A 72089-nucleotide genomic window follows, 5' to 3' on the forward strand; every position below is an offset into this window, starting at 1 on the left:
GTTGCATGTGTAGAAGGTTTCAACTTTCAATTCCAAGATTTTATCGGCAACCAAACAAACGCAATCCAATACCTCACTCTCACATAAACCAAACATACGAAATCCAATACCTCACTCTCATAGATTTTATCGGCAATCACATTCATGAAATGAAGAATCTAATACCTCACTCTAACATAAACTAGATTGGCCTTAACGAGATTTTATCAGCAATCACATTCATGAAATGAAGACCTGGCACAAAGAGACTAAAAAAAATTAACAAAAAAAAAAAAAGGTCAAGAAAGAACATCATAAATCGTAGCGGGCCCGTTCAGATTTCTGCTTCTTCTCATACTTTTGTCCGTCACCGTCATCAACAAGGCCATCTAAAGAGATCTACGTAGAGGGGGATGCAAAGGCTGCAAGAGGGGGGTGCGAAGGGGCCAAGGCATTACAATCTAATACAGTGCATCCACAAGATTGTTGTGGTAGAAAGTCTAGGTGTCATTACATTATTGGTGGGCTGTTATTTGACTAATATAAGCCCGATCTAAGGATTTCTCTTTAATATATATATATATATATATAACTAAAAATTACATTTAAGAAAATACATTATTTTTATGTTTTTCCTCAAACGAGATTGATATTGTGGAACATAACTCCAATTTAAAATAAAACTATCAATGACAAAAATGCATGGCATACAATTTTTAAATAATTACCTCTTTGTTATTTGATCTTATCTCCGACACAACTTCAAATGACATTTTATGTCATTTTTATCTCAAGAAAACTTTGCTTTTTTTTTTTTACAAATTAATATAACATATCTAAAAGTGTTTTAGATATATAGTTACTAAACAAGAAATAACTTTTTAATAGTAGAGTTTATTTTTTAAAGTCTACAACTAAAAGCTCTAAAGCTAAAAATTGTATTACCCACTGAAATTGTAAACATGCACTTAGGGATTGTAGTGAGAAATATATCTTATAACTTATAGTTTAAGTGATAACTTCTATTATTAAACAATTATTTATTATTTGATAATCTTATGTTTAAAACGCTTTTAAATATGTTATATTTTTTTAGAAACAAATTAAAAAAGTATTTTCTAAGATAGAAATGACGATCATTTGATTTTTTAAAAATTATAATCATATCTTTAAAAGTTTAAAAACTATAATTATCTTAAAGTTGTATAGATATGTTTGTCCATTGACGGTCTTTTTAAAATTTGAATTACATTTCAAATTATTTGGACAAACACATTTGAGAAAAATCATAAAAATTATCTTTTTCTTTAAATGTACTTTTTAGTTTATTTGATATTAAAAAGTACTTTAATATGTAACATTTAAACAATCTAATTTTTTCATTAAAGAGCTTTTAAGACTATTCAAATGCTTTTTAAGAATCCCAACGCAACTCCAAACAGACCTTTAGACTAACTAGGTATGATATTTAAATGAGAATATTACATATTGTAGGATTAATTTAAAGAAGAAAAACCCCCCACAGAAACAGAAAATCAGGGTTTTCTTCGGAAGCTGCTTGCTTCGTTGATTTATTATGTCGTTAGTATTCAAGGCAAAAGAAGAAAAGGAAGTCAAGAAAAGAAGCAGTACTGCTTAATACATCCCCTAATGCATATCACTAACAGCATATATTAATGCATATCCCCCAATGGCGTACATGGAAGGTGCGTCGTCCTCTCCACGAATTAGTAGCCAAGTTTTCGTGAAATAAGATTGTTTATAATAAAGCATTCAAAACCTTTGCCCCATTGTCTTGTACTTTTTTGTGAATTTCATCCGCACATGTTATTCTGAAGTCAGTGGAAGATGAAGCTTCCTCTGATTGCCATGCAGCCCTTTAATTATATACATATATTAATGCATGACATTTTGATCAGCTGTTAAAAAAAGGTACTTTAAGTATGCTTTAAATATTTAAATCTATAAACTGACGTGGATTGATATAATACGTCAGATTATAAAATTATTTTTATTATAAAATAGATCTAACGAATTATATCAATTTATAAATTTATTTTATATCTTTTCAGCTGTTTCTTTATTGCCCATTGTTTGGTAATATCCCATTTTATAAGGATACTTGAAAAAGGAGCCAACCGAAATATATGGGAATTAAGCATGAAAACTCCGATCTCGGTGCGTGGACTCTGACCCTTCCTTGCAGTTATAAAAATAAAGCAAAAAGTTTAGTACTTTTATTTTATATCGACAAGCAAGCTTATAAATGGATTCTTTATCGTTGATCAACAACCTATGTTTGAGCCAATAACACAATAGTATAAAAGTAACATTAAGCCCATATAAAACCTTTCTCTTTCCACCATGTTTATTTCAAGAAGTTTCGTTGACCATTAAAAGTTCAAACGAAAAGAAATAAATAATATTTTTGTTCATCTTAAATTTTATTATCTTCAATCAAACTTGATGATGTGATACATTTTAAGCGACTACCGATTAAGTAATTGATAAGTAAAATCATTTGAAATACGCTACATCATTACGTGTGACTAAAGATAGTAAGTTCTACAACGCAGAACAGCTTACTAAAATGGAAATATTAGAATTTTTTTTTTTTTTTTTTTTTTGTAATTTTGGTAGCGTCTACTTCTAGTTCTAGGATAATTTGAAATTGAATGGCTTTCAATGGGCGCAAGCAGTTGCCTCGTATTCAAGAAGCATACTCGGAAGAAGTTAATGGATTTATGCTAAGCCCAGTTACATGGGCTTGTAACCCCAGTGCTATGCTTTTAAAGTTGTTTGGGCTTACAACTTTTGCGTTCACCGTTATGATGGGCTGAAATAAAATTAAAAAATTTGATGAGTCGTTGCGACGAGGTCATGGATCAAGTTTCACTTAAAAACAAGTAATTTGAGATATAATTACAGGTTACGCAACCATAGTATATTTTTTATAAAAATAAAATAAAATTTATTATTAAAAAATTAATTTTTTTATACAAAATTCATATTTATTTTTTAATTTTTTAAAATAATTATAAATATCATTTTTCTTTAAAAAGACTTACAACTATGTTATTTTAATAGGTAATGATGTTAAACAATGATCAAAACACCAAGGTGAATAGTTTCTCGCATATATGGGTCTGGGTACGTGCATTCAACAAGAGAATCATGTATTTTCATGATCATGAATGCCTATGACAATTCAATTTTCTAGACGAAGAAAGGATAAGAACTCTTACTAAATCTATGATCATTGATGCATCTCGAGTTATAATATCTTTAGCTAATCATGCCATACATTCATCATGAATTATACAAGAGCCGATATTCCTAGACTATACAACTAACGGCATCAACTATTTACAAGTTACAAGATGCTATGTCCAGTACTTCAATTTAAAGAACTCAAACTAATGAATAATACCTCAAAACAAATCTCAGTGCAATCACAAAGTTTAAGATTGCACGTTTCCTATAGGAACATTAGAATTAGCTCCAGAGAAGCATCGTAGAAAACACCGCGATCAAGGGAATGCTTTACGGTACCTACACGTGGGCAGAGGTAGCTTCAGGATGGTAAAGCAGCATCTCATTCCACATCATCTTCCTAATCATCTTCTCCCCCAAATTTTTATCTATGTCGAGATTAATTGTGACTTGGACAGGAGATTTTTTTTTTTTTTTTATGAGTAAAAGATACATATTATTGCTCAGAATAAGAAAGGCATGGTCCGTGTACATAATAAGTATATATAAGGTACCTAAGTACATTCTATGAGCGAGGAATTAAAGGCAAGAAATCATGGACATTATCTCCATTTAGTACAATAGCGGAAAACCAAATGAGTAAAGTGTGAAGAAAAAAATTCTTTAGTTCTGCCAGAGTGCATTCCTTGTCTTCAAGGCAACGTGCATTTCTTTCCGACCAAACACACCACATGATACAAAGGGAAATCATCTTCCACACTGCTGCCACTTGTTGGCAGCCTTGTAACTTCCACCAATACCCCAACAGATCCACCACCCTCAAAGGCATAACCCAAGCAACGTCTACCCTTTGGAAAATCTCATCTCATAACTCCCTTGTAACCTCAATGTAGTAGAAGGTGATCCATAGATTCTCCATTCTTTTTGCACATATAACACCAATCCATCACTACACACCCCCTCTTTCTCAAGTTATCCGTAGTCAAGATCTTCTCAAGTGTAGCGTTCCATACAAAGAAGGCTACTTTGGAGAGTACACGAGACCTTTAAATATTTTTCCAAGGGAATGGAGGATGATTTTGTGTGGTCAAAATTTTGTAGTACGCCTTTACAGTAAATTTCTTATGATTATTATACCTCCACTTCACACGATCACACTATTCCATAGGAGTCCCCATGGAATATAGGAGGCTGAGAAAATCTAATACAAAAGAAAATTCTCAATCATGAAAGTCTCTGTTGAAGAGAACATCCCACTAAGGAGTGCCATAATAGAGAAACCACATATCCACCACTGAAGCCTCCCTATTAGCAGCAATACGATAAAAATTCGGAAAAAACTCTTTCCAATACATGATCTCCACACCACACGCCCTACCAGAAACTGATTTTATTGCCTTCTCCAACAACAAATCGAATATGTTTCTCAAAACAAGACCACCCCCTCCTTATAAATTTCCACAAACCCACACCATATCCCCCTCTCCCTTCGTTGGAACACCAACCGCCCCAGGCAGCTCCATATCGAGCGATAATAATTTCTTTCCACAATGATTCCCCTTCCGAGTGATATCTCCATAACCATTTCCCCAATAGAGTTTTACTAAAATTTCTCAAGTCACACACTCCCTGTACGACTGGAGCACAAACTATCTTTCATCCAACCAGATAGAATTTCTTCTCTTCCTCCATGCCCCTCCATAGGAATGCCCTAAAGATTTTCTCAATTTTGTTCCCCACCCCTACCGACAAAGGAAACAGTGATAAAAAATAAGTGGGAAGGTTCATAAGGGTGCTCTTAATAAGAGTAAGTCGACCTCCTTTCGATAAGTATACCCGTCACCAGCCAGCCAACTTATTCTCTATCTTCTCCAGTACCTCATCTCAAATATGTCTAGCCTTAAAAGATGCTCCCAGCGGAAGGCCCAGATATTTCAAAGGAAAAGAGGACACCTGACAGTCCAAATAACTTACTAAGCTGTGTGTATTTGAAACCACAACCACCAGAACAATCTCAAACTTGCCAAGATTCACCTTGAGCCCCGACACTGCTTCAAAGCAAAGTAACAGTGCTCGTAGAGTTTGAATCTGTTCCCTATTCGCTTCACAGAAGAGTAGGGTATCGTCTACAAATAATAGATAAGAAATCATTACCGTGCCATTACCCACCTTGAAGTCAAATAAGAACCCTCCATCAACAACGGCCTGTACCATCTGACTAAGAGCCTCCATAGCTAGAACAAATAAAAGAGGAGATAGAGGGTCTCATTGCCGCAAACCACGAGAACTATCAAAAAAACCAACAGGTGTACCATTAACTAGAACTGAAAACAGAGCTGTTGAAATGCAGTGCACATCCGAGCATCCACCTATCGCCAAAACCACACCTCCTAAGCATATATAAAAGGAAGTCCTAGTTCACGTGATTATAAGACTTCTCCATGAAAAGCTTGCACAATATACATGGTTCACCCTCCCTCAATCTATGATCTAAGCACTCATTTGCAATGAGCACCGAGTCAATAATTTGTCTTCCACGAATAAAAGCGTTCTGAGGCTTGGAAATAATATGTTCCAGCATCGGGCTTAGACAGTTAGCAAGAACCTTCGAAATAATCTTGTAAACTCCACTAATCAAGCTTATAGGGCGGAAATCCTCAATAATCGTAGCCCCGTGTCTCTTAGGGATGAGAGCGATGAACATAGCATTAAGAGATTTTTCAAACTTTTGAAAAGAATGGAATTCACTAAAGACTTGCATAACATCACATTTAACGATATCCCAACAAGTTCGAAAGAACCCCATTGAAAAACCATCCGGCTCCGGCGCTTTATCCTTGGCCATAACATAGATGACCTTGTAAATCTCATCTTCCTCAAACGGTCTCTCCAAGATATTCACATTATGAGGATCAATTGTTTTAAAGGACAGAGTGTCAGGCTTTGGCCTCCAACCAGTCGATTCTGAGAGAAGGCACTCGTAATAGTTCACAGCGTGGTTTTCTAGATCAAGAGGAGATAGCACCTGATTAACTGAGTGTAGTGACTCAATAGTGTTACTGCGCCATTGTGAGTTAGCCACTTTGTGAAAGTACTTCATGCACTTGTCGCGTTCTTTCAACCAAAGGGCCCTGAATTTTTGATGCCAAGAAATCTCCCCTGACAACAAGACCCTCTCCAAATTTGCCAAAATCATGCCCTTTCTCATAAGTATCTCCTCCAAAGTATCTCTCATTAGTTCCCTCCTCTCTAGTTCTTGCAATTCCTCCAAGAGTGTAGACTTCTGATCGTCGATGTGTCCAAAAAATTCCAAGTTCCACTTCTTCAGGTCTTGTTTCAGAGCCTTCAACTTACCTGCAAGAGTAAAACTTAGAGTGCCAGTAAACTGATACGAGGACCACCAAGTACGAACCATCTCTACAAACCCATCCGCTGCAAGCCACATGTTTTCAAACTTGAAGTATCGATGACCACTATGAATGCCCCCACAATCTAATAGGATAGGAAAATGATTTGAACTTACACGAGCTAGTCGTTTTTGACATACCTCCGAATAATGGGCTTCCCACGAAAGAGATACAAGAAATCTATCCAGTTTTGACCAAACCCAACCATTAGACCATAAACTCGCCCCCTATCAGGGAAAGATCCATTAGATCTAGCTCAAAGATGAACTCGGAGAACTCCTCCATGGCTATAGAATTCTGAAGATGCCTTGTCGCTCACTAGGGAAATGAGTAGTGTTGAAATCCCTCCCCTCATACACTACGATACATCCCATAAAGAGTGTATACCAGCCAACTCTTCCCATAGCCTCCTCCTTTCCCTGTCCACATTCGGCTTGTAAGAGCCTACAAATGCTCATTCCCAGTCGTTGACCACATTTTTGAAACGTGATGCTACCGAGTAATCACTGATACATTCCCCAATCACCTCAACCACTTTTTATCCCACATTAATAATACTCCGCCTGAAGCTCCCAAAGAGGCCAAATAGGCCCATCCCATGTACGAGTACCCCCATAAACTCCGCACGATTTTTCTATCAATGAAGCTTAGTTTAGTTTCTTGAAAACACACAGCATCCCCCTTCCACATCTGCAATAAAGATTTGATACGGAGGTATTTATTGCAATCATTAAGCCCCCACACATTCCAAGAAATGATCTTAGGCAGCATGTAAGTCGAGAATGCCCCTCCCTTTCACTCTATCCCTACCGCCACTTCCCTCATTCGCATCATAATTAATGGAACAAGTTAGCATTTTAAGTTCCCTATTCTACTTATTATCTGACTTCAATCGCCTATCTTCAATAGCCATAAGAAGAGCCAATTTATCTTCATCGCCTTCATACGAAATTCCAATAACAGCTTGTATCTCCTCCACCTTTTTGAAAACCCAGTTAGAAGGACATCTCTCATAATTGAATGTAGGTGGGATTGTGCCTAAAGGTGTTAGCACAGTCCCCTCCCCACCAGAACAATTTTTATCAACCAGTGCCAGTTGAAGGGACACTGATTCTGGGTCTACACCACAAATTTGGATAGGCTCATCCCTGGGTTCCTCAACAATTTCAGAAGGCCTCCTTACATCAAGAAAATTGCATTCCCCCATCTTAATACCATCACTCCCCTCCATTTCTCGAGAGAAATCACCTAACGGCGGCCCCGAGACCCAAGATCTACTCCCTGGTGTTTCATTTAGCGTCAAAGAGATGGCAAGGCCACCATCCACCTTAGTCGACCTAGTCTGTGGACTTTCTGGTGATAGAGTTGGCCTCTCATCACTTTGCATAGCAACAAATCTATCCTCTGTCCTTACCAGCGCACCATCCGGCACCCCTGGCCTCTCTGATAAAACTTCTGACACCCCTGTCCTCGCCAGCGAGCCCACCACCTTCAACGTTGACCCCTGACCCGTCACCGGTGGTTGGGGTTGAGGCCCATTAGACGTTGAAGGGGCATCGACTTTCAAAGATGACCCGCTAGGTTTGATTGACGAACTGGGCTGAACAAATTGTTGGGCTTGGACCAGAGTCTGTTCCAGCTGGATCTAAGTGGTGTGTTAAGCCTGGGCCTAGACCGGTGTCTAAATCGGCTAGATCTATATGAAGTGTTGAGCCTAGGCCTGGGCCATCTTCAACCTATCAGTGTTTGGGCTAATTGAAAGGCCTTCAACTTGATTGAAGTGCATGCCATGAGGACCTTCGATGGGCCCTTTAGGCACAACTGTCACCAAGCCCTTCCCCTCAGCCTGAAACCCAATTTCTTCTAAACCCTCATTATCCAGCTGAGACCCTTTTTCATGGCCCAACTCATCACAAGCACTTATCTCCACAATGCAATGTTTCAGCACTCCCATGTTCATCTGCAAGGTCCCCACTTGTTTATCCATCTTAGCCAACGCATGCAATACATTTTCCATATTAAGCCCCGACACCCTCCTGTCGTTCTTTCCACAATTATGATTTTTCACCGAAGGAGAAGACTCATCTGTCCTCTCTACATGTTTTGGGGCCCGAGACAAAGCCTCTCTATACGAACAAGGGAGATGACCCTACGACAGAGGGAAGGACTAAGACGATGAAGGCCACCATTGAGGGTTGCCTCTGTTTTTCCCTTCCAATATAGAGGAAGACACGGCGATTTCCTTCAATAATTCCCCAAAGTTCCTTCACCCTACCCCCCTTCTCCCTTCCGGTATCACTAACATACCATGCCGCTTCCCTTGACCAAACTTCGATAAGGATAAGAAACTCCCATAGGAGTTACGCTGCCGCTATAAGACCAGTACCTAAGAGCCATTGCGTCTCAATCTAATAAACTCTGAAGAACCCCTATAATCTAAAGCTTCCTGCACTGTGGCAGCCAACCAACCCATAGAATCTTGAGGTATGGAGATATGATTCATTGCACGACAACTACTCTCTGTGCATCTCCACCATTTATCATTTAACTTTTCAAACTCAAAGCACTTCTGCTCAACCAAATCATTTCTCGACATCCCCATCCCAACGTAACTACTCCTAATAGTGAAGCAAACTGGACTAAACACCACTAAACACAACCATCGTTGACATGAAGATGAAACCAGTGAAATTGTATTACACACTGCAATTGTAAACATGCACTTAGGGATTGTAGTGGGAAATATATCTTACAATTTTAAGGTTTATTACTTATAGTTTAAGTAATAACTTCTATTATTAAACAATTATTTATTGTTTGATAATCTTATATTTAAAACACTTTCAACATATTATATTTTTTAAAAAAACAAATTAAAAAAATATTTTCTGAGATAGAAATGACGATCATTTGATTTTTTAAAGATTATAACCATATTTTTAAAAGTTTGAAAGATATAATTATCTGAAAGTTGTATAGGTATTTGTGCCCATTGACAGTCTTTTTAAAATTTGAATTACATTTCGAATTATTTGGACAAACACATTTGAGGAAAAGCACAAAAATTATCTTTTTTCTTCAAATATACTTTTTAGCCTATTTGATATTAAAAAATACTTTAATATGTAACATCCAAACAATCTAATTTTTTTCATTAAAGAGTTTTTAAGACTATTCAAATACTTTTTAAAACTCTTAATGCAACTCCAAACAGGCCTTTAGACTCACTAGGTATGAGATTTAAATGAGAATATTACATATTGTAGGATTAATTTAAAGAAGGAAAACCCCCCACAGAAAGAGAAAATCAGGGTTTTGTTCGGGAAATGCTTGCTTCATTGATTTATTATGTTGTTAGTATTCAAGGCAAAAGAAGAAAAGGAAGTCAAGAAAAGAAGCAGTACTGCTTATACATCCCCTAATGCATATCACTAACAACAGATATTAATGCATATCCCCCAATAGTGTACATGGAAGGTGCGTCGTCCTCTCCACGAATTAGTAGCCAAGTTTTCGTGAAATAAGATTGTAATAAAGCATTCAAAACCTTTGCCCCATCGTCTTGTACTTTTTGTGAATTTCATTCGCACATTTTATTCTGAAGTCAGTGGAAGATGAAGCTTCCTCTGATGGCCATGCAGCCCTTTAATTATATACATATATTAATGCATGACATTTTGATCAGCTGTAAAAAAGGCACTTTAAATATGTTTTAAATATTTAAATTTACAAACTCATATCGTTTGATAAAATTATATTTATTATAAAATAGATCTAACGAAATTATATTAATTTATAGATTTATTTTATATCTACAAGAGTCTTCTCAGTTCTTTCTTTATTGCCTATTGTTTGGTAATATCTCCTTTTATAAGGATACTTTAAAAAAGAGCCAACCGAAATATATGGAAATTAAGCATGAAAAATTAAAAAATTTGGTGACTGGTTGGGACGAGGTCATGGATCAAGTTTGCTTTAAAAACAAGTAATTCTATATATAATTATGAATTGTACAAATATTACATATTTTTTATAAAAAAAATAATAAAATTCACATTAAAAGATTAATTTTTTTATATAGATCTCATTTTTTTTTTCTCAAAATAACTCCAAATATCATTTTTCTTTAAAAAGACCTACAACTATGTTATCTCAATAGGTAAAGATGTTATACAAGTATCAACCTCTGGAATTCCCCACCTTTTCTCTTTATGAAGAAAAAAAATTAAAACATATTATTCGGTCGATAGTAATAAATATAATGCCCTCATGGCACCTTTTAGAATTTGAACCCGCGACTTAATTTTGTTACCCATCTGAGGAAATATTAAAAAGAGTTTTAAAAAACTGCAAAACGAAAAGCTTTAAAAAAACCTTCCACACCATCTTCCTAATGTCCCTATTCAAAGGATCAAAACACCAAGGTGAAGAGTTTCTCGCATGTATGAGCCTGGGTACATGCATTCAACAAGAGAATCATGTATTTTCATGATCATGAATGCCTATGACAATTCAATTTTCTAGAGGAAAAGAGGATAAGAACTCTTACTAAATCTATAATTATTGATGCATCTCGAGTTATAATATCTTTAGCCAATCATGCCATACATTCATCATGATTTATACAAGAGCCGATATTCCTAGACTACAATTAACGGCATCAACTATTTACAAGTTACAAGATGCCATGTCCAGTACTTCAATTTGAAGAACTCAAACTAATGAACAATACCTGAAAACAAAATCTCAGTGCAATCACAAAGTTTAAGATTGCACGTTTCCTATAGGAACATTAGAATTAGCTCCAGAGAAGCATCATAGAAAACACCGCGATCAAGGGAATGCTTTACGGTACCTACAGGTGGGCAGAGATAGCTTCAGGATGGTAAAGCAGCATCTCATTCCACATCATCTCCCTAATCATCTTCTCCCCCAAATTTTCATCTATGTCGAGATTAATTGTGACTTGGGCAGGAGAATTACTTCTTGGATCATACAGTTCTGACATGTAAGGGTGTTGGAGTGCTTCAGGGACGGTAATTCTCTTAGTTGGATCAAACATAAGCATCCTTTGCAACAAGTCTATAGCTAAAGGGTCAGCTTCGGGGTACAAACGGGAAAACTGCATCCCCCTTGAATGGGGTAGTGATTTGATGTACTTCCTGGACTTTGGATTATCAATGAACTCAAGATCAGCTTTGTGTTGGCTGCCAAGAACATTGATTATCAGTTTCAGCTGGTTCAGGCAATCCTCTCCAGGGAAGATTGGTTTCCGACCAAGAATTCTCAGCAAAGATGCATCCTACAGACCACACATCAATGGAGGTTCCATAATTGTCACATCGCAAGAGGAGCTCTGGTGCACGGTACCAATGAGTGACAACATACTCTGTCGTGAACTGATCATCACCTCCATTAGTTCGTGCGAGCTCAAAATCACATATCTTCAAGTCACAATTGGCATTGATAAGGAGGTTCCCAGGCTTCAAGTCCTGGTGAAGGATATTTGCCGAATGAAGATAATTGAGTCCTCGAAGCAACTAGTATGTGTAATATGAATCAGTCACAAGAAGATTGACAGTCAAGAGTACTTGAAAAAAATGATGATAAGAGAGAGTTCAAAACGCAACGAAGTTTTTACAGTGCGAACTGCTTTAGATCTTAGCAATGCAAGACCACCATCTTTTAATGAATCCATTCAGCAAATACTACAAGCTGTCCCTATTATTATACTTACACCAACCCCAAGGGGTTGGCCCAAGTGGTGAAGGCCTTAGTCTTGGGGTCTCATTCCCTTCAAGGTCCAAGGTTCAACACCTCATGGGTGCAAACAATCCTTTGGGACCACACCCCCTGGTGAAAAGCCAGCGATTTAACCAATTCCGTGTAGGGAAACTTCCGAGGGTGCGGTGCACGGGACCGGAGTTTATTCTGCAAGGGTGGGTCCAAAGGGCCCTGCCTTGGAGAGGTTCCCCGACATCAAAAAAAAAAATTATTATACTTACACCAACTGAAGTTATTGAATGCAACCGTTTTGTTTGGTTTTCATTTTTTTTTTTTTTGTTTTTTTGTTATTTATGTTTCTATATTTGAGGAGCATGCTCATTAGAAAGGGCTCACCCTCTTCGTTTGTACTTATCCCAGAAAGAAGAAGAAGAAAAATAAATAAATAAATAAATAATAAAAATAAAAATAAAAAAAATAAATTGTCTGGGCTAAACTTGACTGTTACAACATTGAAATATCATAGTTTTACTCCTCTATAATCTCTCCTATAAATTATCACGGGAACTCCAATAATATAGGATCTAAGGGGTGAGGACTAGCATCGAAGTCATCAATTATTATGGAGAGAATAGATAACTTTAAAGGAGAAGTGGAGAACTCCAACAACAACATGTAAGCAAATCTAGAAATTCATAACTAGTCCAGTTAGAAAATCAGAACCGCCCACGGCATATCCAAGTTTTATACACTCATCCATGTCCGCACCATGGATTGTCTCCTAAAGGTTGAACATTGATGCTAATGCAGTGCTTGACACTTAAATCTGATATAAATATAGAACAATCGAACTTAATAGTTAGTATCCACATGTAAATTCCATTCTAATTGTTTCCAGCACTTCAATACCAAACATTATCTATGACTCAACATGATCTTCTCTGTTCAATAATTTTCGGTTCATTATAAATGGTCAAATAATTATTACTAACAGTGTCCTTAAGTAAAACGGTACTCATTTGCAATGTAAGAATGCATTCCCAAGCAATCCCTCGTCCTCGTCTATTTGTACGATTACCAAATTGGAATGAAAAACACCATACGCCTGAAAGACAAATTAATTTACCTGGAACAAGAAATATTTGCAATGATCACCAGAAAGTGGCTACGAGGACTTGATAACCTGACGAAGATCCGTATCCATAAGTTCGTAAACCAATTATATGTCCTTGAAAGTCCTTCGATGACTAGCCTTCATGACATCCTTCAAAGCAATAACATTCTCGTGCCGAAGATGTCTAAGAAGCTTCAGCTACCTCAGCGTTCTCAGCGCATCAATGGTGTTCTCAAACACATTTTTGATCTTCTTGATTGCAACTTTCTCATTGGTTTAACTGTTGAAGAGCACACCACCCCATATGCCCCTTTACCTACGGGTTTTATGGGCACGTATTTGGTGTCGATCTCGAACACCGTATTCCACATTGTGTAGTAATGCTTCCCTCGTTGCCTAACGCCATTCGGAGGCTCTACCGGAGTAGCCATTCCCAAATTACTCAGTAGCAATCTAACCACCAACAGCCTGTGATTAGTTCAACGAACAAAGAATGGAAATTGAGAATGCTGTTTATAGCTTTATAGATATGAGGAAGGGGTTTAGAATCGATTCTTACTTGCCGATTATATTTGGGTGGTGTTTCGAATTTCGATCTTTTTGGGTCGCCTTCTTTGCCGTATCGCTTTTCTCCGACTTTCTTAAAACATTAAAAATTTTCGCCTTTTGCGTTATCCGACCCAGAAACTCATACGAGCCTTCGCACCATTCACGAAACCAGTGTTCCGACAATGAAGCTGGGAAGAATTCCACGCCCACGCTATACACGAGTCTCGGGCTCCTACAACAAATTCACCCACCCACCAATATCAGGTATTTCTCGTTGTTTCCTTCAAAAGTCTCAAAATCTGATAAAAGAGAAGGACTGACCTTAAAGAAATAATCCCGTGCTCTGAAGGAAAGAGATCGGATGGGTCTTAGGGATCAGGACAGGAGTTGCGAATCAACCGGAAACTTAGGGAGAGATCAAAGATGGGTATGGATTAGAAGAGCACGATTCAACACCGCCCGACACGGCTATGTATCGAGGAAACGGCGGCTAAGGATCTTTCTTTGCTTGTTTTGGGAAATATCAGTCACCCCTCTCTCTATATACATAACTTCTTGTTCTTCGATCGTCAACGTGAATGTTTCTGCATTTTTCCCATATCTGACGAGTCCATACATATATACATATATATATATATATATGATATGTATGAATGCGATATCATTTGTTAAGTGTGCCAAGAAAATATGAGTCTGTATACTAATCCAACTCTCGCTACACGTCTAATCAGATAGTCATGGAGATAAATACACAACATTTTTCTCAACTTATCGTCTAATTTACCAACATAACTTTTTTTGAAATTATCAATTTTCGTACTCTTGGAGTGTGGGAATTAAGCTGCATGAAAACTCCGATCTCGGTGTGTGGAGTCAGCCCCCTCCTTGCTGTTATAAAAATAAAGCCAAAAGTTTGGTACTTCTGTTATTAACTGACGTGAGAGACTTTCACATTAGAGATATGTTTGGAATCTCGACAAACAAGCTAGATTCTTTATCGTTGATCGACAACCTATGTTTGAGCCAATAACACAATTGTATAAAAGGAACGTTAAACCCATATAAAACCTTTCCTTTTCCACCATATATTTATTTCAAGAAGTTTCATTGATCATATAAAAGTTTGAAGGAAAAGAAATGAATAATATTCTTGTTCATTTTAAATTTTGTTATCTTCACTCACACTTGATGATGTGATACATTTTAAGCGGCTACCATTTAAGTAATTGATAAATAAAATCATTTGAAATATGCTACATCATTACGTGTGACTAAAGATAGTCAATTCTACAATGTAGAGCAGCATTGCTAAAAGGGAAATATTAGAAAATTTTTTAATTTTGGTCTCTTCTGCTTCTAGTTCTAGGATAATTTGAAATTGAATGCCTTTTAGTTGGCGCAAGCACTCGTATTCAAGAAGCATATTCACTAGAAGTTCATGGATATATGCTAAGCCCAGTCACATGGGCTTGGGACCCCAGAGCTATGCTTTTAAAGTTGTTTGGGCTTACAACTTTGTCACCCATATGACGGGCTGAAGCAAAATTAAAAAATTTGGTGAGTCGTTTAGATGAGGTCATTAATCAAGTTTGTCTTAAGAAAACAAGTAATCCTAGATATAATGATAGATTGTGCAAACACGTATATTTTTATAAAAAGAAGGTAAAAATTATTATTAAAAAATTAATTTTTTCATCTAAATTTTATATTTATTCATTTTTTCTCAAAAAGACTGCAAATATCATTTTTTATTTAAAAAGAACTACAAGGATGTTATATCAATAGGTAAAGATGTTATACAAGGATGCTGAGTATCAACCTCTGGAATTCCCCACCTTTTCTTTTTATGAAGAAAAAAATTAAAACATATTATTCGGTCGATAGTAATAAATATAATGCTCTCATGGCACTTTTTAGAATTTGAACCCACAACTTAATTTTGTTACCCATCTGAGGAAACATTGGAAAGAGTTTTAAAAAACTGCAAAACGAAAAGCTTTAAAATACCTTCCACACCATCTTCCTAATGTTCCGATTCAAAGGATCAAAACACCAAGGTGAATAGTTTCTCGCATGTATCGGTCTGGGTACATGCATTCAACAAGAGAACCATGTATTTTCATGATCATGAATGCCTATGACAATTCAATTTTCTAGAGGAAGAGAGGATAAGAACTCTTACAAAATCTATGATTATTGATGCATCTCGGAGTTATAATATCTTTAGCCAATCATGCCATACATCAACATGAATTATACAAGAGCCGATATTCCTAGACTGCAACTAACGGCATCAACTATTTACAAGTTACAAGATGCCATGTCCCGTACTTCAATTTAAAGAACTCAAACTAATGAACAATACCTCAAAACAAAATCTCAGTGCAATCAAAAAGTTTAAGATTGCACGTTTCCTATAGGAACATTAGAATTAGCTCCAGAGAAGCATCATAGAAAACACCGCGATCAAGGGAATGCTTTATGGTACCTACACGTGGGCAGAGGTAGCTTCAGGATGGTAAAGCAGCATCTCATCCCACATCATCTCCCTAATCATCTTCTCCCCCAAATTTTCATCTATGTCGAGATTAATTGTGACTTGGGCAGGAGAATTACTTCTTGGATCATACAGCTCTGACATGTAAGGGTGTTGGAGTGCTTCAGAGACGGTAATTCTCTTAGTTGGATCAAACATAAGCATCCTTTGCAACAAGTCTATAGCTAAAGGGTCAGCTTCGGGGTACAAATGGGAAAACTGCATCCCCCCTGAATGGGGTAGTGATTTGATGTACTTCCTGGACTTTGGATTGTCAATGAACTCAAGATCAGCTTTGTGTTGGCTGCCAAGAACATTGATTATCAGTTTCAGCTGGTTGAGGTAATCCTCTCCAGGGAAGATTGGTTTCCGACCAAGAATCTCAGCAAAGATGCATCCAACAGACCACACATCAATGGAGGTCCCATAATTGTCACATCGCAAGAGGAGCTCCGGTGCACGGTACCAACGAGTGACAACATACTCTGTCATGAACTGATCATCGCCTCCATTAGTTCGTGCCAGTCCAAAATCACATATCTTCAAGTCACAATTGGCATTGATAAGGAGGTTCCCAGGCTTCAAGTCCCGGTGAAGGATATTTGCCGAATGAAGATAATTGAGTCCTCGAAGCAACTAGTATGTGTAATATGAATCAGTCACAAGAAGATTGATAAACAAGAGTAGTTGAAAAAATTGATGATAAGAGAGAGTTCAAAACTCAACGAAGTTTTTACGGTGCGAAATGCATTAGATCTTAGCAATGCAAGACCACCATCTTTTAATGAATCCATTCAGCAAATACTACAAGCTGTCCCTATTATTATACTTACACCAATTTAAGTTATTGAATGCAACCGGTTTGTTTAGTTTTTTTTTTTTTTTGTTATTTATGTTTCTATATATGAGGAGCATGCTAATTAGAAAGGGCTCACCCTCTTCGTTTGTACTTATCCCGGACTTAAAGGAAAAAAACCTGACTGTTACAGCATTGAAATATCATTGTTTTACACCTCTATAATCCCTCCTATAAATTATCACGATAACTCCAATAATATAGGATCTAAGGGGTGAGGACTAGCATCGAAGTCATCAACTATTATGGAGAGAATAGATGAGTTTAAAGGAGAAGTGGAGAACTCAGCAAGTATGTATAGTTTGACACTGATACCCAACAACAACATGTAAACAAATCTCGAAATTCATAACTAGTCCAGTTATAAAATCAGAACCGCCCATAGCATATCCAAGTTTTATACACTCATTCATGTCCACACCATGGATTGTACCCTAAAGGTTGAACATTGATGCTAATGCAGTACTTGACACTTAAATCTGATATAAATACAGAACAAACGAACTTAATAGTTAGTATCCACATGCAAATTCGATTCCAATTGTTTCCAGCACTTCAATACCCAACATAATCTATAACTCAACATTATCTTCTCTGTTCAATAATTTTCGGTTGATACTATCATTATAAATGGTCATGACTCATATATTTATTACTGACTTAAGTAAACCCGTACTCATTTGCAATGTAAGAATGCATTCCCGAGCAATCCCTCGTCCTCGTCTATTTGTACGATTACCGAATTGGAATGAAAAACACCATACGCCTGAAAGACAAATTAATTTACCTGGAACAAGAAATATTTGCAATGATCACCAGAAAGTGGCTGCGAGGACTTGATAACCTGGTGAAGATCCGTATCCATAAGTTCGTAAACCAAGTATATGTCCTTGAAAGTCCTTCGATGACTAGCCTTCATGACATCCTTCAAAGCAATAACATTCTCGTGCCGAAGATGTCTAAGAAGCTTCAGCTCCCTCAGCGTTCTCAGCGCATCAATGGTGTTCTCAAACACGTTTTTGATCTTCTTGATTGCAACTTTCTCATTGGTTTCCCTGTTGATGGAAGAGCACACCACCCCATATGCCCCTTTACCTACGGGTTTGATGGGCACGTATTTGGTGTCGATCTCGAACACCGTTTTCCACATTGTGTAGTAATGCTTCCCTCGTTGCCTAACGCCATTCGGAGGCTCTACCGGAGTAGCCATTCCCAAATTACTCAGTAGCAGTCTAACCAGCAACGGCCTGTGCTTGGTTCAAGGAACAAATAATAGAAATTGAGAATGCTGTTTATGGCTTTATAGATATGAGGAAGGGGTTTAGAATCGATCCTTACTTGCCGATTATACTTAGGTGGTGTTTCGAATTTCGATCTTTTTGGGTCGCCTTCTTTGCTGTATCGCTTTTTCTCCGACTTTCTTAAAACATTAAAAATTCTCGCCTTTTGCGTTATCCGACCCAGAAACTCATACGAGCCTTCACACCATTCACGAAACCAATGTTCCGACAATGAAGCTGGGAAGAATTCCACGCCCACGCTATACACGAGTCTTTGGCTCCTACAACAAATTCATCCCCCCACCAATATCAGGTATTTCTCTTTGTTTCCTTCAAAAGTCTCAAAATCTGACAAAAGAAAAGGACTGACCTTGAAGAAATAATCCCGAGCTCTGAAGGAAAGAGATCGGATGGGTCTTAGTGATCAGGACAGGTGTTGCGAATCAACCGGAAGCTCAGGGAGAGATCAAAGATGGAGATGGGTATGAATTAGAAGAGCAAGATTCAATACCCCCCGACACGGCTATGTATCGAGGTAACGGCGGCTAAGGATCTTTCGTTGCTTGTTTTAGGAAATATCAGTCACCCATCTCTCTATATATGTAGCTTCTTGTTCTTCGATCGTCAACGTTAAATGTTTCTGCATTTTTCTCATATCTGACGAGTCTATATATATATGAATGCGATATCATTTGTTAAGAGTGCCGAGAAAATATGAGACTGTATACTAATCCAACTCTTGCTACACGTCTAATCAGATAGTCATGGAGATAAATACAAAACTTTTTTCTCAACTTATCATCTAATTTACCAACATAACTTTTTTTGAAATTATCAATTTTTATACTGTTGATAAAAAAAAATTAAAATTAAAAATAATAATATCTTCAAATAAAATATAATCTTGAAAAACCTTAAAAAGTGAAGAAAATATTTTTATTTTCTTAAAAAACTTGATTTTTATAAAAACGGATAAAAAAACAATTTCTCATTTTAAAATAATTTCAGGTACATTGCAATTAGAAAAATAAATATAAAAATTTTATGTATAGTCATTTTTACGATCTTTTTTGTGCACTCCTCTGATGTGATTGGTTGTGTATTAAAAAATTAATATAATCAATTATATTAATAGAATGTATAAAAAATAAGTAAAAGTGACTGTATATAGTATTACTTACAAAAAAATATATGAGATATGGTTCATTGATTGTATTCTCAAGATTGATGATAAGCTTGTATCTTATCCAACGTGGGGAGATTAAGTTAGGCAGATTAATTAGAGCTCAGGCGTCAGAGGGTGTGGGCATAAGGAATGGAATGGAACCTAATATAAGGGAGCATTATGGAGATGCTTGATGGCAAAGATGAAAAAAGAGAAAACAAGGGGCGGCCTTTACTTGCCCTGTAATTCATTCAATCAATCTCGTGAATATATATATATATATAACTTCAAATTCGACATTCTCCACCCTTCTTATCCGCCACAAACAAGCTGCGCATCATGTGCATGGACAACTGTGATTGAGGCCGGTCTCTTTTCTCTTGTTCCAATTCATCTATGTCTCAACCCCAACCAAATCCATATTTTGTATCTTGTTATCAATAAGGCCCAGTTTCACAAATGATCTCAATATCTCTTTTCGTTTAGATGTCGAGATGAGTTGATACCATTTAAGATGAGTTTAGATATATTTATAAGAAATTATTATAAGTCTCACGTGTAAAGAAATGTCGAGTTAAAAAAGATTGTGGGTCTTATGTATAAAAAGATTTTATATAGAGATGAGTTTAGTAATTTGAGAGTTGAATATCTAAATGTTAAACTCAACTTAAAATTAAACTGAACTAAGTTGATCGTAGTTAAGTCTAACTTCCAAATAGGACCTAATATCCAAACACTATTTAAACACAAATATTTTTTAATTTCAAATTTTTTATCTAATCATATCTAATCATTAAAATTTTCTTAAAATTCTAAACAAAACATGAAAAACAATTCAACTTTTTCAAATTTCAAAATAAAAAATTATGCTAAAAAATATTTTTATAATATTATTTTAGCTTTATAATATTTTTATTTAACTTTTTCTTTCTCATTTTCTAAAAACTTATAAAATATCTTAACTCAAACTATTTCATTATTATTCACATATTTTTCATCTCATTTAATCTCATCTACTTAATCAAATCAGACATAATAATTCTTATTATATTATGAGAAATGTTAGTTACAATATTAAAATATGCAAATTTTATTAGGTGGATTATGCATGGTATAAAAGCCTTCAAATAAGTCTACTTTATTGTTATACAATATTTTAATTCATATCTAAGACCGATATTAAATGGAATTACATTCAAATGATTTGGGAGCTAAGCACTAAAATGAGACTTTTAAAAACATAAAAAATAAAATAAAATCCATATAAGAGCACAACCCCAAAATTCAAATGATCCTTCATTTACTTGCTTATCAAGACTCTACTTGTCACGTAATTTTTCTTTTTTTCTTTTTTTCTAAATTAAAGTTTCATTGCTTTGGACCTTCTTATTATGTCCATAAAAAGTGCCATGAAAAATTTGAAAAATACACACACAAACTCACATATATACATAAATAGAAATATAGGTTTGAAATGTATGTTTTCACAGAATATCTGTAAAGTATAGACGCGCATTAGAAGACCGTTGACCCAACGCGAAAAAACTGTAAGGCTTCATTTAATTACACATATATTTTTCAGCAAAGAAGATTGGAAAAAGACTTCATTTACTAAAACACGTTTTTAGTTTAAGTAATTAAAGTCGAATATTTAATGTAAACAGCAACTTCGGATCGGAATAGAAACCCCATGTTTCTCATGTTTGAATAAATTAGCTAATAAAAGTTATTATTAAAGCAAAATAAGCTCGCAGATCTTTTTAGATAGAGAGATAAATTGCTTTTTGCATAAGTTGTTCCCATAAAATAAATATTAAAAAAAAAAAAAGACCATACTCAGTATTATTGATAACATTTACTTGTGACGGGTTAAAGAATACATTATGTAAAAAGAAGTAAAAAATCCAAAAAATTCCAAAACGAGAATCCTATATAGAATGCATAAAACCTAACAAAAATTAGTAGTGGCGGAATCAGGAATTTGTTTTCGGAAGCCAAGTAAAGCTAAAAATATAAAAAGATATTTTTTATTCTATTTATATATAATTTTTTTTATGGTATAGAACAATCAGATAGTAAGATCTAAAATAAAAATAGAATATGTTGAATATAACCTATATACTAAAAAAGTATATCATGTGTCAAGAACAATATATCATTGAAATAATATAAAGACACTCATACAAATATATATATAAAAAAAAAAAACATAGTGTCTAAAATTGTAATTTGCATTCTTTTAAAGAAATAAAATTATCAATTATTAAATCTAAATCTAAATTCTTAGTTATTTTTGTTTTAATATAGAAAACTAAATTATTTGCTAGAAATTCATCTTCAGTTTTGTTGCGAAATCTTGTTTTAACAATCTTTATAACTGAAAATGTTCATTCACCGATCATTGTAGATACTGCAAGAGTCAAAATAAGACAAATCAATCTATCAATAAGATCATATGTTTTTGATTTCTTTGTTTGTACTAATTTTCAACACAAATATGCAATGAATAACAAATTTTAAAACTTCGGATTAGTAAGCATATCAACTTCAAAATACTTTAATTGAAACTTTTTATTAATTTTCTCATTTCAGAAAAATAAAAAAGATAAGATTTTTTCGTAAAACAACAGATATCATCAATATTAAAGTCCTTTGCATCCAAAGATGACTAAGGGTCAAAAGTTTTGTTGCTCTTCCACCAAACCTATTGTCAAGCTTTTACATTTGAAAGTCTATAGTAATATTAAATATTTTAAAATGATAATGATGTTCTATCGTAATGTGATCTCATTAATGATGACTATGACTTTGGACACAATGAGAGCTTAATTCTGAAATATCAATATCAAATTTCTTGAAGAAAGAGACAATATTCTAAAATAAATTTTTTCAATTACTTTGAAATTCAATTACTCATAAAACATGAATTTAAAGTTAATCTTTATGCATAAAATAAATAATCATTCATAATTATATCTAAGTCAAATCAAGTAGTAATCAATCTATTTAAAAAAAATTATAAATAAAAATATAGCTGAATCAATACATGAAAAAAAGAAAATGTAAATAAAAAAATCTAAATAATACTGTATCAATAGTTCAATACAATTATATATATATATATGAAAGAAGAAAATCGGCAAAAAAAGAATGAAAAAAAAAAAAAAAAAGTCAAACTTAAGCCGATATATGTAACTGTCGGCCTGTAATATGTAAAAGAGCTGCAAAGCAGAAGACGACAATTTTAAAGTACCTTTTGGCATATTGTAAAGAAAAAAAAAAACTTTTATTTTATTAGTAAAACTGCATGAAAAAGGTAAAGGAGAAGAAAAAAGGTGCCGTGCCTATTCATAAAAGCTATTGATTTCTTTTTTTATTTCTATTAATAGTGAAAACGTGTTATAATGTTATTAATTAATTTTATTTTATATAAAATATATTTTATTTATTTTGTTTTTCAGTTGGATTAAGAATTTTTAAATTAGACTTATAAGTAATTAATTTATAAGATTAAAATAATTTTATAAAAGTGGGTCAAAATAATTTTTTAGAGAGAGAGTCATAAATATCATCCTATTAAATCATAAAAAAAACTAATATATATATATATATATATTTTTTTTTTTCAAACTTTGGTAGCCTATTAGTTTACTGCCAAAAGGAAGCAGGGACACACCTCCCCGATCCCATGTATTGCTTATTTCTCACCTAGTCCATTTATATTTAAAATCTACATAAAAATTCCAAAAACTTTTGGCCCTACATTCACCTAAAATATTTAAAGTTATGCTGTTTGAAACACATAGCTTGTTGCGAAACTCATTACAATTATAAAAAATAAATAAAAAATAATAATAATAATAATAATAATAATAATAATACATTTTTATATTAACTAATATATAAAGTAATCGCTAAGAGTTGGTTCAAATGATTTTCTCCTTAAACTATCCGAAGTGTGCTCGGATACTGTTCAGACAACCGATACAAATAAATAATAATAATACAAAGTTTACACATGAACTAAATTTTGGGTGTTTCTATAAGAAGACTTGCAAATAAATTAAAATTAAATAAAAAATACATCAGGGCATATGGTGCGAGTGGAACCCCTGTAGAGATTAAGTATGCAAAGTGAGTTAGACAATTTAAGTATAAGACAAATAGAGGCATTCACAGAACTTGGATGTACGAAGAAAGTTATTCCCAATAACACAACTTGTAGGAGTGGGTCTTGACGACTCAAGATCACGCTGGGAACAGAAAAAGAAAAAGAAAAAGGAAGAGCGATTTGAACTTGGATGTGAAGACAAACGTGCCCATTGGCCATTATCTCAATCTCCCCTTAATTTTCCCATCACCTTTTTATCTTTATCTGATGTTGACTGTTGTGGGTTGATGATCTGTTTATAATATGTCTTTGCTTTGATGAAGTTGGCTTCATTCATTCGTAATTTCGTATCATCCTTATTATATAATACTGATTAATTAAACACATCAGTTGTAAGGCATTTCCTTGCATGCTAATCTATCGGATTCCTTGTAAGTTTTGGTTACATAGTTTAGATGAGATAAAATAAAATATTTTATAAAAAATTAAATAAAATATTATTAATTTTTTTTAAAATTTAAAAAAATTGAATTATTTATTATATTTTATATAAAAATTATAATAATGAGATGAAATTTGATTATTTGGATTAGGGTATCCAGCCCTAAATGATTTGTGTCCTTGAAAAAGTTTCACCACGTCTCTTTCCCAATTCTTTGATCGGGAATTTATTAAATATCTCTATTTTTCAGTGAGAATGAAGGTAGAGCATGCATTCAAATTAATTTATGCATATGCATTTGTGAAAATATCTCTTTTTTGGAGATTGATTTTGCATTCAAAAAATTTCTTTACATCAAAATAATAATAAATTATTATTATTTTTTTTCTTAAAATTAATTTTTTATATAATTTTATAATTAGCATCCACTACATATATTTGATATTAATAATATAAATATAATAGTAAAAATATTATTATTTTTATATATAATATTAAAATATAACAAAATGATAAAAAAATATTATATATTAAATAATAAAATAACGGTGAAGGTAAAGATTCATTATGGTGTTGATAGAGGGAGAAGAGGAAACGATTGTGAGAGAGAGAGTGGGAAGAAAGAGAAAGAATTAGTAAAATAAAATTTGTATAATAAATAGTAGATCTTTAAATTTACATAGGTACTGATTATAACTATGTAAAAATATAAAAATGTATGATTCAATATAGTGAAATTTAAGGTTATATTATCTAACTATGACTTTACATATAGAAATACATAAACCAATGCCATCATTCTGAATTGACAAATCGAACCGGCCAGTCGGTTTCGGCCCAAAATCAAACCGATCGGTTCTCTACCGGTTTCAACATCTGTCAGCTGATTTTTTCAGTTACTATACAGTGATGTTATGTGATGTCCAAGTAAGAGCACAGGCGCTGTTGGAAAGTCACTTTCAATTACTCACTACGCTTTTTCATCAGAAAGAAAATGTAGACACAACGCCATTACCAATTAATTTATTTAGGAAATCCACCGAGAGTTGATCCATTTCTATAGATTCTCTTTACTTAATAATTAAGAAAATATTTTTAAATAATATTATGAATATTTTTTCAAAAAAATATTTAAAGGTATAAAATATATATATAAATAAAGACCAAATTATTTTCCTAGAAGAATTTCTCATACTACACCCTCGCTAGGAATAGCACGACCGATTTATGTATGATGGTGTGTCTTACATCTGTTTTGTTTGTTTTTATAGATAAAATGAGATAAAATTAGTTGAGATAAATGTTGAAAGTTAAATAAAATATTGTTAGAATATATTTTTTTAATATTATTTTTATTTTAAAATTTAAAAAGTTGAATTATTTATTTTATTTTGTATATAAATTTAAAAAAATTATAATGAATAGATAAAATAAGATAAGATAAAAAATTTTATAAAAATAAACGAGGCCAATTAGCCATTACAAACCGAGATAGATAAGCACACAACTATACATTCACGACACGTCTAATTATAGGTTAGAACTCACATTTGTATGTACGCTTTTGCATTTTCTTCTTCAAAAAACTCGATGAGCAAAGTTAAGAATAAGAGCATGTTTAATACTAGAGTTAATTTCTCGTAAATTTATTTCTAAATATTATTCAAATAGAAAATATTTTTAAATTTTAAATTTTTAAATTTTTTATTTAATTATTATCTAATTATTATTCAAATAAAAAAATCATTATAAATTTTAAAAACTTCAAAACAAAACACAAAAATCAATATAATTTTTACAAACTTAAAAAAATATATATATTAAAAATTGCATCCAAACAATTATTTAATTTGATTTATTTACTTTCATAAACTCAATACAATACTTATTTTAATGGACTATGAGTTTCGCTTTGAACTATGAAATTATTCTCACGCGCGTCCATGCATGCAAAACTAGATTTTGATATTCATGTAAGTTAATAATCCCAACGGTATGTGACAGCAACATAATAAAACAGTCACGGCATTCAAATTACATATCAGACTAATTGTCAGCTCATTATATAAGTACATGTAGGAATGTCATAGTCTATGGAACAGAACCGAATTAGGCCAGAGCTTAGAAGTAGAGGAGGGCTCAGCATTGAGCCTTGTGCCAAACTCATATGCATCATTTAAATATATAAATATATATATATATATTTAAGTACTGGTTATTATTAAGGGCTTAATTTGGTGAAAGACGGCAATATCATAAACCCTGAGGAAGAAGCCGTGGGTGCCTCTTATAGAGAGAAGCTCCAACCTCTTCCTAAAAAATTTCCAGCACCAATCTGCCTCCTCCACTTCGTCTTCTCCTTATTTTGTTTTCTTTTATTTTTCTCTTGATTTTTTTACTTTTTAGGCCGAGAAAGACGAAAACATTGATTTGAAGTTTTTTGGCGCCCGGCAACCAACACGCACCCTATCACAAGACTCCCGATCGAGAAGAAGATCTATCAGATAGAGGAATAAGTTCGCCAAAATGGACGGTGTGTGAGCCACACGTGCGTGTTGAAGTCAGCACGTGAAGCCCATGCGCCTTCGTCCAAGGAGTGTTTTTGCAGCTATGCACGTCGATTGAGCAACCAGCTCTTTCAGATCTACTAGGCATTTTTCCCATACTAGGTTTCTGTCTTCTTCTTTTTTTGTGTATTTTTTCAATTTTCATGTATTTTTCTTGTAATTTTTAGTTATTTTCCTTTTAGTTTAGGTTGTATTTGGAAATAACCAAAAAAAAAAAAAAAAAAACTCAAGAAATAGAAAACATTGTCTCTAGGACTCTTGGTCCATAGAGTTTTGCGTTCCATTCCATGGGAGGAGAAGCTTTGTGTGCTAACTTAGACAGTGGGCTAACACAGAGATCTATCTCTCAGACGGTTAGTTTGAAGAGGTTTGGATAAGACTCTGTTAGCCACAGAGAAATTTGTATGTTTGGTAGTTAGAAAAGTAAGAATTTGGCTTGTAATTCTCAGATCAGAAATTGTAATTGTCCATTATATGAATGAAATGAAATAATGTTTTACTAAAAGAAAAAAGGAAGACAATTTGAAGGCCTTGTTACTTCAACGATAATGGGTGTTGAAATCATGGTAAGTTTATAAGTCTAACATGCCCGAAAGTTAGTCTCTCGAAATTAATACTAGTACATGGCTTTAAAAAAAAAAAAAATTGCTTTAATCACAAATAGAGTTTATAAAATTAAATTTATAAATTGATATGACTTGATGTAGTATGTTAAATTGTAAATTATTTTTATTATAAAATAAATTTAGTGTATCGTATGAAGTAATATTGATTTATGAGTTTACCTTTATTAAATGTTTTTATTATGGAGATAGTAATTTTTTCTAGACAAAATATAGGTTGCTACAATGAAATTGTCAGGAACACACTTCCATTACAAAACTAGTAGGAAAGCATGTGCCTTACACGTGTGTGACTCTTTCTATAAAAATTATTTGAAATTTGAAGAAAAATATAATGGAGCGATACTTTCAAAACACCACAGGACAGGGCTCGAACCCATGGGTGAGGATATAATGTTCACACGGAAAAATGATGGGAGAATTTATAAAGAGAAATGATATTTGCAGTCGTGATTATGTAGGTGGTGTGCAGTCGTTTTGAAAAAAATAAATTAATATAGGACCCACATGAAAAAAAAACTAACTTTTTAATCGTGGATCCCACTCTTTTTCAAAGCGATTGCGCGGCGTTTACAATTCTACGACTGTATATAGCATCGCTCATTTATAAATGTTAAAAAGTTTAAATTAGTGGTGTTCTAAGAGTATTGGCATTAAATTGACTATTTTAATTTTCAAAATTTAAACAATATGTAACTTTTTAAATTTTAGCTAACCATTCAAAAGTTAAAATCTATATTGGATTAGCCATCACATTCTCTATAATAATTAAATATTATCATTTTTTATTATTTATATTTCCTTAATAAATTTATATTTTATTACTTTTTTATTTTATTTTCCTAATCTTCAATAACCTCTAACAATCATATTCATTTTTATTTTCACAATCCAACAATATATAAATAATAATCTCATATATACATAGATGATAAAATCTCATATGTAAATAAAAATTCCATATATACAATCCATAAAAATGCCACATCTATAATGTAATAATCTCAAAATATAACAAAATAATATAAGAGAAAAAGATGAAATTAATAAATAATTGATATAGACTTGCAATAAGACTTTTCATATTTGAAAAAAAAAAGATAAAATTACTGTAGCTCATATTTGGGATGAAAATGGGTTGATTAATTCAATGTGGGCCAACTTTTGATAAAATAAATTAAATTTGAAGATGAAAAGTAATTTAAAGAAACCAATATAGATGCTCTTATACCAGTATTTGCTAAAAATTAAAATGAGCTGAGGTTGAATTTTGAGAAAACCTATAAAAATCAAGCTTGATTAATTTTTGCACTACCATTATATCTGAGAAATAAAATATTATGGCATTTAATCATGACTGATATAGTTATGAACAATATTTATATTTTCTTTCTCTATTGGCATTGCAGGACGTAGTAGTTAGTTTTTGTGAAGAATGTAGTTATTAGGAGGTCTATCTCCTATTAGAGTACTATATTTCCACTTATCTGGGCATGTTCTATGCATGGTTGTGATATCCCATTTTTACGTGTATTTTATTGAAAGATTATTTAAAATAATTATAATTAGTAGTTCTTTTATTTTAAAGTAAATTTATTTTTTGTTGTATTGTTTTATGATTTTTAAGTTGTGAGATTTAAATAATGTATTTTCTTGATATTAATAATTACTTCGCTTTTAAATTACTCTCTAGCTTGAATTATTTAACGCTTGGGCTTTAACTATTTTATGTTATTAATATTGAATTGTAGTGTTTTTTATTTATATTTTATTTATTTTATTGTGCTTTTTATTTTAAAATAGTTTATTGTTGAATTCTAATATTTATTTTATAAGTCACTGTTTTTAAATTATTTTATTTAATTTTTTATTTTAAAATTCACTTTAATTGGATTTATTTAGTTGTGAAATTTATTTTGTAGTGCTTTCTTATTATTAATTATTGTTTTGAGTTTAAATTGCTGTTTAATTTATTTTAGTTTATTTTTAGATTTAAAATTTTGTTAGTTTTTACTAGTTATTTATTATATTTTAGCTAAATTTTGTGTTTAAATTATGGGTAAATATATTTTGCCCTCTTTAACTATCACTCAATTCACAATGTGCTCCAAAAACATTTGATTGCATCAAAGTGCCTACTCTTACTTTCAAAAAGTCCTAATCCCCCATTCCGTCTACAATAAGCATTAAATCGAATGAAAATTGTACGGTAGTAAGGATGCGGCCTGGAGGTGGGACTGATATTTCCTTTTGATTTAACACTTATTGTAGACGGAAGGGGGGGATTGAGACGTTTTGAAAGTAAGAGAGGAAACTTTGATGCAATCAATAGTTTTGAGGGCATATTGTGTATTGAGTGATAGTTGGAGAGGGTAAAGTGTATTTAACCCTTAAATTATTTTATTCAATTTATAGCTTTTAAAGTTGCTTTCGTTGGATTAGTTTCTTGACTCCAGAAATGAGGACTAGACCTAATTTCTTTTCCCCATCTTTTTTTTTTCTCTTTTTCTTTTTCTCCTTTCTCTTTCTTTTCTCTTTTTTTTTTTTTTTCCCCCACTTCTTTCCTCCGATTTCTCTCTCCCTGTGCGCGCGTCTCTCTTTCTTCTCCATATTGCCATTTTCATCTAAATGTCTAGTACAGTCGCCCACCGCCGCCATGGTCAACACCACCCACCCCATTTTCTTCCCCTTAGGCCAGTGATCATCCCTACCAAATTTCACTTCTATCCGAGCCACCGTTAACCACCACGAGCTCCTCCAAACCGCGACGTCTTTTCACTCCAGCGCCGCCGTCATTCCACCTCCAGCCACCATCTTTTCACCACTTCATCATTGACCTCTGGCCGACCTAAACCACCCATTTCTAGCTCCAATCCATCACCGGAGCAGCCCCCATGACCTCACTTTCTATTTTGGACATTTTGGCCTTCCACCACCGTTTTCGCCGCCACCCACTGCCAACCCTCACTTCCACTAACTTCATAAATACCTCTAAGTCATTTCCTATCAATTTCAAGCCTTGGTTCATCCTCATTCAAGAGTGGGTATTTTACAACCCACGGCCACAGTGTTTTTACACTGTTACATTGCTTTTTCTTCGCCTTTTCCAGTTTGTATATTTCAGAAATTATTATATAGCGTTGTAAGTATTTTCCAAACTTCCTTTTAGATTTAAATATATTTTTGCTTTAACAATAAACTGTGATTGATTGGTTGGTTATTCCGGACTGAGTCCGAGGAGTTGAGGGTTGGATGGATTTGAGGACAGAATTGTTTATTTGTTGTTGATGTTGAAATTTGTTAGATAATTTGTGTCTTACCATTTGTATTGTATGGTGCATGCATGTTCATGTGTTGAGTATTGAAAACTGAATTTTCACAACTTAAATGAATTTTTTGGTACGTGTGTATCACGACCCCAAGCCGGGATGGGACATTATCTCTGTAGAGTTTCTCTGGTCACTCGGGAGTGGATGATACTGAGTGACATCCCCTGGGTTGTTGCTGGGTGATGACTGGATCGCACGATACGGTAATGCTGTTGTGTCGACCCCGTGGTTCCTCGACTGGCAGGGACTAGAGGATGCCTGATCATGGTACGCGCTGGGTGTAGAGCTGAGTATCACTCGTATAGATGTCACATGCGTAGTCGTTATCTGCGGTGTGGCATAGGAGCTATGGTGTGCGGATGATCCCTAAAAGAGATCATAGTGCATCCAATAATTGGAAATTGTTTTTGGATTTCAAATATGGGTCATTTTCTGGGAAAATAACGAGTTTGATTAAAGGATATTTGTGAGCCATTTTCTGAAAAAATTGCGAGGTTTTATATGTGTACTTTGTGAACCATTTTATGGAAAAATGATGGTTTTCTTAGTTTGAGCCATTATCTGGGATAATAGCGATGACTTGTTTTAAAATAATTTATTATGGGCCAAAAATGGAATTTTTGACATGCGTGGAAAAATATAGATTTTTGGGAGACTTGCATATGACATCTTTTCATGCATATTGTTGAGTGTAATATATTTTTATCTTGTGGTGTTTGGATTATTACTTACCCACGGCACTATTTTTGGTATCGTAGATTTTGATGCAGAGGTTGAGGAGGAAGATGTTGAGTTCGAGGAGGCGGCTCCGCTAGAGTATTGACTTGGAGTTGTTTTACGTTAGAAATTATCTTTAGTTGTTTTTATGTTATGTATTTTGGATTTGAAACAATGTTGAAACTTGTAATGTTTTATTACGTGTGTTTTAAGCTAGTTTGTATTTAAATAAAATTCTGGTACTTAGTTGTAAGACTTTTATTATCCACTGCTTGGTTTTATTGTATACATGTTGTATGTACACACATTTGGCACTTGGTGATAGGATGCGTGACCTGTGTTGTCATCATCCTGACATCTCAATTTCCATGTGTTCGTATGTGGGAGTTGGAGGTGACACAATGGTTGTATGCTCTTTTATTCATGCTTGCATATGCTTGGTGACAATATGTGATTGCGGTATTTTAATTTGAGAAATAATAGTTGTAATCATGAGTTTGCAATTGCCGTACATGTAATTACTGTGAAAAAAGTGAATAAATACGAGATTTACATAAAAAAATTAAATTTTTAATAGTGTGCCATACTCTTTTTCAAAACAACTGTACGATACTTATGCACTTCACGATTGTATGTGGCATTACTCTTTCAATTTTTTTTTTTTATTTCAAAAGTTTTTCTAAACAGAAAACGAGTAATGCTATGTACAATTATTTTTACGTATTTTATATGTACTACACTGATATAATTGGTTGTATTAATTTTTTTAATATACAATCAATCACATTAATGTAGTATGTAAAAGAATATGTAAAAATGATTGCATATAAAATTTTTTTATTTATTAACTTAAGTGAAACTTTCATGGTGTCAATTTTCTAACGTATTTTATTATTTTAATTATCTTTCAAATTTCTCTTTATCAGGAGTCTTATGCTCAAACTATTACGATAAAACTCTCCAATTTTACTCAATTCATTTATGATTTTATCGGTCAGAATTCATCTACTTCCAATTTTCATATTTTCTAATATTCATCTCTTCCTAGTCGTCATAGTTTAATATTTCTATATTTTCAACGCTAATATTTTAAAATTTTTGTTTCATCATTACTTTCATAACTAATAAAATAAAAAGAAAAAAAATAATAGAAAACCTATTTGAGAAGAATTTTCAATAGATGGAACAATTCGAAAAGAACAAAACAAATAACATGGAACTTACACTAAATGTCATTAACAAAAATTCATATTATTCATATTCACAATAAAAATATATTAGTATTGTGAGAACTTAAATGAAAAAAGAAAATTTTAAAGAGTGGTGTTAACGCGCAACATAGTTACAATTTTACGGTGTGAAAGGCTATTTTAACACACTCCAATAGAAAAAGCCCACGTAAGCATTATACATCTTAAAGAGATGAGGAACATCACATGGGCTTACTATTGAGAAATAAAATCATACAAGATCAAGGGCTCATATTTGGTTGTCTTCACTTCTCTCAACTAGTGCTCGATTGGCCACTATCAGACCTTAGCGACTAGACCGCCGCAACCTATTCTGTTCTTGACCGAGACGATGTCGTTTGGGAGGAATACAATGGGGACTTAAGTGAACGCAACATCTCGAGTGCAGAATGGAGGAATAAAAGGTAGCTTAAAACATGGTTGTTTTGGATGGGACTTCTAGAAGTAGCAAAGCAACAATTTGATATACCAGAATCCCTCAACGCTAGTCTGAGGACTAACAAAATTTTCATTTTATCTTTCCTTTTGGAGGGAATTGTTTTGTTCTCAAAATATAAGCATTGGAAAAATAGACAAAAAGGTTATGGAAAATATCTTGTAAAACTTTGTACGTTGGAGGTAGGATTGCCTCGAATCAATCCCAATTGTATGACATTATATTTTCTATTATTCTCTTTAGTGATTCTCTGAAATTATGGAACCATTATTCTCATTGTCACTGGAAAGTTGCATACAAATGGTATCTAGAGCCTTTCGATCCCCATGGTAGAGGCTGCTTATTCCAAACAACAACATGCGAACTTGCAGGGGTCAAGTCAAATCCTATGAAGAAAACATACAAGAAATTCAAGAAAGGTTGAACGAGCTTGGCGATATGATGCGTATGTTGGTGGGGAATCAAATAAAGCTTGCTAATAGATACCAAGAGTGGGTGGTGTAGGAGACCAGGTTAGCTGCCAATTGAGGAGTCCCCCTGGAGTTCCCTCACTTTGACAGCGAGAATTTGGCAAGATGGGTCTTTAAGGCCAGTTAGTGTTGTGAAAAACAATGATAATAAATTGAAAAAAAATATGGAATGAGAAAAAAAATCACACACGGCACAAGATTTACGTGGTTCAGCAAATTGCCTACGTTCACGGGAGCTGCAGAGGATTTTATTATTGAGGAATATCACACTACAATGATGGATCAATCACTGTACCTTCACAGTGTTTCTACAGTACAACCATATGATATAATAATCATATATATAGTCAAACGGCGGAAAAAACCCTAGAGTTGTGTAAAATACATGTTCACTCAAGCAGCATGTGGAGTGCGTGTCAAGCGAACTTCCTTCCCGCATCCGCTCGAGCTCACTATCGAGCTGACATCGAGTGTTCAACTCTGATTGGCCGCTCGAGCGATGTGGACCAGACTCCACAGTACTAAACAATTCTCCCACTTGGAGACTAGTACACTTGCTGTATCGCCGTCTTCCTTAAACATGATATCCTCCACCTCTACAACTTATTGCCCCTGTCTTCATGCTAGAAGACTAACTGAAGTTGCGCACAACTTCAGTTTCTCAAGTGGAACATCCTTTGTCAACATATCAGCAGGGTTCTTGCTTCCATAAATCTTCTCAAGTAACAACTGTCCATTATCTAACAATGATTGTATGAAGTGATACCTGATCTAAATGTGCTTGGTCCTGGAATGAAATGCTGGATTCTTAACAAGGAATATGACACTCTGACTATCACTGTAGAGAGTGCCTTTCTGATTCTTTTTACCCAATTCCTCCAAGAAGCCCTGTGGCCATATCATCTCCTTTGCAGCCTCTGACATTGCAATATACTCAGCTTTTGTAGTAGACAAAGAAACTGTTTTCTGTAAATTAGAACCCTATGACACTGTAGTACCACCAAGTGTATAAACAAAGCCCGTAGTATTCTTTCTACTATCAATATCTCCAGCTAGATCAGCATCAACATAGCCCTGCACCTCCAAAATCCCTCCAAAGAAACACAGGTTTATGAGGAGCCCTTTAGGTAACTCAAAATCCATTTCACTGCTTCCAAACGTTGCTTTCCTGGGTTACTCATGTATCTACTCACAACTCCCACTGCATGGGCAATATCTGGTCTTGTGCAAACCATAGCATACATAAGTGAACCAATAGCTGAGCATAAGGAACCTTACTCATGTAATCTTGTTCGTCCTCTAACTCAGGTGACTGATTCTTGTTGAGTCTGAAGTGACTGCCCAAGGGTGTGCCAACTGGTTTAGCCTTGTCCATATTGAACCTGCTGAGTACCTTTTTCACATACTCAGCCTGTGAGAGTTTCAACGTACCTCTGACTCTATCTCTGACAATTCTCATGTCAAGGATTTGCTTTGCAGCTCCCAAATCCTTCATTACAAAATGCTCTGACATCTGCTTCTTTATATTATTGATCTCATCAATACTAGCCCCTGCAATAAGCATGCCATCCACATACAATAGCAGAATAATATAAGAATTGTCAAAGTGCCTGACATAGCAACAGTGATCTGCCTGACATCTAATGTACCCTGTACTGTGTATGAAGTTATCAAATTTCTTGTACCACTGTCTAGGAGCTTGCTTCAGGCCATACAAGCTCTTCCTTAATTTGCAAACTGAACTTTTCTTTCCCTGTACCACAAACCCCTCAGGCTGGTGTATGTAGATGTCTTATTCAAGATCTCCATGAAGAAAAGTTGTCTTCACATCTAACTACTCAAGAAATAAATCTTCAGTAGCAACTATAGCCAGTACCATCCTAATACTTGTGATCTTCACTACAGGAGAAAAGATCTCAGAGTAATCAATACACTGCTTCTGCTGAAAGCCTTTTACAACAAGTCTGGCCTTGTACCTCTTACTGCCATCATGCTCAGTTTTCACTCGGTACACTCACTTGTTATGTAATGTCTTCTTCCCTGATAGAAGTTCTGTCAATTCTCATGTCTAATTCCCTAACAGGGAATCCATCTCATCTTTCATGGCCATCTTCCACTTGCTAGAATTTACATCTTGCAATATTTCTTCGTAACTCTGCGGTTCTTCACCATCTGTCAACATAATGTAATTCAAAGTAGGTGAGAAACGCTGTGGAGGACATATAGTCCTAACTGACCTGTGAACTACAACTATAGGAGTGGACGGTTCTGAAACTACCTGCGGAATAATAGGAATGGGTGCACTAGACCCACTCTCCTCGTCACTCACATCTCTACACTGCACTGTGACTTCTGGTAGGTCATTCAATCTTACAAACTCGGACTCTTGAGGAGTTATTACAGAAGCTGTACTAGACTTATCTTTGTACATAATTTTCTCATTGAAAATTACATTCCTGCTTCTTATGATTTTCTGATCCTAATCATCCCAGAAACAATAGCCAAATGCCTCGTCTCCATAGGCAATGAAATAACATTTTTTTGACTTAGCCTCAAGTTTACTACGAGCATCAGAATTAATAAGCACATAAGAAAGACAACCAAAAGTTTTAAGGTGAGAAAATTTGACCTCTTTCTCGCTCCAAACCTCCTCAGGCAGTCCACAATTTATTGGAACTGATGGCCCTTTGTTTATCAAGTAAACGACAGTGCTGACTGCATCTTTCTAGAAAGTGGGTTGTAGTCCAGCGTGCAACCTCATGCTTCTAGCACGCTCATTAATGGTTCTGTTCATAAACTCAGCAACTCCATTTTGCTGTGGTGTCTCAGGAATGTTCTTCTCCATTCTGATACCCAGAGCTGCACAATACTCCTTAAACCTACCATCAACATACTCACCACCATTGTCAGGCTTCAAACATTTCAGTTTCAAGTCTGTCTCTGTCTCAACCATGGCTTTTCAAATTTTGAATACATTAAATACATCAGACTTATGCTTCAAAAAATAAACCTATACCTTCCTACTATGGTCATCAATGAACGTGACATAGTAGCGAGAACCTCCAAGAGATGCCACTGGGGAAGGACCCCACACATCTGTGTGCACAAAATCCAGTCTTCCTGTCTTAGGCGTCCTGCCACTTTTCAAGAAACTGGCCTTCTTTTGTTTCCCCATAACACAACTCTCACATATATTGAGATCAATTGACTTCAGTTCTGGTAGCTTGCCTCTAGACAGAAGTTCTTTCATACCCTTTTGACTTATATGGCCAAGCCTGCAATGCCACAAATCTACTGTGCTCTCTGCAACGGTAGTAGCAATAGTGTCAATCAAACCAATGATCATATATAGTGTACCAGTTTTCTTACCCCGAGCCAGTACCAATGCCCCTTTTGTGACCTTCCAGGTGCTATATGAGAATACCACTGAATGACCACACTCATCGAGCTGCCCAACAGAAATGTGGTTCTTCTTCAACTCAGGAATGTGTTTGACCTTTTGCAAGGTCCATTTGTTCTTGCCAGGGAGTGTAATATCAATGTCTCCCACCCACTACGTTCAAAGCCTCTCCATCAGCCAAATACACATTCTCAAAATCACCTGCAACATAGTTCCGCATTAACTCCCGGTGGGAAGATGTATGAAAGGAAGCTCTTGAATCCAGTATTCAGTCATCAATTGGACTATGAACTGCAAGCAATAGTGCATCCTGTACTTCTTCAGTTACCACATTAGCACTATCATTTTCGGTCTTCTTAAGGTTTTTGCATCTTTATGTGACCAGCTTTGCCATAATTCCAGCAAGTTGCCTGCTGACTAAGCCTCGACTTGCTCTTGCCCCTGTACTTTGATTTTGATCTTCCTCTGTTTGAGTTTCTGTCTTGTGATCTCCCTCGAGAATCAACATTTAAAGCTGAACTCAAACCCGAGGTCTCGCTTGAATCTTTCCTGCGCACCTCCTCAGCCAAAATCAAATCACGAATATCATCATATTTCAATTTAGATTTACCAGCAGAATTACTGATAGCCATTCTCATGGCTTCCCAACTATTTGGCAGTGAAGCCAATAGTATCAGTGCACGTATCTCATCATCAAATTCAATTTCAACAGACGACAATTGATTTGTGATAGTATTAAAATCATTCAGATGTTTTGCAACAGACGTACCATCTGCCATCTTCAAATTGAATAACTTTTTCATTAAATTTATCTTGTTATTCGCTGATAGCTTTTCATACATACCTGACAAAGCCGCCATGAGATCCGCATTCGTCTTCTCCTTGATGACGTTGTGTGCAACGAATCTCGATAGGGTTAATCGAATAACCCCCAGAACCTGTTGATCCAACAGGTTCCAATTAGCATCATCCATCTTTTCCGGTTGTTTTCCCAATAGTGGAAGATGAAGTTTCTTCCTATAGAGGTAGTCCTTTATTTGCATCCTTCAGTATCCAAAATTCGTGTCATCAAACTTCTCGATCCCCGATGCCTTCAATTCATCTCCAGCCATCATTTTTTCTCAAACCTGAACCTTGGCTCTTGATACCAATTGTTGTGAAAAAACGATGATAATAAATTGAAAAAGAATATGGAATGAGAAAAAAATCACATACGACACAAGATTTACGTGGTTCGGCAAATTGCCTACGTCCACGGTAGCTGCAGAAGATTTTATTATTGAGAAATATCACATTACAATGATGGATCAATCACTATATGTTCACAATGTTTCTACAATACGGCCACATGACATAATAATCACATATATAGTCAAACGGCGGAAAAAACCCTAGAGCTGTGTAAAATGCATGTTTGCTCGAGCAGCGTGTCGAGCGCGCGAACTTCCTTCCAGTATCAGCTCGAGCTCACTGTCGATCTAACATTAAGCGTTCAACTCTGCCTAACTTCGCTCGAGCGGCCAATGCCTCCGCTCGAGCAGTGTGGACCAGACTTCACAGTACTCAATAGTTAGTACTTCGAGTACCACCAAATCCCTCCTCCATAACGTCTACTAATGGCGTCATACCATATGGATGGTGAGGCTTTTGTGGAGAGCGGGTTATTCAACAATTGGGATACCTTCATTAGGGCCATCCAAATTCTTTTTGACCCAACAACATATGGCGACCCCATGGAGGCACTCACACAATTGAAACAAAAATCAATAGAGGCTAGTTATAAGGCCCACTTTGAGTCCCTTTCTAACTAATCGATTGTGGGGTTTGTTCGAGCATCACAAGCTGAGCTATTTTCTCACAACTTGAAGGACGAGATTCGACTTTTGATTCACATGCTCAACCCAATCAACTTAAATGCAGCCTTCAATCTTGCTAAAATCCAAGAGGAATATTTTTTGAGCACTAAAAAGACCTTCAAGCCGATGGGGGAGAGAGGAATTGCAGTGGGGGGAGGCTAGCAAACTCCTATTGTGAATCATGGGGAAAGCTCCAACAAAGGCCAGAAGATATTTGTGGCACCAAGGAAAGTCACCTCCCTACATATGGATGAGAAAATGAAAAAAGGGTGGTGTTACCACTGTGATGAGAAGTGGAACCTAGCCCATATTTGCAAATCCCCAAAAGTCTACTTGTTGCAAGGAGAAGAGAAGTAAGACAAAAAAAAAAAAATGATGAAATATATTATGATTGTAGTGGACCATAAGAATCTTATCCTCCACAAGCCCATGAAGGCCCTGAGATTTCAATTAATGCAATGCTTGGCACCCTTAAACCTAATACCATGAGGTTGTTGGGGGTAGATGAGGGGTGAACCCGTGGTAATTCTGGTGGATTTAGGTAGCACGCATAATTTTATGGATCCTTCAATGGCTGCTAAATATCAGCTTCCAGAGGATCCTTCCAACAAGCTGGATGTGAAGATGGTAAATGGACAGATCATAAGAAGTGAGGCCTGCTGTAAAAAAGTCTCTCTGTGCATCTAAGTTTTTAGTTCTCAGAATATTTGTATTGGAGGTACTTGGCTCCTTGAATTTCCATACACTAACATTACCTTACAATTACATATTTACAACATTAAAGAGCCTTAGCACTATTCTTCTCTTTTGTGATTCTTTGAAATTATGGAACCATTATTCTCATTGTCACTGGAAGGTTGCTTACACAACCAAATGATATTGTCCCTATGTTTCACTGCCCACATGCCATCGAGCCCTTGTCCTCATTTCCCACAAGCCATCGCCCTCTACTGTGTATCTCTGTCGTCAAGTCCTTGTCTTCTAATGGTTTGTTTTTTCTTGTCTTCATTGTTGATTTGTGGAAAATCTGAAATGAGAAACATATGTTGATTTGTAGAAAATCTAAAATGAGAAAACACACTTGAACAGTGAGGCATACCAACAAGGAAGATTACCAGTAATGTGTGCCTTTATCAGCAAACTAGACAAAGGAAAAAAGCATCAACAAGAAACTTTTGACTTTCTTATATATGGGGATGGTTTTGCCCAACTGTTTTTCCATCCAATTTGGGTAAAGTTGAAGAAACTTTTGACGCTTCCATAGACTGATGCCATCCAAATTATGTAAAGTTGCGGCTTTTGATCTCTAATTTTTTCTTTTTTAATTTTAAAGATCACTCTTGGGAGAGAAGGTGAGGTTTTGGAGTGAGAGAGGGTAACAAAAGAGTGGGAGAGAGGGTTAGACAAGAGAAAACCTGTGTTGTTCGTCGTTGGCTGAGTGGGTCATGGCTTCGAGGGTTACAATATGTTCGTTGAGGGTATTGGGAGAGAAGGTGAGGTGCTGGGGTCGTGAGTCTTGTGGGAGAGAGGGTCAGAAGAGAAGTCTTGTGTTGTGCAGTTTAGTTTTAGATAAATAGGACGACTGTGGCATCTTGAAGCAAAGTTTTGAAATCCGTTTCGGTGACCATTCTAGTTGAGGCATTGTAACGAGATATTTCAGTACTGGTTTGTTTTAGTGTACCGTTTCGGAATAGACATTGAATGGATAAATTATATATATATATATATATAAACTATATTCTAAAATAATATCAATACAATTCTTAAAAACATAGATAATTGAGGTGGCAACAAACATTACAAAACATTATATACAATGCAAAAATTGATTGTTGGAATAATTCATTGGCAAATTGTTAATAAATGGTATGACTTGTTGCTTTGCTAAAACATACTTCATGACAGACACACCAGAAGAGGAAGACAAAGTGACAAACATGCAAAAAACAACCAAAAAGAACCAATTTTTCAAAACAACTTTCCCTTCCCTGCCCTTTTAACTTAAGAATGCATCGGATTTGAATATAATTGTGCCCAATTCAGCTCCTAATATCTTAGGAATGGCTAAAAGAAAACTTGTGATAGATTACAAAAATGATCTATGAAAGCCCAAATGAAGACATGGAGTAATGTTCCAGATAATGGACTCAGCAACGCACAAGATTTGGGATAGAGCTTCAATGCCTGCTACGAGTTGATGATGGTGTTAGGACTTAGGAAGCTCGAGCTGCGATGCCTTTGATTTTGGTAGGTTCCGATTGCCTAAGTGTGGTTGGCGAGTGGCAACTGGAGTGGAGACAGATGAGAGAAAAATAAGTAGTTTTGGTATTTTATTTTGCAAGGGAATGGGGGAGAAGAGAGAAGAAATCAACCAAGACACTAAATTATGATTCTGGCCCTCCATCTTTCATTATTTTCAAAAGTGCCATTAAGCTTACAGCAACGATAGTGCAGCTATATTAATAGCCAAGCACACTAGAATTTGGGCCACATTAGAGCAATCCCAACTAGGATTGCATATGTACCTTTTTCTTATAATTTGAGAAAAATTTTAGAGATTTTATCATAATTATCCTACATCTAAATCTCTATTTTAGGAAAAGTATTTAAGGAATGTATAGTGGTTTTCCATATTTGGAGAACCACTGTTCATCCATAAATTATTTTTTTATCAATATTTTATTATAATCATCTATATTTTCTATCATATTTATCTACTTTTAATCATCTACACTTTCTATCATACTCATATTTGTTATAATTTTAAATAATAATTTTAAAAATAATTTAAATAATTAAGAAAATTTAAAAAAATAATTTTAAAAATATTATCATATCTATAAAAAAATAATTTAAATTTTTATTTAAAATATTTACTAGAGTAATAGTTCAAAACATAAGAAAAAAAAGGAAAAAGCCACTGTGCCATCCAAAGTGTACCTCTATGGTGTACCGCTCCTTTTTTTTTTTTTTTTTTTTTTAACTTAGTGATTAAGGAAGTGATTTTAAATGTATTGGTATATTTTTTTACTTAGTGATTAAGAAAGTGATTAAAAAATGTAAAAAGAAAATTGAAAAAAAAAATAAAAATTTACACTGGGCGGTCACGGTTGAGCGGTAAGGATGGGGCGGCAGAGTAGCCCCATCCATATATATTGAGTAGTTAAGTTTGTAAATAGAAGTAAGAGAAAAAAGTAATAAAAAAAGAATAGAGAAATATTATTTTAATAGAATAAAAAAAGTATAAGGAATTGAATATAGAAGGTTTTTGAAAAAATGAATAAAATTTAAGAAACTTTTATAGGAAATGTTAATTTTAATTAAATTATAAAAACTTTTATGAAAACGTGCTCTTAGATTAGCCAGATGAAAGTCATACCACATATTAGCTACAATAAATTTATGCTGCAATTCATAGCTTCATATATGACTTGTATTGTAGCAAAGTCATATGCTTTTTTTATTATTTTTTGAAACCCTGTTTCGTTTCTTTCCCTTGGCTTCGCTCTGTTATCTTCCTCCTATATTTTATCTCCCCAGCTGCTCCCTGTTGCCATAAACATTTCCTGTCGAAGACAATAGTTCAGAGCCATAAACATCATTGCTACTTCGTCCTTGTCGGCAGCCCGTTCCCGTCGAGCTCTTCCATCAAAGACAAGTGCCCATCGCCATTTCACAGGTGAGTTTTCTACTCTATCTCTTTTAGTTTCGGTACTGCCACTTCAAATCACGAATCCCAACTAGATATGATTTTTTATCCATATTTTCTCTTTTTTCCAAGTTTTTCTCACATGGGTTTCCAATAAAAAAGCTGAAAGAAAATCCCAACACAACTACCAGGCCTATGCGTCTACTTCTTTATAGTAATGGCCAAACACTACGACGCTTTCCCTAGATTCTCATTCATTTGTCCTACAATTAATAAGCCCTGAAGGACAAGATACAAACTCTCCTCAACCACTCATAAACACCCAAAAAACCCACAAAAGCCCCCAAATTTCTCAAGTTGGATCCTGCATTGTCGTAAAAAAAGAAAATCATTGAAGCCTAACAACGTCTCTCAATGTCTTTGAAGAAAATCACAAAACCCCTAAATTCTCAAGCGAATGCTCTTCATAACGATCCCATTTATTTAGATTGAGATGTTTTGTTTGGAAAATTCTAGTGGCCATATCCACAAAATATTATTCAGGAAAATTCTAATGAAAATTGATGTGAGTATGTGAGCATGCCAGTTTTAGGAGTGATTTACCTTTGTCACGAAGAGTTGCATTCTTAATCTTATCGACGATATGAAAATCCAAGAAATGAGGATACAGATGGTAGTTGACAAGTTTGATTGAGGTCTTTTGAGTGTTGGGATCACCATGATTTGACTATGGTTGCATGAATTTATTGGCTACAACAGTACGCATGAAATTTAATTTTGGTTTTGAAGGCAATCTATGCATGTGCTGCAGTGCAATTCATTTGCTGATAATCAGCTTTGTGACTTTTATCTATGTTTTCTTTTTAAGATTGGAGTAACGTGCTACTTATTTCTTTTCGTGATATTTTCTTATTGAAGTGTCTTTTGAGTTCAAGCTTTTGCTCATTGGAGATTCTGGTGTTGGAGAATCTTGCCTTCTTCTGAGGTTTGCTGTAAGTTTCAATTGTCCTTTTATCCCATTCTTATAGCCAATCCATGTTTTAAAATTTTTATAACAGAAGCGATTGTTTGGTATATGTGTTGTGTTTGCCGTAAGTTTAATCTGTAAATTTATTTTTACAAATAATTCATATAGGCTAATAATTTACTTGTAAATTTAGTGAGTGATTAGTAAATTTACTTGTCTTGGATAACTTCTTCCCCATAGCATTGTGAATATCTAAAAACTAGTAGGCAGTTTTTTAGATGCATAAAAAAATGAATGTGCATCCAAAAACTGTCAATCCCACGAAAGTTAGAATCTCTATGCTGTTGTTTCTTTAGTTGACTATAAAAATAAAAATAAAAAGTATTTAACGAATAAAAAATAAAAAAATAGTTAAAGAAATATAAATAGTAAATAATAATAATATTTGATTATTATAGAGAGTGTGATGACTAATCTAATGTAGATTTCAAGTTTTGAGTGATTAGCTAAAAGTAAAAAAGTTACATATTAGCCAAATTTTAAAGATTAGGATAGCTAATCCAATGCGAATGCTTTTAATTTCAGTTCGAAATGACAATTCCGACTAGAATACCGATATTCGGCCAGAATGAACTGAAATCGGCCGGAATGGTTGGAATTTGAATCGATATAGAACAGTACCTTATCTTGTGCCAATTACTGTTCTGGCATTGAAAATTCCGACCATTCCAATTGGAATGGAATGCGTTTTAAAACTTTGATTGGAAGGTGTTATTTGGTGTTTAATACCACATTCTTTGATTGAAATATTCTCTCTCTCTCTCTCTCTCTCTCTCTCTTTTATGGATATCCGTGGATGTTTGGGTAAGCATGCGCGCACCTTCACTAATCCAACGAAATTTTAAAGTTAACGGTCAGGTAAACCTCCAGTGACCCTGAAGGAAACTCGAATTGGTGACCATTAAGGAGCAAACCCAATGCCTAACTAACTGAATTACCTCTTAGAGAAAGATTTTGCTCTAAATGCGTATTGAATTTCTATCTCAATTTAAGATTTTTCTCTAAATACGTATTGAATTTCTATCTCAATTTATCATATTTGTGTTTTGCTAATTTAAATTTTTCATAATTTTAATAGTTGACTTGACTTCAATTTGATTATATGTACAAGAGAAATGATTTGTACTAAGTTCAAATAGACAAGTTCAGCACAAATTTTCGTAAAAAAGTGGACCACATATTAAAAAAGTGTAAAACAAATTGTTCTTTATTAATAAAATTTACATTTTTACAAACAAATTTATACAAAATTTATTTATTTAGAGTTTTTACGTAAAATTATAATTACAGATAACATTTTGCTTATTTATACACAATCCCAAGCACTTACACAAAAGTGCTGCTAACCTCTTCGTTCCTTTTGTGAAGTGGCGCCCCGTCCTTGGAAAAGGGAGTAAAACCCTAGCTAAACTCGACTCAACTCAACAAAAACCCTCTTCTCGTTGTGCCGCCTTTCATCAACCTCGAGAGGTACAAAAATGGTTCGCAGCGTCAAAAGCGCGAAGAAACTCAAGAGAAAGAAGAAGGTTCAACAATCTTTCTTTCTAGATTTCTTAATCAACCGTTTAGTTATTTTAGTTGCCTTTTGGGTGACCTTTTCACGCAACCTTCTCTCTGTCCTCATGCAGGTCTCGAGCATAGGAGATGGATCTTCGTCTTCGATACCGTCAATGCCGGCGAAGGTGTGGCAACCAGGTGTGGATAAATTGGAGGAAGGCGAGGAGCTTGAGTGCGACCCCTCGACCTATAATTCCCTTCACGCCTTCCATATTGGCTGGCCCTGTCTTAGGTACCGCTAATTCTCTGTGCTGTTTCTTCCATTCAATGGTGACCCAATTCGTGTAAGCCATATGTCATGATTTCCTTATATCTCTTTCTAGTTCCTAATTTATAACTAGATGTTCACTTTTTTATGCTTCCTGTATACTTGGGCTATGCCAATTTACTTGATTCAATAAAATTTTATTCTTACTTACGAAAAATAAAAAATAAAAAGATTCTCGGTGCCTTTTCTGTTTGATTACTGAGAAAGTGAAGGGAACCAGGTATAAGTTTGAACTTCGAGTTGTGGGTTTTTTAGTAAGTTGATCAATCCATAATGAGTCAATAGGTTTTTGAATCGTGGGTTTGGGAATGAACAAGCAACAAATGCAACGAATCATTATTTAATTTTTATAATCGTATTTGAATTTGATATCTTAGATTTTGGATGTGATTTGCCGAGGTTGATGGGAGTCATCGCACCTCAATGCTTTGGTTGCTTACAGATTGCAGAAAGTAAAAAGCATTTGAACTATTCTCAAACACTGAATTTCGTTTGGATTATTGAAATTTCCTCTCCAATGAGGATATAAAGGTTTTTGTCTTAGGCTTGTTGGGTAGGGAGGTTTTAAGCACCACCCACCCCAAGTTTATCTATTATTTATTTAAGTCCCGCTTACTGTTAGATTTGAAATTTTTTTGACAGCTTCGATATTGTACGTGATACACTGGGGTTGGTCCGAACGGAGTTCCCACAAACAATGTATTTTGTTGCGGGTACTCAGGTGAGGTTTATTTCATTGTCTTTTATGGATGGTTATTGAAGCATATATTCATTTTAATCTTCTTCATGCGTAAAGTCGTCATTGATCTCTACAAAGTGCAGTTGCTTCGGGATTAAAAAATGTTTCCCTAATAGATGTAAGGATTATGTTACTATAGTGTGCAATACATATTTCCCAAAGATTACCATAGTATCAAAATGTGGTTTCTGTATATAACTTGGGCAACACCTTTTGTTTGCAGAGGAGGAAAAATCACAATACATATCTGTTTAATATTAGGAAGAGGAATACTTAGTTTTTTTTACCTCCTTTTTATAGTCCTTTGTCCTTTTCTCATCACATTTTGTACATTGTATATTGACATCATGGTTCTTCTGCAGGCAGAGAAAACTTCATGGAACTCTATTGGAATATTTAAAATGTCCAACATCACAGGGAAAAGACGTGACCTAGTGCCTTCTGAACCTGCAGCTGGTAACTCTGATATGGAGAGTGACAGTAGTGATAGTGACGAGGATGATGAGGATGAGGAGCTTGGTGGATCTGGGAGTCCAAGTTTGCAGGCAACATCTTATTTCTTTTGAAATTTTGCTTATTTCACAAAAACAGAGATCCACACTGCTTGTTTTTCCGGTTATCTATTTACACTTTTCATTTATCTTGTTTCTTTTCCAGTTGCGCAAGGTAGCTCACGAAGGATGTGTAAACCGTATACGTGCTATGGCGCAAAATCCCCATATATGTGCATCTTGGGCAGATAATGGTTATGTGCAGGTTAGAATTCACGTCGTTATGCTGTGGGGGTTTTCATGATTTTCATGCCTATTTTGGGGCTGTTTTCTGTCTTGTTGTCCATGTAGCATATTACTTTATGGAATGTGATAATATGACTTCATATTCTTGAATCTCAGGATTATGACATGAAGCCAACATATTTTTAGTTTACATTGCATGTTTACTTGGTTGTTAAGTTTGGAAATTATAAACACCCCCCCCCCCCCCCCCCCCCCCCCCCCCCCCCCCCCCCCCCCTTTCCCTCTTTTCTTTGCCGAGAGAAGGTGCTAATTAGAGATGTGTAATTTATGTTTAGAAACTTACGAAGTAGAAACTTGCTAATAAACTTCTGTTTGTAATATACAGTTATGCACTAGGATAGGCCCTTCCAATTCTATTTAGAAAACATTTATAAGTGAAAACATTCATTTCTAGTAATACACCTTTATAAGTGAATCAGGGGCCTTAAAAAGCATCAGACTACAACAAGATGGTGGTAGTAATTGAAAAAGATGCTCTATCCATTCAAATATAATGTTTTTACTTTCCAATTTTAAATGTCCCAGTACTCGAAATTTTTGCTTCACTTACTGCATTGTCCTCGCAGTCCTCACAGTTTTCTAATAAAGTAAAGGTTCTCATTATAAATCTCGCCATTTGTGGGGTATCACTTCCCTCAAGGTCCAAGGTTTAACATTTCATGGGTGAAAACAATCCTTTGTGGCCACACTCCCTGGTGAAAAGCCAATAATTTAACCAATTCCGTGTAGAGAAACTTCCAAAGGTGCGGTGCATGGGACCGGGGTTTACTCTGCAGGGGTGGGTCCAAAGGGCCCTACCTTGGAGAGGTTCCCCAACATAAAAAAAATAAAAAATCTCGCTATTCGTAACATAAAATGAAGAACATTTTATGAAGATTACTTTCCTTTTTTTACCTTTCTTCAATAATTGTTCCATTTCAAACCAAAACATCCAGTTTAAGACAGACTATTTAGGATAAGGCAAGATAGATAATTGAGATTTAATACGCGTCGTAGAAATTATGACATTTTATGTATAAAAAAAATTATGGTGTGATTAATCCGGGTATTGTATGAACTTGAAATTTGATTTGCAAGGTTTAGATTACAATAAAATTGATAATGGTATGTAGGTATGGGACTTCAGCTCTCATCTGAATGCTTTAGCAGAATCAGAAACACAAGGTGCTCAGGGGGCTTTGTCAGTTTTCAATCAGGCCCCATTAGTTAAGTTTAAGCACAAAGATGAAGGCTATGCTATAGACTGGAACCCTATTGATCCGGGAAGGCTTTTATCTGGTACTGTTAGATGATATTCTATTTTTATTCTTGATTTTGTACTTGTTTATTTATTTTTTGCTTCTTCCCTAAAGGAACCTTACTTATGAGCTTAATGCATTTAATGTGACACTTCGGCGATGTTCTTCATGTGTGAAGGGGACTGCACGAATTGTATATATCTGTGGGAGCCTACATCTAATGAGGCATGGAATGTTGATACCAAACCATTTATTGGTCATACTGCGAGTGTCGAAGATCTACAGGTATATAGTTAACCAGTGAATCTATAGTTGTTTAGGCTTCCCCTAAATGTAGTTGAATCCTGTGCTTTGAGCAGAACTGTTTTCCTTTATTTTTTAAAACTTGTAACCGTTCTTGTTCCATCTCCTCTCCTGTAGTGGAGCCCTACAGAACCTCATGTGTTTGCCTCTTGTTCTGTGGATGGGACTATTGCAATATGGGATGCGCGTTTAGGGAAGTCAGCAGCAGCATCTTTCAAGGCTCATAATGCAGATGTGAATGTTATATCGTGGAACAGGTTGCTAATAGTTCTGGTTTACTCTATTTGAAAATCCTTACGTCTCATTTATGTGATGATCACTCTTGGCACTTCCTTGATTCTGATTAGGTTGGCTAGCTGTATGTTGGCATCTGGAAGTGATGATGGGACATTTTCTATTCGTGATCTCAGATTACTCAAGGTACAGTCCAGTATGGGATATTCTATCATATTTTCTAGAAAAAAATATATGATCTATAATATATCAGTTTAAGGGCAATTGTTAGAATAGTGTCTTCAATTAACCCTGAGGTGTAGCTCAATTGGTTAGGCCTTTGGGTGTGCTCTCCAATAGTCAGCAGTTCGAGTCCCCTCAGGGCCACTAGAGGTTTACCTGGCCATTAACTTCAGGGCCCCGTGAGATTAGTCAAAATGCGTGCAAGCTAGCCTGTACATCCATGGATAAAAAAAAGAAAAAGAAAAATAATAGTATGTCTTCAATCCTATTGCTGTCATTCTTCTGCATTGACTGTATAACTTATATTGTTAATTCAGATTGGTCGCTATTTTCTACAATCCCTTTTTGAAAAAAGTGGGTTAACTAACAAAAGAAGGATGGAACAAGCTGCATCTTTAAAGAAAGTTGTTTGCCTCTTGGTATGCATTGTATGACACAACTAAAAAGGGGTTAAGGCACTTAGTGCGTTTTTTTTTTTTGGTGGGAGTGGGGGAAAGGCAAGGCCTTGTTTCATTGTGCATGTATGTGTTATGTACCTACATGCACAAGTATATATTTTTTGGAGTCATAGAAAGGGTTGACCTCTCTCTCTCTCTCTCTCTAACAAAGAAAGGATTGTAGGTTATGAAATGGGTTTTTTCATGTGTTGATAATGCTCTTATGTTAAATGTGATTTTTCTTTGGGCAGGAAGGAGATTCTGTAGTGGCACATTTTGAATACCATAAACACCCTATAACATCCATTGAGTGGAGTCCCCATGAAGCCTCTACTTTGGCTGTTTCATCATCAGACAATCAGCTAACGTAAGTACTATGCATGATAGAATGGATTGGTGCATAAACTAAGAATTGGTCATGCAAAGATATAATTTTTTTATTATTCTTCTTTGGATAGAAGTTCATAGTCTTATGTTACATTTTTCTGAGATTTGTTTATTTATTTTTGATCGTTTGGGTTCATCGCATAGAATATGGGACCTTTCCTTAGAAAAGGATGACGAAGAGGAGGCAGAGTTCAGAGCTAAAACAAAAGAGCAAGTAAATGCCCCTGAAGATCTACCTCCACAACTTCTGTTTGTTCATCAGGTAACCCACTCTCTCTCCCAAATCTCCCCCACCCACCCCCAACACCAACAACAACATCCGAACTTACCTCTTAGTGAGATGGTGAATTTAGACATTCTATCGGTTCAGTGTGTTAACTCAAAAATGCTTTGACTTTAAACAGGGTCAGAAAGACTTGAAAGAAATACATTGGCATTCACAGATTCCAGGAATGATCGTATCCACTGCAGCAGATGGTTTTAACATCCTAATGCCTTCAAACATACAAACTACCCTCCCCACGAATGGTGCTTGAAACTCGCATATGGTCTGTTGATAGCTTCATGTGCCAAATTGCAATAATGTTTGCATGTGGCGTTGACCTGATGCATACATCTTGAATCAAGTTGTAATCTGGTTCTTTTGAGTATCTTGGCCCTTGTCCCCCAACCTGTTTTGTTTTAAGTTTTGCAGTTGCTCCCAAAAGTTTTGCGAATATCCTTTCCCATTTTGTATTTAACGTACTTGTGAGATGGATAAGAGAATCTGACAACCTCGTGACTAGTGGAAAATGCTATTCTTCCTGTAGCTACATTTGGAATTTTTATTTATTTATTTATTATTATTATTTTACTTAATGATTAAGTATGTGTTTTTTAATCATATTGTATTTTTTTACTTTTAAAAAATGTTTAAGTGTTAATATATATATATATATAGAGAGAGAGAGAGAGAGAGAGAGAGACACGCTTCTAGTAGGTGTCACCTTAAGTTGGTTTTATTGGAGATCAATATAGAGCTGCCACATAATGGATTCCTCAAGAGTTGGCTTTGGATGTGTAACAAGGGATTAAACTCTCATTCCCTCTCAAATTGAATCTAGCCCTTTACGATCTATGCTCTCTCGAATTCTCTCTCACTTCCCTTCACGGTCTCCCCTTCGCTCTTTTTAAAACTGAAACCCCTTTAACCTCTTCATCTCTGTCTTTGTCTCCTTGCTATCTCACTCCCCCATCCAAGAAACTAGAAATCCTAAATCAACTCTTCCCTCACTCGACTCCTCCATAAAATCCTAACCCTCTCTTACCCAACTCCTCCATAAAACCCTAACCATCCCTATCCCTCACCCGAATCACTCCTCTATAAAACCCGAACTCTAACCCTTATTCGGCTCACTCCTCTTAAGGGAAAAGCTCAAAAAACAAAAAGAATGAGAGAGACGGAAGGTCCATGGTGGGATGATTCCCAAGGTGAATTGTTGCGTTTGATTGCTTGCCCGAGATGTGAAGATTGCGAGTATCATCGACGGGAGGGTGCCGCACTCGTTGCTCTTGGAGATTATGACAGATAAAGGGGCTGGAACTATGATCACTGGGAAATAAAAATGTGACTTGGTTTTAATGTTCTTTCTTTTGGTTTTGATGCATGCATAAGGAATTGGAAATGGAAATGGAAATCTCAATTACTTGGAGGATTTGTGTTATGTGGCTTCTAATGCTTTGAAAATCTCTATAATGTTGTTCTGTGACTCTGTTTGTGGCAAATTGAACAATTTGCTAATGAGAAATTGAGGCAACTAATAATCATATCCTGATTTTTTGAAATTGTGGGAAGTATGTGAGAGTAATATATATGTGGTTAATCTCAGGTCACAACCTCACATCTCGAAGCACATCACTTTTAGTGCGTCTAAGCTTAACTCTCATTCGACTCACTCCTCCGATGGTTTTTGAAGGAGAGGGCAGGAGGTTTGAAGGAGAGGGCAGGAGGGAGACGGAAGGGGAAGAGCTAAGTTCCTGGGTTGAGGATGATTTTCGTAACTGGAATGAGAGAAATGGAAGGAGAGATTTGGGGGGGGAGAGAGAGAAGCGTTGCATTTACATGTTAGGGACGCTTCGATCACCTGCAACGCAGCTTCTGGCTGAGAAATTGTAACACTTACGTATCACTTAATTGTTGGACTTCGATAAATAGACTTGATAGGAAACATCGGTTTAAAGTTATTCTCATATATATATATATAAACACAAAATTAACTAGCAGGATCCCTACGCGGGAGATCCTAACGGTGGCAATAGAGTCACCTTGTGATCAGCTATTCAATGTGGGATTGTTTGCCTTTGATATAACGTACCTTCTGGACTTGCTAGTTAAACGCAAAAGTTAGTGGACAATGTCATAATGCTAGGGTCCGAGAAAGGAGACCCTAGCATTGGACTACGATAGTGCGAGATGTACTTCTCTTTTTTATTTTCTTGTTTATTGTTAAATATTTTAATCCTTGTAAATATTTTAAAAAAATAAAAATAATTTACAAAATCTCGGACTCTTGCATTGGACTTACGATAGTGCGAGATGCACTTCTCTTTTTTGTTTTCTTGTTTTTTGTGAGATATTTTAAAAATCCTTTTATACATTTTAAAAAATAAAAATAATGTACAAAATTTTTAGGAAACACATTTTTTAGTCTTCATTAAGTAAAAAAATAATAAAAAAAATAAAAAGACAAAATATGTCACTTTGAGGTATCATCTTTTTCAGAGGTCCAAGCATTTTCCAAAGTTATAACTCTTAAAAAGAATGAAGCCTAGCACTTGGCTATTTGTGATTTGCGATTTGCGATTATATTAGGTAGATATAGACATAGGATTTGCAAATCTTTTGTAGTTCATTTGATAAAAAATGTGGTCTACCATAATCGGTTAGGAGACCTGAGATTTTCGACTAATGTGGTGTGGTGGCCCGTGGGCCCAATCCAAGCTGTGTGGGGTCAGTTCACTACAGACGCAATCTCTTAGATGAACAAGGAAGATCTCCCAGCCTCTGGAATTAATACAAATAGACCAAAAGATGCAGCATGGGAAGTTGGGATCTTGTTCTTAACTTGTTTATCTTTCAGAAACTAAATAGATTGTAAAACTTATTAATGACTTGCAAATAGTGTACCTAATCTTTTCTTATTTTCTATTTTTTTGGAAAAAATTTAGTTGGAAGTATAACTTCGCACTAATATATACACCAATCTAATTTGATTGGTTAAACAGTAAATTTTATTAAAAATAGTGTTAATTTAATTTAAATTTTGTTTAGCACCAATATTTGTATCCCTTTTAATGGGATGGACATTCTGGCTATCAAAATGGCATCTTAGTTCTACCAAGGCTAATAAAAATTGCAATTTTAAAACATCAAATGCATAGTTTTCTAATGATTTCTATCGGATTTATACTGAGTGTTCTCTGATCAAGATAAGGTGTGACCCTAGCTATAGCAAACTTGGTCTGGCCTAGTAGCAATAATTGCGATATGTCAAAAATTAAGCTGACGAAAAGAGATATATTCCATAATATATTTATATAGAAAAATTCTATTTATAAGTTGGTGCGAATAACACATAAAAAAAACATTTATATGACATAATTTGATTTGAAAGAGAAATTTAAAAATCTAAATCTTACAAATCAATTAAATCTAACCATTAAGTAATGTGGATTATCTTTCTTCCCACTAGAGCTTGCAAATTTTATATTTCGTAAGATTTGAACTCTGGATATTTTGATACCATGTGAAATTATTACTTGTTTAAAACTGATGAAAAGTTGTATATTTTATTAAATATTTTATATCCATAACAATTATGACCCAGCTTGTTATATTTAATTATTTGAATGGGCCACCTAACGATTATTGTTGGGTGTATCGTTAGTGCAATTTTTTTTTTCTTTTAAAATCTTTTATCATTAAGAAAAAAAATACACAATTTCACTAATAATTACTTTCTTAATTATTAAGAAAAAAATAATAAACTATTCAAGTGATAAGTTTGAGAGAGCGAAGTGGCATTTTCCTATTTATTTATTATGAAAACGGCTAATACCGTAACATTAATTCCAAGAATTTCTCAATTTTAAAGTATATGATAATTCCATCAACACTAAGATTGTGTTTGGTTCTTGAACTAAACTCAACTTATCTCAAACTAATTATTAATAAAACTCACTACTTTTTTAACTTTCCATAAAAAAGTTATATCTATGTCAAAGTTGCTACGAGATGTCAAGAACATCCAAAAAAACGAAAGCCGTACAGTTCGATCGGCTAAATGATGGCATTGTTTATACCAACTTGACTACTTGGATGCGTTATGATTGAGGGAACCTTTCTGGAGGAAAGCAAGTAGAGTCTGTAGTACAGAATTTGGAGGAAATATTCCTGTGCTTGACATAGTAGGACGTAGGGTGTTGAGGCCATCACCCAATGGTTGGCCATTGGACCACCTTAATTTGTGTTGGCATTCCTCTTTAAGATGTCTATTGTTAATGACAAAAGGCGATATTGAGGAGGAACACTCCCAGTTTAATTTCTAAGAAATTTCCCTCTATATTCGCGGGCAAGAGAGATCGTCATTGATAGAGGCTTCCAGCTACCTAGAAAGCCTCCCTCCACTATTGCTGACCAAGGGGTAGGGGGAAAGGGATTTATAAGTGAGGACTTGTTCAAGCTCCTTGTAGACTGGGGACAGACATGAGTTATTAAGAATGTTGAGAGAGAGAGAGAGAGAGAGAGAGAGAGAGAGAGAGAGAGAGAGAGAGAGAGAGAGAGAGAGAGAGAGAGAGAGAGAGAGAGAGAGAGAGAGAGCATTTATAGAGAATGGAAGTAGGGTACTTGAGAAGCTGGTTTCCACTTGTAATTGCAAGCCTATTGTTACGGGTGCTTGGGGACAGGCCTTGAGAGGAGGAAGGTTGGTGATGAGTGGTTTGTGGAGAAGTAGAGTATCAGATTGCAGAAGAGAATAACGGCCTTAACAACCTTGAAGATGTGGGAAGATGGAGGAATACGACGTGCAGTCTAGGCTAAGTAATTCTTTTAATAAAACGGCGTGTTTAGCTTTAGTGAGGAATGCTGTAAGTAGCTTTGTAAGTGTATGGGTTCGTTTTATGTTTTACTTCCTTCGTTTTAGTCTATTAGCTATACGGTGAGTTTTAATTCTTAGAATTCAGTTTCATGCTTCTGCAACTATAAAAGCAGTAGCCATCTCTGTGTAATATCATCTGGAGTTTGAGTTTTGAAGTTAGTGAATTGGAGGTTGAGAGCTCCTCGAAAGTTCTCTGTCAAGATTCAAGAATGGAATCTTGCATTTGATCATTGAATCTTGTTCCAGTTGTTTGCATTTCGGGAAGTGAGGTTCTGTTCTTGGTATCAAGAACCTTACAAGTGGTATCAGCAGTCGGCGATCCCTGGACAAGGCGTTCTGATGGCAGAGGGTACGCGTGCAGCGTTGAAAGGTCACCAAGAAACAACTCACAAGCAACAAGATCTGGTTCAGAAGCAATTGGAAGGTCATCAGCAGGCAATTGCTGGTATAACAGAGAGGTTAGATCACTTTGCGAATGTTTTGAGTTCCTTGGTTGAATCTATAAATGTTAATTCATTTAGAGATCGTGAGGTATCTACTGAGCCTAGAAATCATGAGGAGCGGACTGTGTTTCAAAGAAGTGTTAGGTTGGACTTTCCACAATTCAGTGGAAATGATCCTTCGGGTTGGGTTTTTAAAGCAAATCAATACTTTGATTACTTTCAAATACCTTTCCATCAAAAGTTGATGGTAGCCTCGCACCATATGCAAGGAGAGGCATTGGTGTGGTATCAAAATGCATTGGACTCAGGGCAGTTTAATTCATGGGAATCATTGGTGGTTGCCTTGCAAGGGAGATTTGGACCATCAATGTTTGATGACCCAATGGAGGCTTTGACTAGGCTGAAGCAAACTACTTCAATTAGTTTGTACACTTCACAATTTGAAGCCTTAGCAAATAGGCTCAAAGGTTTATCTGAAAGACATAAGATGAGTTGTTTTATTAGTGGGTTGAAGGATGAGATTCGTATACCTGTGAAGATGTTCAATCCATTAAATCTTGGAGCTGCCTTTGGTTTAGCTAAACTGCAGGAGGAGTATGTGTTGTCTTCAAGGAAGTCTTGGAGGCAAACTAGTCATTTTGCTGATAAGTGGCCAGTTTACAATGAAAGGCCTGTAGATTCGTCGAGTAGAGGCCAGAAGGGTTTGTTTCCATTATGAAAAGATGGGTTCAAGTAGGGGTTGTGACAGTTAAACGGGCCCGACAAGAACGTGACAAGTGTCGCTGACATAGATAACTATTAGATAACTATTGGACAAATCCCACAATTTGTGCTACACAAAAGGACGTAGGGATCGAACAATCCCAGGCCATCCCAAACGTGGAAAGATGTATCGATGGAGCCAGTTTTCGAAATTGAAGAGGATATTTAAGAGATAAGCTTCAAGTTGGAACCGGTGTAAAACTTATAATTACACCAGCCAATAAATAATAGACACGTAAGAGTCTCATGTAAAATATCATGATCTGCATATGAGAGTATTTGCTCTCAATTCTGTAGAAGTACTTCATTTCACACGTTATTGTCGTCTCTCTCCCTCTCTCGTACTCTATCTCTTTTGTCCCTCACAGACTATTTCTCTCGCACGTTTAGATTTCTCTCCCTCTCTTGCACTCTCTTTCTGTTCGGAAGCAGTAGCAGCGTAGCTGAAAGACTTCTCTCGCACTGTCTCTCATAGTTAGATTGCACTTCTGTCTGGTAAGACTTCTCTCTCACTCACTCACTCACTCTCTCTCTCTCTCTCTCTCTCTCTCTCTATCCAATGGAAGTAGTAGGGCGATTTGTCTAGGTTGGAATGTTATGTCAATTTCTTTGATTGGGTAGTTTGGGTTGGGATTTCATCGATTGGGTTCCGATTTTGTCGATTGGGTAGTTTGGATACAGACCAAAGAAGGAATTTCTACTGACCAAAGAATTGTTGGTTATATATATATATTTTTTTGATTTTGAATCTGTTTTCTATATTGGTCTAGAAGAAAATTCCATCTTTGGCTAGATCTAGATTGAACGACTCCATCTTCACGAGGCAAAGGTGAAATTGGCAGCAGGTTACCACCGTCCATTCACTGTTCATCTCTTGCTGCCAAAGAAAATCATTTCCAATGAACTAAAGCCTAATCTGACAAAGCAAAATTTGTTCCCCTGTCTTCCTCCTCCCCCTCCGTCGAACCCATCATAACTCTTGCCATCTTGAACTCTCTCATTCAAAAAAAAAAAAAATATAACTATAAAGCCTATAGGAACAAAATCAGTATCCAAACTTGATGAAGAAATTTAAGTGCAAGTACAGGGTAGCTTGAATGTTGCCTACCATGGAATATTTAAATATGAGATAGTACCCCAAAACATTTCCCTCATGTGCTTTTTCAATTTTTATGCCCCCTCAGACAAAACCCAACCAATTATACTGAAATTTTCTTGTTTCTAAAGTTCTCATTCAGCAATGTAAATTTTTTCTTGCACTAATTCACACTCTTCCCAGGCATCGTTGCTGCAATGCTGATTGGCTGATTGCACTAATGCTGATTGACTTCCTTTGGAAAGATTTTCTCTTATTCTTATGGTTAATGCTTTAACCTTTATTTCTCTAAGTTGGAGGATGGAAAGTGTTTTTTCCTTTAGGATTATTTATTATAATTTTTAAGTTAGGTTGGAAGTTCATTGTTTTAGCCAAATGACATACAATCTATTTGAATCTATTAGTTTGGCTTGGATTAGAATAAATTAGGTAGGATCAGTAAAACAACATAGTGACCAGCCATAGCACAAAGTTTCTAGCATGTTTTCACTTTGTTAATAGCTATTTTGCATTCTTTACTCTCCAAGACACCTGTTTTAAAACAATAGAGATACTTTAGTATTCTAGTTTTCAACACCAAACATTCAGAATTCATGATGTTAGAAAAGAAAGTTGATACTTATAGAAATCACCCTGAGGCTGTTAAATATAGTTAAACTAGAAAAAGACAATAAGTTAGAGTATACAGGTCATGATTATATATGTTATACTTTCAATTCTTGTGTTGGTTTTGTTTTGGATTAAATCTATCATGCTATCTTTGGTTGGGACATGTTTTTAACTGGTTAATGAAGTAAATTTTAGTGAGTTTGTGATTTTTTTTAAAAGAAAAAAACATAAAATATTTAAAAATGCGTGAAAGGAAAAAAAAAGAAGAAAGCTGTGTGAATTTAGGTAGAAATATTTATGTTGCAACCTCTTTACTTATTTCTGATTTACTGTTGTGATGTCTTTGGAGAATTTGATTTTGTTTGCAGCTAAATGGAAAATAGTGGCCTAGACACCATATTTAGTTCACGGTCTATGCAGGTAGAAGATGAAGTGATGTCGGGATGAAGACCACTATGTTATTGTGGCATTTCCTCCAAACTTAGGACGTCTGGCAACCCAAAAAGTTTTGGTTGTCGGTTTTTCAACTGTCTATATTATAAGATTAAAAAACAGTGTGCATTTTTCGAATGGGTGGATCTTGAAATGGAACAACCGGATTGTTGTAAGCGAACCTTGGAATTAGCACAACGAAGAAATGAAAGGATAAATTTTGAACGGGCAAGGATTGAACATGCAAAATTCCAATCATTAATAAAATGAAGTACAAAAGTATCTTGATTGCATCTTGGATTGTATTTGTTGCGATATTAGTTAGTTTTAAATTTTATGAAGTCAATGATAATGTAACTAGTTTAATGCTACAGGAAGATATATTTGGCTTATATTTGCTTAGAATAAATTTGAAATCAAGATCTTTGGTTATTGAGTGGGCTTATATCCTTTATTAATTGTTGTTATTTAAATTATTTGATAAATGCCATTTATAACAAGTGTAAATAGGCCTGCAAATACTTTGGTAACAATTAAAGTAGTAGAACCTGTTAATAAAATAAATAACCAAGTGTAAATATAGACACAAGCCTGTGAATACTTTCACAATGATAAAATAACAATTACTTTCACTTTAAAAAGGCCTGCAATACTTTGGTAACAATTAAAGTAGTAGAACCTGTTAATAAAATAAATAACCAAGTGTAAATATAGACACGAGCCTGTGAATACTTTCACAATGATAAAGTGACAATTACTTTCACTTTAAAAAGGCCTGTGAATACTTTGGTTGAACTTAAAGTAGTAGAACCTGTTAATAAAATAAATAATCAAGCAGATCTGTTGTCTACCAAGAAATAAAGTTACTGTAGCATTAACATTAATAAATGCAATGGCTTCTCAAAAGTTGTCATTAACCCAATCCAAAATATATCAAACATTTCAAAATATATCAAAATGGCTTGTCAAAATGTGTCATAATCTACGAAGCAACTCCAATAAAAGCATTTCATCCAACACTTGGACATGAATTAATTAATGATTTTGTGATGCATGAAAATTCCACGAAGCACCAAAGTCTTGATCCTGTGACATGGTTGGATCTTGAGACATGTCAAAAGCAGTTGTATAACTTTCCAGCATATTTCTACAAACAAACAAAAAAGTTCATATTAAAAGATGAATAAATAAAAAATGAGAAATACAAAATACCAAGTGGGATAGTATTCAAACATGTCAAATGCAGTTGAGATAGAGCTCGGTTGTGAATCTATGTCAAATATAGTTGAGCTTGGTTCCCCCATATGCATACAAAAAAAAAAAAGATTCCTTAATAAAGTAAAAATATGGATTTAAGAAATGAAATTAATTAGAAACATAATTGTCACATTCTAAGTACGTATTTGATCTACAATTGGTTCTAACATGGCCCTCTTGTTTATAGATACTACATCGTTGCTTCTTGGTTGGACCATTTTCCTTTGGGTTCTTTTGACCTAATGATTTGGGTCTTCCTTTAGGCACAATATGTGGAGGATTTTGTAAGATGAAATTTGAGAGTACTTGCCTATTGATTGGTTATGCTTCCTCAACGTTCCCGTCATCAACATTCATTAATTGAAATTCTTGTTGGATATTCTCTATGCCCCTCGAGACATGCTCATATCTCTGGATAGACTGCGTTCCCATTTCAGCAACTTCATAAAATTGTCTTATCAAATGATGTTTCATGACAAATGTAGTTGGGATTGTGTCCACTGGCCCCCCATCGCCACATATGCCAAATATCATGCGACTCTTTGCATTGGTTGTCCACCTCTCTAAGACATATGATTGCAGTATGATGTTCATCATAGATTTTTTTCCCAAAATATGTAGGTTATGGCGGCATAAAAATCCAATAAATTCAAATTGACAACATGTACACGAAACATTGAGTTTCTCCCTCCCAATTGTTACTTCATATGCAGGACTTTCTTTCCCATCAATTGTCACAAAATATATTTTTCTCCCATCTTCCTCACATGTTTTAGAGGCCTTGTATCGTTGGCTTTGAAATATCTCTTCTTGAAAGTGAATAAATGACTTTCTTGTGTAGATCTTTGCTGTTTCCTCTCCCACTTTGAAACAAGTTCTCATAATTGGTTTCGTAGTTTTGTCTTCACATCTTTCTCTTTCTCATTGAGATAACGAGCGTTCAATGTTTTATCATATTGATGGACAAAATCATGAACCATTGTACTTGAATGAACAAAGTCTTTAAAAAACTTGTTCATACTTTCACTGCGCTGAGTTGTGGACATTCCAACACAAAATATGCCTCTCAAATAAGCTGACACCCACTTTGACCTCCTGGCATAAATGCCCTGCAACCAACTATTGTCTTCCAATTTGTACTTTAATAATATTTTTGTCCACTCAAACTCAAATTCTTCAATTATGAGTGTTTCATGAATACAATAGTGAAAATTTTGCTGAAATTGTGAGTACTTATTATTGACACGAGTTAGATGTTCAGGAAATTTTTGTAATATATGCCATAAACACAATTTATGAGTTGTATTGGATAATATCTCCGCGATAGCCTTAGCCATTGCCTTGTTATCATCAATGATTATTGTTGTTGGAGCACGACCAAGCATCACCTCTACCCATGTTTTCAGTAGCCATGTATAAGGTTGGGTTTGAGTGTTGAGAAGTGTTGAGATATGTTGTGAATAATAGTGAAAAAGTAGATAAAAGGTAATAATAAAATATTGAATAGTAGTAAACAATAGGTGAAAAGTAATAATAAAGTAATGAATAGTAGTGAAGAGTGTTGAGAAGTGTTGAGTATGTCTCAACACCCAAACCGGCCCTAAGACTTCGTTGTCTCATTTATAAGTAAGGCACATCCAAACATCACAGATTGATGGTGATGATTAATTCCAGTGAACGGAACAAAAGGCATCTTGTAGCGATTGGTGAGGTATGTGGCATCAAAAGTTACAACGTCCCCAAGATGCTGATATGCAGTCTGTGATCTAGCATTTGTCCAAAATCAGTTTCCCATCAATCCATTTTCATCAACTTGGATCGAATACACAAAGCCTGGACTATTATGTTCGCTTTCCAAAAAGTAAGTGTACATCCTTTGTGCGTCTCCCTCTTCCAGAAACTGTCTCCTTCGATTGTCCAAATAATTTTGAATGTCTTTATTAATGCAACCAATATTATAGTCACCACTAGATTCCTTACTCAAGACGGACATTATTTTCCGTGTTGGTATCCCCGACTTATTTAGTGTCTGTTAAATTTTTTTGTGCTGGTGTTACCTATCTATGCCCATGAAGAAAACTTGTACTCCTAGGTGTCAGTAGCTCATAATTATGTTGGAGTACAAACTTGGACACAACCCAGTTTTCTCCATCCTTTCTTATTGTCATAATTACTTTACACCTAATCTTTGTTTCTGTAGTCTTGGGTCTGACTCTATCTTTCGATTTCAAATTCTAGTGACGGAACCCTTCCCTTGAACAAACATATTCTTCTCCAATTAGTGATCTATCTTCATTTGCCAATCGGGTATGAGTTGTTTGAATGCTAAAACCAGTTTGTCTAGAGAAGGTTTTATAGCAAGTGTGTGCATCTTTTACATCGTCAAATTGTAGTCCCACATACGGTTCCACATATGAAGATGACCCAGTATTTAGTTCATTGGGCAAGCTCTTATCTTCTTCAACCTCAACATTCAAATCTTCAATTATTTCAACTTCATCGGCACTAGAATTTGCAGAATCAAATACCTCAACATCATGTTCTTTAGAGTTTGAGTTTTATTAAATTTTTGGTGGGCCATTATGTTACAGGATCAGTAATTTGTAATAAAAAAATTTTTTATTTTTCTTCATGTTAATGGGTATGGCTTCAACAACAATCCAAAAAAGTCATTTTCAAATATAAAAAAACAAATTTTTTTTGTCGCAGTGCTATGCTACATATTATTAAGTTAGTGAGACATTTTTTTTTATCTTTTTATCTTTTTTTAAAAAAGTTAATGATTAAAAACAAAAAGCAAACTTTTTTCTCAAACTTGACAAACTGTTTTGTGAGACAGGTTAATGCTACAAACTAAACATATTATTTTGCAGTATTTATCAAAGTAGAAAAAGAAAGCTTAAAGCAAAAAAAAAAAAAAAATAAATAAATACTGGAGCAGGTAAAAAATATCAACACGTTAAAAAGAACCTTAGGTTGATCTGAAGAGAGCAACAACATGCGAGGAATATGTCTAAGGAGAGCGACAGCGAGTGCGAGAGGGGTAAAGTCTGAGAAAGGGGTCCAGTAACTCTAGTTTATCCGAAAGAAGGAGAGAGATATTTTTTTTGGAAGGGGGTCGGTGAAACGGGTGTAAAGAAAGAGAAAAGGTTGAGAGAGAAAAAATGTGTAAAAGGTTGAGAGAGAAAATTGATCAGAAAAGTATGGTCCCGAGGAAAGCATTAAAAAAATGTAAAAGATCCCCTATATTTAAGTTGTATTTCACTTTTAAAGAAATCATTATGAGTCATCTTGTGATTGGTGGGTGTAAAACATATATTTGCCCCAAGACCAGCTGCTAGGCGCACTCTGTATTAAAGGCCAAAATCAGAAATTTTCGCCACACTCATGTGACACATATTTGTGAGATAATTGTAAGGCCAAATGGGCCCTCACAAATGCAAGGCCGAGCCCACACCTATGAGAGCCCATGAATTATAGGACAAGAGACCGCTAGAGAAAGGTCAAAGATCAATAGCCATCACGTGCCAACCTAGAATTCAAACCCTTACATCATCAATCACCAATTAATGACATAACGGATGGATTAATCATCTGCATCCACATAATACGCAAGCATAATAAATTAATAATTGACTGAGGTATTAACTTCCTCCAACGTAATGGATTACTAATCTAGCAAAGATTAGAGGAAATCGCGCCATGAGACAAGCTTCGTTGATCAAGCGACCTACTTGTATAAATAAAGGTCAAATGACATGCTTGATGTAAGCTTTGATCTCTATTCAGTGGAAATACTCTCTAGATTATAATTGATTTAGGCATTAGATGTGTCCCTAAACACAATTCCAACCCCCTTTTACTTTCTGATTGCAGATTACAGGAAGAGATTGTTAGCGCTAGGAAACATGTCCTTACCATTGATATCTATAGCTTTAGTTGGTTTCTCTTTGAGTTTTTAAGTGCAAAACATTTTACCAATAGTTTGCTTGTGAATGCTAAAAGGAACATACTAAAAAATTGTAGATATGGTGCGATAAGTGCAATTATCGATCCTATAATCCTGGTGGGTGGAGGGGCTGGTGTCAACCAGCCAGCAATTACTAGCTGTGAGGATCCTTGTTTTAGTGTGCATAAGCGATGATCTGAGGGAAAGACTAACCATAGTTGATGTTACGTACCAAAGAACTCAAATGAATTGAAAAACCTATATTTCTTTGTTGTCATCAGCTAAGAAATAAAAGGACAACTTTATGGATTTTCTAGTTACTGAAATGATTAGGCATTTTACTATTTTTTTTCCAGCAAGCTTGCATTGAATTAAAAGAGAGAATATAAGAGGAGAGGGCGAGGGACCCTAACAAAAATTCTTTTACAGAAAGTGCAGTGATTACAGTAGAAAATAACAAAATTGTTATTTTCTGGTGGACCACTAGTTGGATGTAGTGGTCCCCTCCACTACATCCAACTGGTGGATTTTTTAATTTTTTTTAAATGCGGTTGTGATTCGCATTCATGAAAGTAGCACTACAACTATCTATTATGGAGTTGTTGACGAAAGTCATCACATCATTTTCTCCTAGATTCTTGGTTTAGGGAAAGTAGTAATATAGCTAGATAGCTAGAATTGGGAAGTACGGATGGTTGGTGAGCACAGTGGTGGGACGTGTGTGGTAGTTCTGATGGTCGGAAAGTGACAGATCGAACATTTCCAATCTAGTGGAAAAAGAAAGAGAAAAAACAACAACAACAAAATGTAGTGAAAAACTAGAATATCTAACCCAAAAGGTGACTAAGTTGCAACTGAGGAGGAGGAGAGAGAGGAGTGGGCTCCTCCCTCCCACTCTTCCCTCTCTTCTAGTGATGATTTACGATGGATTGTCAATACTGAAAATTGTCAAGAGGGTTACTTGACAATTTTACAACTTGATCCACCTAAGTTTCTTTCCTACATACCTTCAAATTGTCAAAAAGGGCTGCTGTAGCCACAAATTACTCAATTTACAAAAGCTATTCATAAACAAGTTTTAAAAAACATTAGAAAATATTTTTTCCAAGAACAGTACTTGCCTCCCCTTCATTTGTTCCGAATGCCATTTCTTTCCACATTTTTTTCACGATATCTGAGTTTATGTTTCGGTCATCAAACCATCTTAGGTAGAAAACATAAATGTCTAACAGAGATAAAAAAAATAAAATAAAAAAAAATAAAAAAAACAAACAAACTAGGTAAAATATGTATTGTTGAGGAGAGGACTTCTAACTCTAGGGCTGGATGAACAGAGAGAACACTTGTCTTGCTCATATGGCCAAGAAAAGTTGGTTAAAAGATGGTGATAATAATTATAATGTCCCGTTTCGTTACACAGATGAGATGATATGTTTTAAATAGTAATGAATAAAATATTGTTATAATATAATTTTTTAATATTAATTTTGTATTGAGATTTGAAAAAGTTAAATTGTTTATTATATTTTGTATGTGGATTTGAAAAGGTTGTAATGATGAGTTGAGATGATATGAGATAAGATGTTTCGCGTTTTGGTAACCAATCGGGGCCTAAATCTTTTCATGCTTACCTGAATGCGAAAAATCAGAAAAGGGTGAGTGCTATGTGCTTGGCTAATGATGCTATTTTAATTTTCTTTTGAAATTCATTAGGTTGCTGTTGAGTATTTTCAAAATTTTTTGTCTTAAAGTAATACTCATGATGTACCTAATTTAAGTAATTTGATCATTCCTGTGATTACTAATGTTGAGAATCAGGCGTTGTGCAGTCCCCCTTCCCTTAAGGACATTAAGGATGCTCTTTTTAGTATACCCATTAATAGTAGTCTTGGTTTGGATGGTTTTGGTTTTGATTTCTTTAGAGTTTGTTGGGACCTCGTCAAAGTTGATCTTTTGGAAGCTGTTTTGGATTTTTTTTTTTCATAATAAGTCACTTCCCAAGTTTTATACTGCTTCTTCTATTGTTCTAATTCCTAAAATGGATAAGCCCATTGGTTTTGAAAAATTTAGGCCTATCAATCTTTGTTAGGTGATTTACAAGATTTGTGCCCAGATTCTTGTGGACGTATGACTAATTTACTTTCTAAGATGATTTCCTAGGAGTAAGGAGCCTTTATCCCTAATTGTAGTATTTTTGAGAACATTAATTTGACCCAAGAGATGGTCCATTCTATTCACAAAAATATTAATGATAGTAATATTATGATCAAGCTTGATATATCTAAGGCTTATGATAGAGTGGATTGGAATTTTCTATTACATGTATTTTCTAATTTTGGTTTCTCTTCTCATGTCTGTGACTTGATTAAGGAGTTTATTTCCACTCCTTCTTACTTTATTAATATAAATGGTACCTCCATAGGTTTCTTTAAAGGTGATTGTAATCTGAGGCAAGAAGAACCTCTCTCGCCCTATTTATTTATCATTATGCAAGAGATGCTCTCTCTTATTCTAAAGCATTTCTTTGAGACTGGTAAAATTGGCCACTTTACTCATACTAGAAATACCCCTCTTATTTCCCATCTTATGTATGTCGATGACATTGTTATTTTTGCTAATGGTGGAATGAGAGCTGTAAGAAGTTTGATGAAGGTTTTTAACCTTTATGAGACATGGATGGATCAAGTCCTTAATAAGAATAAGAGTGTCATTTACATTTTTTTTTTTTAAAAAAAATTATGGTTTCCAGAAAAATTTCTCTCCTTCATCTTACCAGTTTTTCGGAAGGGTCTTTTCCTTTAAGTACCTGGGTGTGCCTATTGTGGTTGGTAATCTAAGGGCTTTTGATTTTGGTGAGATTCTCAGAAAAGTGAAAAAGAAAATTGCGAGTTGGAAAATGAAATTGCTCTCTACTGGTGGTCTACTTATTCTTCTCCATCATGTTCTTTCCAGTATGGCCACTTGCTTTCTATTTTACATGTTCCAAAGGTAGTTATCAAGGCCTTAAATCGACTCTTGAGCTCTTTCTTTTGGGGTGAGTCTGATGGTAAAGGTAAAAAGAAATGGATTTCTTGTACTCATATTTATAGACCTTCTGATGAAGGAGGTCTGGGTATTAGGGATTTTGGGGATATTCAAAAGGCTTTACAATGGAAACTGGCTTGGTGTCTCATTAAGGGTCAATCTCTATGGGCTAATTTCTTTAGAGGGGAGTATCCTAGGGGTAACCATTTATCCATTTTGGAGCCTACTAAGGGGACTCGATTTTGGAAGTTTATTGCCAACAATATTCTGGAGGTTTTAAACAGTTCCAAATGGATAGTGAAAGAAGGGAATACTTCTTTTTGGTATGATAATTGGGAGGAGGGAGGTCCTCTTTATTGTAATTATCTCGTGCTTGATAATCCTATGTTGAAAATTAAAGAGCGTTGTATTGTTAATGGGTGGAATATCTCTCTTTTGAAAAGGCTTGTGGGTCAACAAAAAGCAACTAAGCTGTATCATTTCTTGGCCAGAAGAAAGGAAGGCTAGGAAGTTTTAATCTAGTTCAAAGATGATGATTTGAATTTTACTACAAAAAGTGTTTGGGATTGTGTCAGGGTTTGTGCACCTTCTTTACCTTGGGCTAAATGGATCTAGCATGCAAATCTTCCTAAGAAAATATCTATGATAATGTAGAAGGTTTCTTATAATTGCTTGAGTGTTGATGATAAAATTAGAATGGCTGGTATTCCCATGATTTCTAAATGTAATTGTTGTTCTAGGGGTCATATAGAGGATTTGAATCATGTTCTTTGTTCTAGTGATTTTGTTAGACAAATCTGGCGTCTGGCTGTGATTCACTTATGCTTGCATATGGGTGTTTTTCAAACTTGGTAAGAGAAAATAAATTTTTGGTTCCGTCGTGCTAGCAAGTCTTCTTAGCTGAGGATTATTTTTGGATTCATTCCCTCTATTATCTCTTGGAAGCTCTAGGATAGGCATTGCAAAGCTAGGTATGAAAGACACACTACAACATAACCAAGCTTTTGCTGCGTTTTTGTTTACCTGCGGCTAATTTCCGTGGCAAAATTTCATGAACTTTATTAACATCCGTTGAGTTAATGACGAGATAGTCTACCGCGGGAAAGAAATACTTTTTTGGCGTTTTTTATGTGCAGCAAATCTGATCGCCGAAGGAAAATTGAACGTTTAAGTGACTTATTGGCATTTGAGAATGGGTTTGTACGTTGCTGCTATTAACTATCGCCGTAAATTTGAGATTTGGACCTTTTACCGTGATACCGTGTCGCTGCAATAAACATGGGCCAGGGGCAACTACACTTAGTGACGCAATAAGCATATGGCAGGGTTATTAAGGCGAAATATCTACCGCCGCAACAAACAATCCTATTTAATAGATGAGAATCACCGAAGGCTCTGCACCAGATAGATTTTCCCCAAATGCACCCCCTGCTACGCCGACGGAACTTTCTCCACGATTTGCTGCGCCGCCGCTCGTCGGACCGTCGTCGTTGCTGTAGGAGTCGTCTCCTCCCTGCAGGTAATGAAACGCTCTAAATCTAGTTTTGTCTCCTAGAGCTGTTCGTCCTCTCTCTCTTATCTCTCTCGTTCGACCCTTTCTCTTCCTAGGCTGCCCCTTTCACTGTTTCGGCATGATCTCCACCGTGTTGCCATAGCAGCCCATTTTATTTTCTGCAACCGCCACCTCCTCTGGTAATTACCACTAGACCTAGAGAGATGGTTAATTAGTTAAATTAGTTGATGAAAAACCGTGGAAATGCGCATGATAGTTTGGATGGATCGGTGCAACTTTCTTGCTTGACTCATTCAAAGTCTAATTTAGAAAGAGGAAAATGCACAAAGAAACGAACAAAAAACTAGAATTCCTACTGCTCTAGTCTAAAAGCTAGCTTTGCCCTGCATTTTATTTTGAATTTTAAATTTTGAGTCAATTACCCTTTCTTGTAATTAGCATTTGAAGCTCGCTTCAATTGCAATACAGTTGATAGGAATTATAGAAGATCTCTTGAGTGGGTCTTTTGATGCAAGTGGTCATATCTGACTTTTCTTTTGGATCTGTAGATCAATTTGGACGTTCATATATCTTAGTTTGTGAATTAAATTGATATATTTCTCAATGATCAAAGTGTATTCATTTGGTGATACCGATCACTATTTTGATGTAAAAAATACCTAAAGCTTTAGGGTTAGAGGAAAATCCCAAACCTTTTTGAAAATTTCAAGAACAATACTAAATTTCGGGACCTCTAATAGCAGTGAAGCGATGATGACGACACTAGTAGCAGTGAAGCTCTTGAATCTAATTTCGGGACCTCGTCTGAGGATGGTATGGATTCATATGGCTACCAGTTTCTGCCAGCCCCTCTCATTACCATTTTAATTCATTTTATTAAAATAGTACCCAAATGAGTTAAACTTGGACCTATTTAGCCAACTTCCTTAACCTTCCATTGTTTTTTTCTAATTAATAGGTGACTGAGCATAGCTCATGGGCTGTTCGAGTAGTTATATATTTCCAAAGGCATGGTATCTCTTTTCGCTCCTAATTGCCATTTATATACATCATGGTAATGTTGTTTAATTCATGCTCGTTGAGAACTTAACCTGTGGATATGTAATACTCTGTTGTCTTGTTGAATATTACTGCCTGTGTAGCCAGAATGTTGTTAAAATATTGCAAAAAACAAATATGATAGAATTTGTTTTCATGAGTTAATACTCTGTTTAGTAAAAAACAGAGTACCAACATTGGAATGCCTCAAGTAATTACTTTACTTTCACTCTTGTTCCTGATTTATTCAAGGAAAAAATTATTGGAAAACACTTGAGGGTTGGGGGTGTTGCTTTTCTTTAAAAGATACTAGTGGGCCCGGGGTCGAGTACTCACTTTCATCTGTGCTAGTTTTATTGGTTTTACAGTTTTTAGACTCTAGCGAAGATGATATATATTGTGCTTATTCTTTCTACTCTATAAAAGGTATGCTATTTGTGTACTGACTTGGGTGGGTAACATCATGTTGTTTTTACAAGCATAAAGTTGGGAAACAAAATTCTGCAAGCTTGTACTGCTCCATTCTACTTGCATATCTGAGGAGGATCATCACCATTCTGTCCAGCCTCCGAACTTGGTATCCAGACTCTCTTGCTCTCCATCTTAGGAGTTGTGCTATTTAAGTTGCTTCATGCTTTATCGGGCTGTAGTTGAACATTTGGACTTTGTGCATTTTTACTACTTCATTTGCTTCAATCCTTTGGGTCTTTTTACTGTCAACTACATATCTATTAGCTGGAGTAGTATAGAGATTACTCATTATATATTTACTTGCTTCTCTATTGTTGGTTTCATGAGTACCATAGTGCCTCCGTAATGAGTCACACGCAAAGAGGGAGAGGAGTGTTGCAGCCCATTGGACGAAACCCACATCCAGAACCAGCAGGTTGGACTTTGAGAGACGATCCTAAAGTGGACTCTGATGATTCCACTCAACCCCAAGATGAGTTACATCCATCATTTTTGCATCCCTCTACTACTCCTGCAGGGGTGAATACAGCAGTGAATACAACAAGCAATGGTAAGTATTGTTCACATCTGCCCCTTAAGGGATTAATAAACAGTTTACAACAGAGAGGTAAAATAAAAATGGTTCATTTTTAACGGCTGACTGTTTGTGTTGCTGGTATAGAAGCAAACACTAGTAAACGTGGAAGATGTGTAGCCAAAGGAACATAATTTGATCGGATGCGAAAATATGGCAAGATACCACTTGAAATCAAAGATGGGAAGATAGGTCCATCATGTAACAATAGGACAATATACACAACTCAAGTGACATGGATCATTAAGCACTATGCAGAAATGAGACATGTTAGCTCGGGTGTTGTCGATGCAAAGGAGAAAGAGGAGCTGTCTGAACGTGTTCGAGTATGGCTCTGATATACTTTTTACTGTCATATGATATGTTGTTTAGTAATAACTTTAGATAATATATATACTTTTTGGCAGATACCTAGATCATATATATTATCACACCAACTACATAAAACAGAATATGCACTCGCACATAAGTACTTGTGTAAGGTTATAATACATACAGTTGTTAGTGAAATGATGGTAATGTTGGATCTGATTCATGCAACAGAATCAAATGGTTGAAAAGATGAATGCGAAAGAAACAAATGCTTGCACAGATGAAGCTGCATGCTATTAAATTACACTAGTAGGTTGGTAAATTGGCCAGCTATTAAATTATACCCTATTGCATGCAGATATTTAGTTTAAGTATTTAATGTATAGAAAACTTTACAGCTATGCTTTAATGCAATATTGTCTAGACAAGTTCCTCACAATAATGCCCTTATGTGTGTGCTCTAATAAAATGGTTTGATATAGTTAGCATGAGCGAATTGTGTAAATTAAACCACACATTAACTGAATTTATTGTTATTATATACAGGTTTCTTGTATAGAAAAGAGGTTGGTCGTGGCCCTGCCAACATCAGGTAAATATAAACTCATGGCGTTCAAATTATCTCATCATTGCAAATATGGATTAGGAAAAGGCCATGAATTTTGTGCTTGTATATAAATGACATGTAGACCCTTCATTTCCTTATACCCTATATAACTGAACCACAAATAAATCCCAGCTATCGACCAATTCCATCTATTCAATGAGCTAAATTTTGTTTAGACTGTGTTGGGCTGAAGGAATATAAATTACATGTCTTTAGATGTTTGGCCATTGCAAGTACTTCATGATGCATGGTACCATAACTTATTTTAGGTTGGTGGTTATATGGAATTGGATGCATGGAGGAAACTAGTGGTTTGTTTAATTGTTTTTTTAATGCCTGCAGGATTAGATGGTCTGATTCCATTTTATTGATGTGTTTTTGTAACAGGTCATTAATTCACCTTCCAAGGGCAAAGCTTTTTTGGGATGTGCTAGCCAATACCCCAAAGAACTTCTAAGTGTAAAAATTCATGTGGAGTATGTACATGTAGATGTAGAGTTAGTAGGACTGCTGGCTTGTTGACATAGCAACTATGGATGCTCTGTTTTAGTACTGCTAAACTAAGTTATGAAATGTTAACCTTTAATAGAGTATTTTCTAGCTGATAAGATGATCATCTCATCAGGTAGAAACTGCCCTCCAGTTTCTTTAATATATATATAGCATACTCATGTCTAGTGGCCAATTTCTTTTATAGCATGCTGGTATTATAAATGTGCTAGTTGGACATATTGATGATGATTAGGGTTAATTTGGCATGTTTTACAATCAGATGCAGCCATTGGAAATCATTGTATCAATATATCATTGCATCTGGTTCTTTGAATAGGGTAAAATTGATCATCTAGGATGTATTATATAGTGACAAGCATTGAAAATCTGAGAATATAATATATATAGTGATGCAGTACCCCGGTCATATATGTCTGTGTCATGATCATCATGAATGTTCAAGTAATTACCATATCATCTCAGATCCAATATT

General features: G+C 35.1%; 2 protein-coding genes and 1 pseudogene across 3 annotated transcripts; 1 reads left to right on the forward strand and 2 right to left on the reverse strand.

Annotated features, from left to right (window-relative positions):
- Positions 1-11131: 11131 nt before the first annotated feature.
- LOC122317877 lies at positions 11132-14573 on the reverse strand (annotated as a pseudogene).
- Positions 14574-16164: 1591 nt separating this feature from the next.
- LOC122317876 (mitogen-activated protein kinase homolog NTF3-like) lies at positions 16165-19357 on the reverse strand. 2 transcript variants are annotated; one of them, XM_043134926.1, is made up of 4 exons: positions 19029-19356; positions 18717-18939; positions 18166-18625; positions 16165-17158 (listed from the first exon to the last, which is right to left on the reverse strand). In XM_043134926.1, exons 3-4 carry the CDS (start codon positions 18586-18588, stop codon positions 16475-16477), a joined length of 1107 nt encoding a protein of 368 aa, XP_042990860.1. In that variant the 5' UTR covers positions 18589-18625; positions 18717-18939; positions 19029-19356; the 3' UTR covers positions 16165-16474. The 2 variants fall into 2 exon arrangements, with proteins under 2 accessions (XP_042990860.1, XP_042990861.1); XM_043134927.1 differs by having other exon boundaries at positions 18166-19357.
- A 25673-nt stretch (positions 19358-45030) lies between these two features.
- LOC122317875 (protein HEAT STRESS TOLERANT DWD 1) lies at positions 45031-50740 on the forward strand. The gene is made up of 12 exons (XM_043134925.1): positions 45031-45226; positions 45329-45489; positions 46168-46246; positions 46627-46809; positions 46922-47020; positions 48174-48339; positions 48478-48584; positions 48720-48859; positions 48950-49022; positions 49747-49862; positions 50027-50144; positions 50287-50740. Exons 1-12 carry the CDS (start codon positions 45179-45181, stop codon positions 50416-50418), a joined length of 1422 nt encoding a protein of 473 aa, XP_042990859.1. The 5' UTR covers positions 45031-45178; the 3' UTR covers positions 50419-50740.
- Positions 50741-72089: the final 21349 nt, after the last annotated feature.

This window comes from Carya illinoinensis, chromosome 8 (genome assembly GCF_018687715.1).
Source record: "Carya illinoinensis cultivar Pawnee chromosome 8, C.illinoinensisPawnee_v1, whole genome shotgun sequence".
Lineage (NCBI taxonomy): Eukaryota > Viridiplantae > Streptophyta > Magnoliopsida > Fagales > Juglandaceae > Carya > Carya illinoinensis.

What these genes read in the sequence shown, in the direction of transcription:
- LOC122317876 (XM_043134927.1), bottom strand. Translation starts at nt 18,588, where the DNA reads ATGGCTACTCCGGTAGAGCCTCCGAATGGCGTTAGGCAACGAGGGAAG. An exon ending in GCAAATATTTCTTGTTCCAG is followed by an intron (nt 17,159 to 18,165) that starts GTAAATTAATTT and finishes TACACATACTAG; the next exon opens with TTGCTTCGAGGACTCAATTA.
- LOC122317875 (XM_043134925.1), top strand. Translation starts at nt 45,179, where the DNA reads ATGGTTCGCAGCGTCAAAAGCGCGAAGAAACTCAAGAGAAAGAAGAAG. An exon ending in ATTTTGTTGCGGGTACTCAG is followed by an intron (nt 46,247 to 46,626) that starts GTGAGGTTTATT and finishes GTTCTTCTGCAG; the next exon opens with GCAGAGAAAACTTCATGGAA. An exon ending in GTGATCTCAGATTACTCAAG is followed by an intron (nt 49,023 to 49,746) that starts GTACAGTCCAGT and finishes TTCTTTGGGCAG; the next exon opens with GAAGGAGATTCTGTAGTGGC.